The sequence below is a fragment of the Brachypodium distachyon genome, chromosome 1, assembly GCF_000005505.3.
Source record: "Brachypodium distachyon strain Bd21 chromosome 1, Brachypodium_distachyon_v3.0, whole genome shotgun sequence".
In the NCBI taxonomy this organism is placed as follows: Eukaryota; Viridiplantae; Streptophyta; class Magnoliopsida; order Poales; family Poaceae; genus Brachypodium; species Brachypodium distachyon.
The window spans coordinates 60843843-60912597 of NC_016131.3; the positions used below are offsets into that span (position 1 = coordinate 60843843).

A 68755-nucleotide genomic window follows, 5' to 3' on the forward strand; every position below is an offset into this window, starting at 1 on the left:
TTTTCCCCTGGCTTCCCTGCCCCACGCCGTCACCGTCGCCGTCGTGGTCACTGTCATGGTCGCCGCTCCGGTCGTCGCCAAGAACCGAGGACGCCGGTGCCACAGGATGCACCACCCAAAGATCCGCCACTGGAATGGCTTCTAGGGGGTCCAGCCGCACCGCCGCTCGTCGATGACGCCATGGATCCGGCACTTGGTGTGCCTATGGCACCGGATTGGTGCCCCGTCCACGGCTATGGACCGTGCCCTCGACGCACGGCCCCTTGGGATTTTCCAATCCCCACGCCGACGCCTTCCTACGACATCGACGCCGCCGGCGCTTAGTTGGCCTCCATCCCCGACCTGATGCACAGCAGGGACGTGGGGGCATGGCTGGCCGCCATTGAAGCCGGTCCGCCCGTGGCTCTGTTCGGCATGCCCTTGGGGGCTCCGCCCGTGGCTCCGCCTGCACCTACAGCTGATGCGGCTCCGTTTATATGGCACTAGGGATTGAAGTTTAGCACTCTGTCCCATACGTTCACACGCAAAATGGTTTGGCTAAATCTCTGATTAAAAGAATCAAGCTCATTGCACGACCCTTACTTATGAATTGCAATTTACCAACTTCATGTTGGAGTCATGCAGTTTTACACGCTGCTGACTTAATTCAATTGCGACCTACTATATATCATAGTACTTCCCCTCTACAACTAGTACGTGGAAATACACCAAATATTTCCCATCTGCGTAAATTCGGATGCGCCACATATGTGTCGATCTCACCACCGCAGCGTACATCCATGGGCCCACACCAGAAATTGGGTATCTATGTGGGATACAAATCGCCGTCGATTATCAAGTACCTAGAACCCCTTACAGGGGATCTATTCACAGCCCGTCACGCTGATTGCATCTTTAATGAGGACCATTTTCCGGCATTAGGGGGAGATTTCAAGTACCAGAAAGAATGCCAGGAAATCAATTGGAATGCCCAAGACATTTCCTCCTCAGATCCACGTACTCAAGAGACTGAACTCCAAGTTCAGAAAATAATCAATTTGCAACACATTGCAAATAACCTGCCAGATTCATTTACTGACTATAAAGGTGTTACAAAATTCTACGATCCTGCGAGAAATGCGCCTGAAAGAGTGGAGGTACCAACTAAAACCACTCAACCTCCCGTTCAAAATAAGAGGGGGAGAAGTACAGCTACAACCCAGGATCCTGCTTCTCGCAAGCAACAAAGGAAACCGAGGAAGAAATCCTCCGAATCAGTAAATGTAAGTCAACTCCACGTTGATAAACACCAAACGGACACTATTCGCCCGGTGGAAAGGCAACCTCCACAACCCAGTTCGGTGGTGCACACATTAACTGGGACATCGGAATACCAAGACTCAATCGTATTGGGAGATAATGATCAGTCACTAAGGGTAAATGAAATTTCCACCGACTACATTGATTCTGGAGAATCATATGACCGAAAGTCTACAATTGTCGACATATATTTCTCAACTACGATTGCAAACAACCTTCAAAATGATCATGATCCAAAGACCATGGCTGAGTGTGAAAATTGCTCCGACTGGCCTCAATAGAAGGATGCAATCCAAGCAGAAATTACCTCGCTTAACAAAAGGAAGGTATTCAATGACGCAATACCTACACCTCCCAATGTTTTCCCTGTGGGATTCAAATGGGTTTTGGTCCGGAAACGGAATGAGAACATGAGGTGGTGAGATATAAAGCAAGGCTTGTAGCGCAAGGTTTCACCCAGAGACCTGGCATTGATTTCAATGAAACATACTCTCCAGTAATGAGTGGGATCACTTTCCGATATCTTATATCTTTGGCAGTCCAAAATCATCTATCCATGCAGTTGATGGATGTAGTGACCGCATATCTTTACGGGTCACTTGATTCGGATATTTATATGAAGGTTCCTGACGGAATCCCTATCCCGAATCCTAACGCAAAACGCAACATGTATTGTGTAAAACTGAATAAGTCATTAATGACTTAAAACAGTCGGGACGGATGTGGTACAACCAACTTAGTGAGTTCCTTTTACAAAAGGGTTACTCCAATAATGATGATTGTCCATGTGTTTTTATTAAGAAATCCTCGATAGGATTTTGCATCATTTCTGTGTATGTCGATGATATCAACATTATCGGCAACTCACAAGATATTGATGAAGCACGCAATCACCTAAAAATGGAATTTGAGATGAAAGATTTGGGTAAAACCAAATTTTGCTTGGGTCTTCAACTTGAGCACCTTTCCTCAGGTATTTTGGTTCACCAAGCCGCTTACATCCAGAAAATATTGGAGAAATTTAATATGGACAAATCATATCCATCTAAAACTCCCATGGTCGTTCGATCTCTAGACGTAGAGAAAGATCCATTTAGACCAAGAGAAGATGGAGAGGAGATATTGGGACCCGAGGTTCCTCATCTCAGTGCCATTGGAGCGCTTATGTATCTTGCGAACTACACCAGGCCTGATATCGCGCAGTGAATCTACTTGCTAGACATAGCGCTGCTCCCACCAAACGTCATTGGACAGGAGTCAAGAATATCTTTTGATATCTCTAGTGCACCAAAGATCTTGGTTTATTTTTTCAATTTCAGAGAAATCTGGACTCTAATATGATTGGATATGTTGATGCTGGATACTTGTCAGACCCTCACAATGCCAGATCACAAACGGGCTTCGTGTTCCTTCATGGTGGAACAGCTATCTCATGGAAGTCTTCCAAACAGACCCTAGTGGCTACATCCACTAATCATTCTGAAATCATATCCCTCTGAGGCATCACGCGAATGCGTGTGGCTACGCAGAATGATAAACCACATACAACAGTCATGTGGTATTGGTCTCATTGGATCAACAACCATTATCTATGAAGATAATGCAGCTTGTGTTGCACAAATGCAAACAGGTTATATTAAGAGCAACATCACTAAGCATATTGCCCCCAAATTGTTTTATCCACATGAACTTCAGCAGAGTGGGGAAATAAACATTTTGCAAGTCAAATCATGCGATAATCTCGCTGATCTATTCACGAAATCTCTACCAAGTTCAACATTCGAGAAATACGTTTCTGGAATTGGTATGAGACGACTTCGAGACTTGCATGGGTCAGGGGAAGTACCTTCCTGAAAATATAACTTATTCAAACATCATATTACACTCTTTTTCCCTTTATGAGTTTACTCTCTTGGTTCTCATCAAAGGTTTTTAATGAGGTAATATCAACACAAGTACAAATGTCGTACCTCCTATTTTTCCCCACCGGGGTTTTTAAAGGATGTATACATGACATTTTTATTGTTCTCTAAACTTCACCATGAGTTTTTCCTTCAAAGGTTTTCTCGTATGGGTAATCATGGAGACAATAACCATTATATGTTGCATCATTTTCTCCTTATTTTCCCACTGGGTTTGAAAGAGTTTTAGCAACATATCATACACCATTCTCCTCATATTTTTCCCACAGGGTTTTTGGAGGAGAACTCTATTCAAGATGATGAACAACGAGCAAGGACAAGAAATGATTAGGGGGAGTGTTAAGATTTTATTAATTAAGTTAATCATCCCTTGTAATTAGCACCGAACGGTTGCCTGTGCGCGTCTCTTCCTGGACGAACGCGACCGTTGCTCGCCTCCCTCCGGAGAAGACACAACCCTTTGTAAGCCTATATATTTGGCACACCATCATCGAATAAAGACACAGTTTCATTCTCATCACAATCTAACAGTTAGGAGAGATCATGGGCATCTGCTAATTAAATGACCCAATAATTGGAAAAGAAGAGCCATCTGCAGCCCGAAAGATCAGTACTACATGCTGTACATGTGATGCAAAAGCAAAGTTGTAAATTAATCAGTTTCAAGCGCATAACTCACTTTTATCAATAAAGAGACTGAATTTTTCTACAAGAACAGAATTAAGTTCCAATTTCTATCATCGACTTAACATATCATATTTAAATAAAGATGGCAGTCCCTTCAATAAAAATACCTTTCAAGAGAAGATGTCAACTCGTCTTGGCACGCCGCGCCAAGATGTTGCCCCTCATGAGATCAACCCATTGTCGTTGATTCTCATCCATTAAACTTGTGTCAGCAAACATGATCTTTGAGTCCACACTCAACCTAGCAGTGGCTGCATTTTCGGCATCGGTGTCTACCTTCTTCTGCTCAAGTGCTACCTTCAGCCTTTGTATCTCCATGAAAGCTTGGTGTCTTTCCTCCTTCTTTGCTTCCTTTTCTTCTACCCTTTTGCCACATGCGAGCTCTTTATTGGCCATGATCTCGGCCCATGCATGTTTTGTGCTCTTTGCTCTCTTCTCCGTTGCGTTCTCCCACTTCCTGCCCTTTGGCCTTTGCACACGGCCACCAGAAGCTAACCCTTCTCCAGCTTCACCATCTTCATTTAGGGAGCTTGATTGGCAGCTTGATCCTTCATTGCTCTTTTGCTTCTTTGATGAGCCATGGCCTTCCTTTAGTGATGAAACAATAGCTTCCCATTTTGGGGCCTTGTTGAGCTTGGTTCAACAATGCACAAACCCAAATGGCTTTCCCTCATTGCTATTGTACAATGACATTGCCATACCCATCTGGCAGTTGAGATAAAATGTCAGTATAACATGAAATTAACAAGGAAGCATGGAGAACATAAACATTGCTAGTAGGTATAACTTACATGGTCCTTAATACCGATGCCACTGACTTTTCTGTTGTTAACTTGCTCAAAAGCCCCACAAAATTTATTGGTGGCATCTTGGATGGTGGACCACCTATGAACAAGTGAGCTCTCATTACGATCCACTCATGGAAGTACTCATGGATTCTCTTCCAATAAGCAGAACCCCTTTGCTCAGCCCCCCGAATTGGATCTTGAGACACTTCCAACCAAGCAATGCATAGTAATCAATCTTCTTTGATAGTGTACGCGGCCCCTCTCTTGCAAGTTGCCTTTGCATTGGATGCTTGCATTGACTCCTCCATAGGTGAATATTGATTTTGAGGGGGTTGTTTACCATTTTTGATCAACTGCGCCATATATTCTTCTAGATAGTCCTACAAACGCAACAACATTTCATACTTATTGGTGATCGACTGTTTATACTACAGTCACAAAGATTAGTAATACATGTCATTGTTTACTAGTAACAATAATTAAATGGCCCAATAATTATTCTCATGGCTCAAGAAACATGCAATCTAGAAGATACTACTGAAGTAAGCACATATACATCAAGCATTGGAGATAATTATATATTCCTATGGCTAGAATGCTCCTAGAATATGTCAGCATTGTGGATCAACAAGTGTACTGTTTTGCTTGCATCATTGCACTCTTCTTCATTACAGTATTTTCAGATGTTGATATTAGCTGTGAACATAACAAGAACAAAGGAAAAACTCTGAAACATGGTTCAATTTGAGAGAACAATTCAATTATCCTGTGTTCATGTTACCAATTCGTGGGAACAAATAACTATAGCACCAAATCTCCCCAATAATTATTTACAAGTAAACCTGTACGTATTGTGTATATACCAATGATTGTTATTACTATAAACAAAGATTTCAGCAAATCGAGCACATGAAGAGAAAGTAATTGAAGAAAAAACATACCTCATCTGCTTGGCTGAACAATTGGCCGAAAAGGTTGCGCCCCTCTGTGTTGCCGGCGGTTGAGAAGGAACGCGGCTGCCGAAGTAGATCAGGCGAGTTTTCCAGGGTGTAGGCGGCGATGTTGAGGTCCAGCCCCACACGCCAGGAGCTCGGCTCACCACCGACGGGGGCAGAGAACTTGTGTAGGTTTGCAGTGGGGGCAGAGTGTTGGGAATATGCCCTAGAGGCAATCATGTATGATGTAATTCCCAATGTATTCATAAATATTATTAAGTTGTCCTTGTTTGAACATCTGATATGTATCATTGAATATGTGATTTGATTGTGGAACTATGTATTCATGTTGTTCATACTAAATTGTCCTTAGTCATTGAGGTTGTGCTGGACACATAACCTAGACTAATGTGAAAGTTGGCTGATGACTCGGTTCCACTTGTCATGGGCATGGTGATGTCATTCCAGCTTACACGGACTCGGCTAAAGAGTTTAGCGAGTCGGACTGACCCATATTGAGATGCAACGAGTAGGTCGTCATTTGCATGTCTCAATCAATGTAATCCTTAGACCTGAGGTTATCGCACAATCCGAGTTGTGGATCACCAACTTAGGTTCTGTCAAACGTTGTTCCGTAACAGGGCAGTTATAAAGGCAGAGTTCGGGTTGACTGAGAATCAAGCTGTGTGATGTGGATAACCAAGATGGGATTTTGCCCCTCCGACTGGAGAGATATTCTCTGGGCCCTCTCGAGTGACATGATTCGGGAAGCATGGCCATGCGCGACTTGGTTAACTGTTAACCGGGTCGATCGACTAAGAGTTAGTCGGATGAATCGTATATCACAGATCGAGAAGAGAGTTGAACTATTAAAGGGATGACGATTAATCGCCTATAGTTCGACAAGTTATATCGTGAGGCAAAAGGGACTAAGACGTATGTCACATTGGAAGGTACGTCGTCATGACTCGATGGTACTTGGGAGTCGGCACGTTCTGCTAGGAGCCGCTACCGATTGATCGATTGTGAGTCGGACTCCAATCGTGTCCAAGTCGCCATGAGCCTGCGGGGTCACACACTTAAGAGCGGGAGCAAGTATTTGGTCGGGTTGGACCCGAACTGGAATTGGGCTGACAATGCGAGTTGGACTCGCAGGGTGGATGGGCCACAAGGCTTGGAGCCCACTTCCACTCGATATATAAGCAGGGGCGTGGGATGCCTAAGGGGCACTGTTTTTCCACTCTCATGCGTTGAGAACCCTAGCCCGATTCAGTTCAACCGTCGCACCGGACCTAGCAGTCCGCCGCCGGAGCTCCTCCTCGCACGTGTGGATACCGGCAGAGGTGCTGTACGTTCAGCACTTCGACGATCGCGGGATTGGATCGGCTGGATCGGATCGAGGGACTGCACTGCATCAAGGCGCTGCATCAATAATCCGCAACTGCGCGTCTAGTGGTAATCCTCGTGGCCTTCTACCTCGGCTAGATCTTGGGAGTTCGCGTAGGAAAAGTTTTTGTTTATCTCTACGTGCCCCTTCACAGAGAAGCCGTGAAGCGGGAGCCGAGAAATCGGAGGACCGTGGTGAGTGGCCGGGGTCAGAGGAGCGGGCACTGTTGGCACGGATGCGCCACCGGTCTTGGCGGCGGAGGCAGCCTTGTTCGCCAAACGTCGAGTGGCCCGAGCGCGGCTAGCCGCATTTGGACCAGACGGAAGCGGATTCATGGCGGCAACGAGACGGTGTCCGGGCGACGAGGCGGCTAGCGAGCGCGATGGCGAGGCGCACAGTGGAGGTGGCCAGCGAGCCGGCGGCGGGGCGTAGGAGATTGGGTCGGGCGGTGAGAAAAGAGAGGTTGGGGAATTTTGTGGGCTCTGACGTGTGAGGCCGTGGACAATGGGGAGTCCCTATTTTTTTCTCAAATTTGGGGAACAAACGTGGGGTGTGGACAGAATTTGGATAAATAGGGATTTCCATTGAGTTGTTATTTTTTCAGTTAGATCAAGATTGGACAAATGAGAAAGATACAGGGGCTTCCGTTGAAGATACCCTAACCCCTCAACTCCATTCCCCTCAACCAAACGCGTCATTGAAGTAATTTACCCACCAATGCCTTGGCCCTTAGTGATTCCCGAACCGTTATCTCCTCAGCCCAGGACCGACACCTCCTCGTCTCCCTCGCATCCATCGACAGGAGCTCCCCCATGGCGACTCGATTCCAACCCTAGCTGACCCGGCCGCCGCGCGCATCTCCGTCGCTCCCATCGGGATCCATCTTCGGCGAGCCCGAACTCGTTCTCCGGTCATCCCGCCCTCGTTCTCCCGCTCGCCCGCCCTCGCTCGCCCGCCCTCGCCCTCGAGCCCGCCCCTCCAAGTGATTCCGCCGCCACGGGGATTCGTCGCCGCCACGGAGGTAAGAACTTCGCCGTCCCCCTCCACCAGACCCTAGTCGCCGTTCCCACTTCTCTGCAAGGAGAACGGTGCGACCGGAGCATCATCTCCCGATTTTTCTGCAACCTCAAACATCCGGCCCGGCGATCACACCAACCTCAGCTGTCGCGTCCGCCTTCAAGCCCACGCCCACCTCTCCCACACCCTCGCCTGCCTCCAGCAACCTCCCCCAACGTCCGGATCGAGCCCCATCCTTCCCGACAGCGTCCCCCGTCCGGATCGAGCAACTGATCTTGGCGGCGGCGGGATTGTTCTGAGCGGTGACGGGAGGCAAGCTGCAGAGGAGGGCGACCGGGAAGGTCGTAGGTACGTTGGCGGGAGGGAATGCTCCGATGAGATCGTTTTTTTTTTTTTGCGAGTTCGTTGATGGCTGGGAATCAGGATCTTGCGCGCGGGGATGGGGGGAAGCTGAAGGCGATTTGGGGTGCGGCTGAAACCGGGGGTTGGGATAGGGAACCTATCGGAGCCCGTTTCTTGGGCATATTACTCAAATAAAGCTAAGGGGACCGTTTCGGGCATCTCTTGAGTTGCCCTTATTCGGGCCTTCCTTGCACAAGATAGGTGTTCCTGTAGCGAGAGAGTTCTACCCTAGGGATGGAGAGTGAGGGTCTGTTTAGTTTCATTTTGGGTTGATGCTTGGTGTTTTACTGTTTTATGCTCCTGAATAGAATAGTTCTGATTAGATTTTTGGTAAGATTTATTTTTCAGTTAGTTCAGCTGACCAGACAGAGGCTCATGTAATTGCTTGGGGAAATTATTAATTGAAGAGACCAAATGCGTTATTTTTCTTGCCTAATTTTTTTTGGGTGCTGTCTAGTCCGAAGCATGTGCTTGGTTTCCGTTATTTGATTGTTTTTAAGGATTTATTTATAACTGGGATTAATTTTGTCATGTGGATTTATTAAGCTGTTGGCCGCAATTCCCAAGAACCATCCCTGAAATCCACCAGGTAGGTGTTCAATGGTTTCTTCATTTAATTGTCCTAACATGGATACTACATAACAAAGAGTTCAGTCCATATAACCCCCCAGAACTATGAGGGTGTGACTACTTTATCCCCTGAACTTCAAAACCGGGTATTTAATCCCCTGAACTTTGCAAAACCATACAAATCACCCCCTGAGACCACATTAAGCTGTTTTTGTGGGCGGTTTTGCTGACGTGGTGACTGGGAAATGCCACACTGTCAGTTTTCGGGTGGTAATTAGTTTGAGCATGATCTATGTATAACAAACATCATTTCAGTTGCATCTCAAAACTCGAAACTAAGAAGAGCATGGATTTGATCATAGAAATATCATACATTTGTCCAAAAGCTAAGATAGCTTGAACACGAGCATGCTTAACATACAAAAATATCTAAATTAGCCTGACACTATTAACTCCGCGATGAGCGTGAGCTTCTGCTGCTGTCTAATTTCACCTCTGAGGATGAACCCTAGTTTCTGGAATGGAAAACTGGAGGAAAATAAAAGGGGAATGGATAATGAGGAATGGCCGGAAAAGTTGAGGTTACTTTCCCCCTCTAAACCAACTGATCCCTGCCCAGCCACCCTAAAACTGGCATTATGAGCGTCAGCAACTGAGGAATGGCCGGAAAAGTTGAGCATTTGTTAGTCGCCACTCGCCGCGTCCGCAAAACCGCCTACAATAACAAATGGTGGGACACTTAATGTGTGCTTTTTCTGAGCAATAGTATTGGAGGGTCATAGCTGGTGCCTGGTAGTTCGTTCTCAATGCTCTAAAGCTTTTTGAAATATATTTTCCCCAGAACATGCAAAAGAGCATGATATACCATTAAGAAGACTACCTTCTCAATGCAAAACTATAGTTATACCACATGCCATGCCATATTATTATATTTATTGCTTGTTTTTTTGTTTGTGTTCATTTGTCAGGGTAATTTATATTACTGACTGTTTGGTGTACCCTTTTAGATCATGGTTGGTCCTGGGCACCGGAACAGTCATGGAAAGCGACACTCGGATTATTCTGAAAATGGAGGTGGCAAGAGAAGAAATCCTGGTGATGATACCTATGCTCCTGGTCCAGATGATACTGTTTATCGCTACCTCTGCACTTCTAGGAAAATCGGGAGTATCATTGGGAGGGGCGGAGAAATTGCCAAGCAGTTGAGGACGGATACTCAAGCTAAGATTAGGATTGGTGAGAGTGTCCCTGGCTGCGATGAGCGAGTCATAACAATATTTAGCTCAAGCAGGGAGACCAATACCATTGAGGATACTGAAGATAAGGTTTGCCCTGCTCAAGATGCTCTCTTTAGGGTTCATGAGAAGCTTATCGCTGATGATGGTCCTGGTGACGAAGAAAATGAAGAAGGTTTAGCTCAAGTTACTGTTCGCTTGCTTGTGCCTTCTGATCAGATTGGATGCATTATTGGAAAAGGTGGGCATATCATCCAGGGTATCCGCAGTGACACTGGTTCGCAAATACGTGTGCTTAGTAATGAACGTCTCCCAGCATGTGGTATTAGTGGTGATGAACTTCTACAGGTTGGTCAACTGTCATTTTTCCCTTCTATTCCCTGCACTATGTACTGGTGTACTAATAAGCATGTGTGTTTCTATTTTGTCTTGTATATAGTACATGTGGTATCTATAGCCTTACTACTGTCTAAAACACTACATTTTTACTTGTTAGATGCAGTAGGTATTTCTTATGGTTCTGGCTGTAAATTTCCGACTAGTTCTTTTATAATATACTCCCTCCGTATCATATTAAGTGACAAAATTTTACATGTATCTAGACGCTTTTTGGGTATAGATACATCCATATTTTGGCAAATTTGAGTCAGTTAATATGGGATGGAGGGAGTATATACTGGACTGTTTAGTATTGTCAAGTGTGAAATCGCCAATTGTAATATTGTTTTCTACCTTTTGGAACTAGATATCTGGGGACCCATTGGTAGTTAGAAAAGCTCTTCTCCAAGTGTCATCCCGTCTCCATGACAACCCATCTAGGTCACAGCATCTTCAAGCACCCAGCTTGATGCAACCTTATCCAGTGGGCTCCCGCAATGGTAGTTCCTCTACTGCTCCAGTTGTAGGGATTGCTCCCATGGTTAGTCCTTATGGAGGATACAAAGGTGATATGGTAGGAGATTGGCCTTCTATATACCAACCACGGAGAGAGGACAGCTCTGCAAAAGATTTCAGCTTGCGTCTGCTTTGTGCTGCATCGGACGTTGGAGGTGTAATTGGAAAAGGAGGCGGAATCATCAAACAGATTAGGCAGGAATCTGGAGCTTTTATAAAAGTGGATAGTTCAAGTGCCGAAGATGATTGCATAATTACAGTTTCCGCAAAGGAGGTAGTTTCTTTCTCTCTTGGCTCTTGTTTAATGAGCTTTGTTTTTTCATGATTAAGTCTGTTTCTCTTTGTCGTGCAGTTCTTTGAAGATCCTGTCTCTCCAACAATTGATGCCACAGTTCGTTTACAGCCAAAATGCAGCGAGAAAACTGATCCAGAATCTGGTGAGCCTTCATATACAACACGCTTGTTGGTGTCAACATCACAGATTGGGTGTTTGATCGGCAAAGGTGGTTCGATCATTACTGAGATACGTAGAACATCAAGAGCAAATATACGTATCCTTTCGAAGGAGAATGTCCCAAAAGTAGCCTCTGAAGACGAAGAGATGGTGCAGGTAACAAGTTGAACTTCTGATGTTCCTCATCTTCACGACTAATTGTTGTCACAAGAAATCTTTACTTTTGTAATTTTCATGTACAACAGATTAGTGGAGACCTTGAGGTTGCAAGGCATGCTCTTGTGCAAATAACTACAAGGCTGAAAGCAAACTTCTTTGAAAGAGAGGGTGCTTTATCAGGTTTTCAACCTGTGATTCCTTATCATCCTATGCCTGCTAGTATTTCTGATGAGCCAAAGTATCTAGGCAGGGATACTAAGCCTGCTGGGCATGATTATCCATATTCTGGTGGATATCGTGCATCAGAGGATATGCTTCCTGTTGACAGTTATGCAAATTATGGCAGCTCCCAGGTATACCTTCAATTTTATTTGTATGTCGTTGCAAAATCTGCTAACTGCTTGTCAGGTTTTTAATCCCATACTGTAAACCAATCTTTCTGTAGATCTCTGGAGGAGGCTACGGGGCATACAGTGGGTACAGTGGTCGTTCCGGTAGCAGTGGGTAAGGATAACCACAATTTTTTGAGGCACCATTAATCTTGCATGCATATTTCTCTGCATTGTTCATAATTCACTATAGGAAATGTTAATGTATCCTTACAGTAGGCTAGAAATCATTTTGTGTAAACTTTGATTAGGCCAAGTCTACTTAATATTTCATTAATGTTAATATTTTTAAGTTTTGCTCACTTGGCACTTTCTAATTTGCTATACTTTATCAGGTTATCCGGTCCTAGTTATCTAACTTCTGGAAAGCGCTATGGTTACTAGGATTCAGATTGTCAAGTACAACAGGTATGGTTCCTCGTCCTTGTGTAGCCATGTATAGAATGATAACAGAATCAATATTTGCTTCTAACTGCATCTGCTTTCAAAAAATATTGAACCCAGCATAGCTTTCTTCTGATGAACCTGTCCGTTTGTCCTTTGCCCTTTGCCCCCATCCCTTCCTTAAAACAGCCAAGACAAATGAAGTTTGGAGCCTGTTTATTGGAGCCCCTACCCAAACCAGATGCCGAGAGTTTGGACCTTACGGATGCCATAGACTATCCTCATAGACTTTATCACTTATGTTGTCCTCTGGGCCTGTGTTTGATGCCCTGCCGTATATGTTCTGAACCTGTGTATTGAAAGGTCACATTTGAGTCTCCGTACTTGTTGTCATGAAAGCTGTTTCAACTTAGTTTGTGTCAGGAGATCTTGTTTCCCATTTGCCATCCAAAAGCTAGGATATTCTACTTTCCCTTGCTTGGAAAATGTGGTTTGCGTCATCTTTACACATAAGCGTTACTTCACCTGTGATCAAAGATTTGTTCCTATTTGCGACATGAGGTACCACTACAAGCTAGGAATCCTGAATATATCCTCAATGAGCTCGAAAGTGCTACCATAAAATCTATTTTGCCTATATAACTAATTTTGGCATGATTCTCTGAAGTAGTATTAGCTTTTTTGCTTGTGTTGATTTAGATCTGAAGTGCCTTGCCATGCTGTGGGCATGCCCATGATCATAACGTGCCTTTTGACATGCATGTGTTGACCTGATGCCCAATTAAGTACTACTCCCTCCGTCCCATAATTCTTGTCTCAAATTTGCCCCAAAATGGATGTATCTATTCCTAAAAAGCGTCTAGATACATGTAATATTTTGACAAGAATTATGGGACGGAGGGAGTAGTAGCAAGTTACAAATTGTTGTTATGCATTACCATTTTGGTTAAACTGTACTGAATTTGTCTGACGTGTGGATGAAAATTACAATTGCGTCCACACCTTTTGACATGCATGTGTTGCCCTGATGCCCAATTAAGTATCAGCAAGTTACAGATTGTTGTTATATCATTGTGGGAAAACTGTACTGAATTCGACTGAAGTGTAGATGACAAAACAGGTGCAGTCCCAGCTATATCAGGTTCTACATAGTTTACTAGATGCTAAGTTTTGAGTTTCTTTGTGTTCTGGAGTCTTTATCCTTGTTAACCAGGAAGGTACAGGGGCATACACAATTCCTGGAGCTGCAGACTGTTGCTGATCTACTCTGCACTGGTCAAATACTTATTTCCCGTAGGGCAATTGTTATCTTGTGCTTTATGTCTGTAGTTATGTATGTTGAATTTGGTCACTGCTGGTGAAATTGAGCATTCGTTTGTACGAGAATTTCCTAGGTGATTATCTTTCTAATGGGACTTTTCGTGATTAGTTATGTCTGCATAATGACAAAAACTTTGCTGATACGGTGAAGATGCTCAAATTGGAAAACACAATCCTAGGTTTTACCTAGGTTTAGGCTCTTGATGTTGGGGAATAGCCCTACGTTCTGTTTTTGTGTTATTATCAGGAACGTTAGGAAGTACGAAAAGATACCTTTGATCGGCTAAACTAGGTCGTCTTGGATGGCTTTTGTGGTGTAAATTGACTTCCGTCTCTCAGAATTACCTGAACCTTCGGGTCCTTTATATAGTGGCATCTTGTTGGCAGTTTTTGTCTGGAGGTGGTTTGGGCGACTAGGGTAAATCATGCTCCTTCGAGTCTCTACCTAGCATGAATAAGTGTGGACCTTGGGATTACCCTAGGTTGATAGTCATGTACTCAGTAACAAGCCCTCTCAGTACGTGTAATGAGGCTCATGGCAGCCGGTCTGAGGAAGACACTGTTCCAGATTGCGCGCCGTAAGAACCGAAGCGTTAGAGAGGCTATATGGCAATTTAAATGGATCACAGATATTGCTCATGGTGTGGATCCGACAAACATCAGCCAGTTCATAAGACTGTTCTCTCCTCGATGATGCGCTGGCCCTGTCTGAAGGTGATGATAGCATCACTTGGAATCTCACTGCTAGCGGCTGCTATTCTGCTCATAGCGCCTACCTTGCCCAATTCCAGGGGCTCACCAGGGTGTCTTTCGATTGCTTGGTTTGGCGGGTCTGGGCGCCCGAGAAATGTTGATTTTTTGGTTGGTTGCATGCTCATGGCCGGATCCCTACTGCCGACCTCCTCACTTGCAAGAACATTCCCAATGATAAATGGTGCCCCTTTTGTCACAATGTTGAGGAGAGGGCGATTCATCTTCTTGCGGATTATTGCTTTGCACGCTCTATTTGGACCTCGATTGCCGGCTGAACTAACATCCAATTGTTCCATACGAGTTCTTGGAATGATACTTCCTCCGTAAGAAATTGGTGGACCGACCGCATTGATTCGACTAAGCCCTTGGGCAAGCAGCTGGCTAAAGCCGTCGCCTCCATGTTCCTGCTAGCCATGTGGGAAACTTGGAAAGAGAGAAACCGACGAGTTTTCTAGCACAAGCTCTCTCCGGCGTTTGCTGTTTTCATCTTGATCAAAGACGAATCTGCCCTTTGGGATCACGCGGGTTCTGGTATTGGTGCCTTGACCTATGGAGATGATGATGTTCCTTAATTCTTTCTCTTAAGTTCTGTTGTATCTAAACCTTCCCTCCTTCTTGTCTGTTGTTTTTTGTTTTTGTTGTACTTGTTACTCTCGGGTTGATTCTTTCAACCCTTCTATTGACAATAAATAACTTGCTGCAATTGTTTCGTCAAAAAAAGGTTCCCAACTAAGATTACCTTGCTCGGGTCTTGGGACGCAATTGTGTCGTTTACTTGGGAAATATGAGCTTTCTCCAAGTTGCTGCAAAAATCACTTGTCTCAATGTACTCACCATATAGAGAAAATGACAAGTTCAAAATTTGTAACATCCCCCTTTCTTTGGGATGAATTGGATCAACGGCAGACGAGCTAAAAAACCATTGCTAAGAGCATCACCAACAGTATATCCATATTTACCCGGTATAACAAAAAAAACTCTCAACGTGGGTATTCAGAACTTATGGTAGCTGCCCAAAACACCCAAAACCAATGCGGGAACTCCAACCGCCACTTTCCTGACTTTTCAGGATCGAAGCCCAGCGCCGAAGTCTCGTCGGAATCTCGCCGGAGCGACTCTCCAGTGCGTTCGGCTCCTAGCCCTAACCGGAAATGGATAGAGGGAGCGCGGCTGCGGTTGGTGGAGGCGGTGCGGGAGCTCAAGGTGGCCGGAAAAGAGGGGCCGAAGAAGGAGATCGGGCGGCGGCGGCGCATGGCCGGACCCGAGGAAGAACGCATCCCCGAGCTCCACCCGCACCTCCTCACCCTGATGAGCCGCATCCCCGACCCGCCCCTCAGGTCCTCCCGCGCGAAGCAACGCCCTGACCCGCCGGAATCGAAGGCTCCACCGGCCTCCTGCCATCCCGCTGCCCATCCACCACCAGTCGCACCCTTCTTGGAGGAGCAGCCATCCTCCATGAAGATGGCGACCGCCGCCTGTGCCCTCCGCCCCGCGCCTCGCAGTCGCCGCTGCATCCTCCGTCCCGCACCGCGTCCGGCTCCGCCCCGCCCGCTCTGCCTCCGCGTGCCCCAGCACCGCGCCACCGCCGCCCGCGCCCTAGGTCGCCTCCTGAGCGCCAGAGGGCGCCATGTCGGGCCAGGGCATCGTTGCACGCGCGCCGGAGGGCTCTTTGTCGGGCCAGGGCGTCGCCGGCAGCCCGGCACTTGGGTAGGAGGGAAGGGGGCTTCGGAGGAAGGAGAGTGAGGGGACGGGATGGATGGGGAAAAAAGAAGATGAGAGAGGAAGAAGGTATCATATGAGAATATGCTCTTTTGGGTATTCAGATTTGGGTATGCTTGGAAACTTGTACGAGGTTTGGCTATCCATATTTTCTCTCTCCCCTATCCATAATAGATTTGGGTACTCAAAATATGGATATGCTGTTGGAGATGATCTAACACGCGTAATCCTGGCACATTCTTAGGTGGCACGCGACGAGGGCAAAAACGCCTGAGTTCCGAGCTGTTGTGCCCGCCTCCACTCATATAGTAAAAACTAGTACAGTGCTTGTTGTCATGGCTTTTTAGACATATGGACATGAAAATTCATGTTTATAGAAAAGAAAACAATAACTCTCAATCTGAAAGGAAACGATTTCTTGCCCTCACAGCACGCCACCTCATCGAATGCCTAGGTATTTTGAGTTCCCAACAGTGCAGGGTTTTTTGGATGGTCCGCTATCAGCAGCCTTGCCCAAGGTGGCACCCCTTCGCGTGGTTTGTCCGCGTTTTGCCTCCCCGGGGTGCTCTTTCCTGCCTCCTTCCGGGCGGTGCGGGGGCGGGGGGGGGGGGGGGGGGTGTATTGTGTGTCATCCGCGCTTATACAAGGTGGTTGGGTTGGTGGTGTTTCTTCGAGGGTAATTGCTGTTATTTTTTGTTGTGCACACCCGGGCAGCGATCCGCATGGCGACACATCGGTTAGAGATATTGGTGGCACCGCAAATTGAACTGAAGTGCTTGCATGGCAACACGCTTTTTTCCCATGTATTATCTGTTAGTTATGCACTACACGTCTGGGTTATGGCACAATGGTTGATAATGTCTTGTCTTATGTGTTACACATCATTTAGAAAAGACAACAAAACTTGTTGTATCTTAGTGTTATATTTTAGAATTAATGTTTAGATGAATAAAATTAACTAAACAAATGATAAGGAAGGTAAAATCTAGTACTCCCTCTGTACAGAAAAGGATGTCGCATCCTTCCACCCCTCCAGTGCAATTGAATTTTTGCCAAAAAATCCCTCAAGTTGAAATTCGTTTGAAATTTGGGCTCGAAATTGAAATTCAAATTGAAATCAAAACTGAAATCTTCCGCCAGAGGCGGGCGGAGCTCCCGCTGTCCCGCTACCCTCATGCCGTCGCCGTCCCGCTACCTTCGCGCCGCTGGACGCAAGCGGAGCTCCCGCCGGCCTCCTGCCATAGCCGGCAATCCAATCTCGCGGAGGAGATCCATCGCGGACGCCTGCCTCCACAGCTCCAGGCCAAGGAGCTCCCGCGGCCGTCCCTCTGCTCTAGGCCAGGGAGCTCCCGCGGCCATCGCTCTGCTCCAGGCCGCCGGCGCTGATCCAGGCGAGCTCCAGGCGAGGAAGCTCCTGATGCTATCCCTGGCTTCGCCAGCGGCCGCATCCTGCGCCCGCGCCTCCGCCTGCGGTCCTCAATGACAGAATTAAAAAAGAAAGCAATCCAGGATTATAAGAAGGAAGGGAGCAATCTCAGGATTAGAAGAAGGAAGGGAGAAATCTGAGGATTAAAAAAGGAAGGTACCAATCTATTTCTACCCAAAATGGAAGCTCGGCCCTACAATTAAGCATAATTTCTTTCCAAATTTGAAAGTTCAAAACATGAAACTCTAGTCATTAAAAAAGGAAGGGAGCAATCTATTTCTGAACCAGAACTTAATTAAAACATGGCATGGCACAGCGATTACAATAAACCTGAACCTCAGACTGTTAACTGAGTGACTAGAGTTCTTTTAATTCTTAATTCATTTCAGTTAAAAGTTAGTGGCTGTGGATTGAAAGATTTTGATTGAGAAAAAGAAACATGAACATCTTACATGCCATTACAGGCACAAGCTGAATTCAATTCAGTTGAATTCAGTTCACACTCCATTACAGGCACAACCTGGACAACATGAGCCATCTATTTAGTTCACATTTGGGATGAGGTATGGGATGTACCTTAACAGGAAGATTGTCATTGTATGGATTGCGAAGATGACGAGTCTTCTGAAATGACAATTCACAAAGCTGCAGTGCAAAAACTGTTGTAAGCATAGACATACCATGATGGCAGAACACATATTGGACCAAAATTAAAACATATAATGTCTCCATGTTGCATGATTCTAATTCATAACTATATGTTACATTTGTCAGCTCTAAGGTCTTATATTCCATAATCTGGAAAGGACCAAACAAAAAAAGAAGGTGATAGCAAACACAAACAAGGAATGGATAAGAAAATATGTACCTGAAGAATTTGGGGACTGGCAACTCCCACTTTCTATTGCTAATAGTATTAGTTAGCCTTGCCAGTTAATTACATGACCATGGCTTTTACAATAGTGTTGGGAAGCAAATGTTCAGTTAACAGTTTAAGAGACTAGAGTTAACTGAATTTGTCCCTAGTTCATTTGGTACTAGAGTTAACAGGATAGCTTCTAAGTTATGCTACTGTTGGTACTAATGTTGGAATTATGTTATGCCCCCAATATATAGCACTAGCTTATGCTCAACACAAGACTAGCTTATGTATTTCACAGGACAATTTCTAGATAGTCCATGATGGTAATTAGAAATAAAAAACAACAAAGCAATAATAGGGAGATCTTTCTAAATGTTTTCTGAACATCACCCTGGTACAGATCATTGAGCACCAGACACCAGGGGACAAGTGAAGCAAGTATGTGATAGATGGGTTTTCTAGCAGAACATTAGTGATTAAAAAAAGAACTTTAACCTTGCCCTCGGCACAGCAAGTTATTACCTTCTCTGCAGAAGCACCTTCAGTCGCCTTGCCGCTTCCTTTAGAATTCCTCTGGCGTTTCTTCCCTTTCTGGAATAAAAGGACAAGTATTTCAATTTGCAGTGCCCATTCTGCAAGAATAGAAGTCTAGAACAGCAAGCTCGGTAGAACTCATACCTTCACATCACTGGGAACAACATCTCTGGCACTGACACTTCCTCCTGAAGTACAGCAAAACACAATCGTCATTACTTCAAGATTCAATGCTAAGATCATTTATACATAAATGAATCAGAGGGATGTCCAACACCCTGCCACAATTTTCTCCTATCTCTAGAAGTTCACAAACCTTATGCTTTCTTGTTGACTGCTAGCACTGTCTCTACAAATTTCTGGAAAGATAGAATGAAAATTGTATCTACTCCTCAACAACAACAGACTGAAACCTGAAAATCTTACTGACATTTGAAAACCTGAAAATACTGAACATAGACACTTCCAGTGCATAGTTTGTACCACTGAACATAGAGAAGGACAAACAAACAAACAAAAAAAAGATCATACTCAGGCCTAGTAAATTGAAAATTGAACATGTTTCTCGAAGCATCACCAAACATCAATTAGTCGTTCAGAGATATATATGCTACTGCTGCTACTTCTTCACCAAACAGAGAACATGATTTGGAAGCGAGCAATTCGACACCACGGGAGGCGATGGGATCAAGTCGGAGGAGAATCTAGAAGCGTCTGTACCTCAGCGGGGTCATGGGGTACTCGCGACGCGGACCAGCTCGAAACTGGTGGCGGCCGTAGCAGTTGCGGGGCGGAGGAGGAGGGAGTCGGCGCGCCCAGGGGTGGGGAGGAGGAGGAGGAGGAGGAGGAGGAGAAGGAGAAGGAGGAGGGAGTCGGCGCGCTGGGCAGCCTGGGAACCAGCTCTCGCACCGCAGCACCAGCTCTTGCCTCGCTCTTCCTCAATCCAAGAAAAACCCAACCTTTGGACGGCAGAGGAGGAGCAGCACGGGGAGCTGGACGGCGGAGCGGGAACCTGGTGGAGCTAGACGGCGGAGGGGAGTGTCGAGGGCGAGCTATCCGTCGGACCTATACGTCAGAGGTGAGCAGCGGCGACGTGCGGCATACGAGCAGAGCGGAGGCGTGTAGCGAGGAAAAAGAGCGTGCGAGGAAGAAGAGAGCGGAAGGACTGTTTGTTAGGTCAGGAATTCTTCGAGGGGTTTTTTGAAAAATGACCCGCGCGACATCTTTTCCTGGACGGAGGGAGTACTACAATGGAAAAGTTCTTATCTTTGTCTTGTTATTCGTTGAAGAAATCATCTCTTAATTGAAATTTTTTATCTCTTCCACGTCAAATTTTATCCCATGTAACATTGGAAGGAAAAAGTTGACGTCACCTGACTGTGCAAATATCAGGTCCCTCGCCTAGTCGCCTACGGCCTACCAGGAACGCAAAGAACCGTTATAAAACCGTCCCGGCTCGTCTCTCTTCGCTATATTAATCATTCCCCAGCTTCGTTCTCCCCGGCCCGAACCCTTATCCCCAAAACCCTGTCAACCCAATCCTCTCAATCCCACCCATGGCGGCCACGCTCTTCTCCACCTCCCTCTCCCCCCAGTTCCTCTCCTTCACCACTTCCTCCTCCTCCAAACCCGTTCCGTCCGCATTCTTCCCCTCGAAGCTCCCGCAGCTCCGTGCCCTCGCCGCCGCTGGCTGGAGACAACCACTCGCACCCTTGGCCGTGGCCTTGTCGTCGGATGTCGAGACGGACGACGCGGAGGAGTCTGCGGGGGAGTTCTCGGAGGACCTGAGGGTGTTCGTCGGCAACCTACCCTTCAGCGTCGACAGCGCCCAGCTCGCCGGGCTATTCGAGCAAGCCGGCTCCGTCGAGATGGTCGAGGTATATGCATTTATAGACCCCCTCTTTACGTTCTGGGTACTGATTTCTGTGATACTTTCCTACCACGGAGAAGTTAAGGGTATGTGTGAAATGAAATGGTTTGGCCGTCTGGTGTAGTGATATTTGTTCATTGTGCTAAACTGCTAATCCATGAGGTGGTCATAAATTGATTGTCAATAAGCTATGCCTTGCCAAAGATTGCAAGTTAGTATTTGCTGGCCAATTATATAGAGTTCCATTTAGTTTTGATTGATTATTTCAAAATTGTAGCATGCTGAACTGCGTTGCTGTATTGTCACAGGTCATCTACGACAAATTGACTGGAAGAAGCCGTGGATTTGGGTTTGTGACGATGTCTACTGTCGAAGAAGTCGAGGAGGCTGTTGAGCAATTAAATGGCTATGTGAGTATGCTTCCATGCTTTGAAGCATTGCTTGTAAATTTGTATGTTCCACACTAATAGGTGAATTGCTAAAAATGTTGCATGCTGTTCTGTTTTGGAAAACTGGAGATGCAGGGTGCTCCTGTAATTCATATATTACAGATATAGTTGCCCCATTTATTTTGGGAAAACTGGGTGTAAACCAAATACAAAGGGCACAAAGCCCCCACCAATCAACAAAGCGATGGAAACCACAGACAAAACACTTTCTGTAGTAGTTATATCCCCCGAGTAGTGAATGGAGGATACCCTCCTTAGGTTATATCCCCCGATCCGCCAGAGGCAGGCGATGCCAGGGTCTACTAGGTTTTTGCATTTGCTATACTTTTGTTTCTTCCTGTATAAATTTCAGAGTTCTAGGCAAGGTTCTTTCTAAACAAGATTGTTGTTAGCCATTGTTTCTTTGTTTGCTTGACCTAATTGTGTAATATCCTACAATGGGCTGTTGAGTTGTATGCTCGGGTAATTTGGCTGACCTTGTCTCTAAAATCAGGTACTCGATGGGAGAACAATAAAGGTGAATTCAGGGCCGCCGCCACCCAGAGATCAGTCCTCGCCTAGAGGATTTAGAGAGCAATCTTCTGGGGGATTCAGGCAGCAGTCGTCACGAGGACCCAGTGGTGGGGATAACAGAGTCTATGTGGGTAACCTTTCTTGGAATGTTGATGACTCAGCTCTTGCAAACCTGTTCAATGAGCAAGGGAGTGTCCTGGGAGCTAGAGTCATCTATGACAGGGAGAGTGGAAGGTCAAGGGGATTTGGTTTTGTCACATATGGTTCCAGCGAAGAAGTTGAGAAAGCAGTATCTAATCTTGATGGCACCGTGAGTTTTCACTCATCTTGCTAGCTGGTTGCTTACACATTTTGCCTTTGCACAGTACTGCTCTTCTAGTGATGTGCTAAATGAGTTTTATTACTGTTCTGCAGGACTTGGATGGCAGGCAGATCCGCGTTACAGTAGCAGAAGCGAGACAACCAAGGCGAGAATATTGAAATTCTCTTTTAGATGCTCTTAAGCCTGTGTTTAGCACCAAACATGAATTATAGTATCACCATTCACCGATTGTTCTTCAGTGTAATCCATTCTAGTTGTAATTTCTCCACCATATGGTTGGAAAATATTTTTGTTTCGTAATGAGATATGTATAATTTGGTTTTCACCTTCAGAGTTCTTCTGGCCTCATTTATGGTTCGCTCCTTCATATTTATACACCTATATTTGCATAATTCAGCTGCCCTTGCAAACTCTGTCAATTAGTTGCCAGATTTGACTGAAAAAACCATCAATATTTGGGAAATTTATTGGTGATTGTGCCAACAAGTTGCAAATCCAGGGCTTCAGACATGGGTATGTCATCTGATACCTGCTCATCAACATGTTGGGATTTCAAACTGTTTCCAGATACTCATTTTTTCTTCAAGTTGGCTTTCAAATCTTCTTCGAGCAATTCCAAGTCACGTTATTTGCCAATGGAGGTCAAACTACAAGATAGAAATAAAGTTATAATTGGTAGCAATCCTTTGATGTTACAATTCGATTACATTGAAGCCATTCAAATCTGGTCGGAAGGTGGTCGATTGGCTACGAGGTACAGCGGCAGCAGTGTTCGAAGATTGTTATCAAATAGACTGGGAGTTTGCGAAAGCAGCAGTGTTGTTGGAAGATTGTTATCAAATGGCCTGGGAGTTTGTGAAAACAGCAGTGTTGGAAGATTGTCAACAAATGGCCCTGGTGTTAAAATTGAGTTCGAACACTGTGAAGGTGAATAAACCGTGCGTTTGAGTTAAAAAAAAAGGTTACAGATTCAGGGCCTCAAAAATGAGTTGCCATCTGGCACCTGCTAATCTTCAAGTGGAGATTCCAAATTGTTTTCACTAATCAGATACATGCTCATCTTCAAGTTGGGATTTCCAAACTGTTTTCAGGAAACTCGTCCATCCAGCACGGCGTTATGGAAAATATCTATTTTTGTTCATATGCATTGGAGAGAGCGAGCCCATCGGTAATATTATGCACTCAACTATTTTTTATACTCCCTCCGCTCCAACAAAAGATGTCTCAAATTTGTCAAAAATTGAATGTATCTAAACATGACTTAGTGTATAGATGCATTCAAATTTTGTCAAAATTGAGACATCTTTTGTTGGACGGAGAGAGTACCTTAGTCATCTACACACTCTAACTTTAGTGTTGTCTCTGGACGACAATAGTACTAAATAGTTGTTCCTAGGAGCAGCAATAGGTAAAGACGAAGGTGTAGCAGGCCGCCATTGTTGGTGTTGTCGCTATTGGTGCCTATGGTGATGATGTCATTGAGAAACTAGTCCAATGGGAGCGGACGATCACACGTCAGGTGCCCCCAAAAACCTTATTAGCTCTCTCCCAATGCAGTATCTTTTGTTGTGGGGCATGGTCCCAAATGTGTACTCTCTCTAATAACCAGGAACCTGACCATCGGAACAAGGAAGCCAAAAGCTACATTAGAACCATGGCTAGGGGGGACTCGAGTGTACTGTCAGTTGGGGACGCAACTTTTTATATAGTCTACTCGGTCAGGACGCGAGACGACTTAACGTTTCCGTTGATGACTGCAACTAAAACTTATCTTAAGTGACAAAACTCAAAACCAATGTAAGGTGATGAGCTAGCTCGGCTTGATTCACAGTTTCACACGACAAGTCGAGTGATTCAGCGCATGCGTTGTTACTTGTTCTCCCCATGCCTTGAATGAGTCGAGTCCACAAGTTCTTACAGTGCAACCATAACAACTTGAGATTTTTACAAGGTAGTACAACTAAATTGCCGACATTTATTATGTTAGATGGAGTAATATATTAACTAGGTCTGTAAGTTTCTACAAAGTATATTTGTATCTGCTCCATTGCAACCTGGCATGGTGGTACAGTCCATTTGTTAATTTCGTGAGGTCCGGTTTGTGTTTGAGAAAAAAGAATGGAACACAAAGCAACACTGACATTCTTTATCGAAAATGCATGACAAACAAGATCTCTCGCTAATTCAATTCAAGGACATAAATCAATCGGTAGAATTTATCATTTATTCGCAACCTTTTTCAGAGCAAATAACATAGTGCAACAATTGTTGTTTGCTCTTCCACTTATATTCCTTAAGCAGTTAATTATCATTTATTCAATTCTTCTCCAATCTTTCTTCTCCTTGTCTCACCCAATACGATATTAGCATTAAAATTGTTTATCTAGAGAAAGTAAACAAGTGTGGTTAATTATATGATGATTAATTAGATTTAGAGTCTAAACATACATATATTTGAAAAAAAAACATACATGTACTAAGTGTCTGGATAAACAGAAAGAAAGATAGGTTTAATTGTGTGTGATTATCTGCTGGAGTACAAAAACATAAAAATAACGGTTTTGCTATTTTTTAGACGACTGAGAAATAACTATTTCTTAATAACCTTTTAATTCAATCATTGAAATTCGTGTAAAATTAATATAGGTCCGATGGATAAAAAAAATTTGATTGAATGGCTGCGATCGTTGGCTGAAAAATAACTATTTCTTAGATAATTGAGAAATAGACAACCAAAAATAAAGTATCTACAAATCACAACACACTTCAGAAAGTACTGCCGCTAGAAAGTACTGCTACTCTAATCTTCTGTCTTATCTGCTGGAGCAGCTCATTGCGTGCTGCATACACATGCAACCCAGATACACCTTTTCCCGTTTTCGGAGAAGCGAAACCGCTCAGGTCATGTGTACTACCGCCACAAAAATGATATCTGGTGGAAATGGGGGTCATTGTCGAAGCTGTCACACACACAGGCACACACACTTGTGGTTGTGGAGGGACCTACACGCGCGGTCACGACAAGATCCGCGGGATCCATGGTCACTTTATTGTGGGATTTGGTGGCCGTGTGCACGTCACCTTTCGGTCTGCTACAATAATATATTGGCTTTCCTTTTGCGCGATAGGCGAGTTTGTTCGATGGACACATGCATGCGGTCATGCGGAATATTCTCCCGTTGCTGTTGTTTGTTAATCTTGGCATGAGCTTCAGTGTTGGAATGCAGCTAAACCGGCAGCGTCGTTATCCTGCGAAGCTGACGCGGCAGCCACTAGTCAACTGACCGGGGTACTTGATAAGGCTGATCGAGTGCTCACTAATCACCATATAATTTTGTACGAGCACAATAGTAGGATTCAGCTCCCTAGTTAATCAACTGGTTCTGGTAAGGGTAGAGACAGTTTCATGGGTACTCTTTAAAGTGTAAAGCAAGAAACAAGTTTGTTTTCAAAATCAAATGCCTACTGACCATGCTGGCTACTCTATCTATTCTAAATCTGATTTCTAGGCGGGCCTGCAAAAAATGCGAAGGCATCGCCGCTTGTGGCAGGTAAAAGACTGGCGATGACGACAACGAGAGTATAAGGATGACGCTCGAGTTTGCCTACGTTTGTGCCGTTATGGGTTGGATGATAATAGTCCTCCTCTTGTTTGGATTGTACTATGTACTACTCCCTGCGATAATAATAAAACTTAGTACTAAATACCCGACACTTATTATGGATCGGAAGAAATATTATATCGGGTTCACAAAACTAGATAGAGTCACCAGAAGAGTTTAGGAAACTCGGCGCATTAGTCGGTTAGAATTCCTGTCTACCATTGGTTTCTATGACTATGTAATCCTGTTGGATTAGAGAACTTGGTCTTTTTGCAGGGCCTTGGTCTCCCATATACATGCAGTACGATGGTTATCTCTTCCTCTGCAGTAGGACTCCATGACACGCACATGTTGGACTCCAGGTTGTAACCGAGTAGAACTCTATCCTTTTCCATGTTATCTTCAAGGCTTCATCAGAAACCCAGGGTATACCCATCCCACGTAGGTCAAAGAAACCCTATGTGGGCTCTACTGATAAGGGTGGACAAGACCATGCAAGAGGACCAACTAAAAAGGTTCCAAGTTGAACCAAGATGTACATAAGTTTCCCTCAAAAAATGATCTACATAAGTCGATTGTAGACAAAGACCCTTATATGTTGAGTTCAACCAACTCATTAGGGACCCCTATCCGTAAACATAGTTGTACTCCTTGGACTCGAGATAATACAATCCAAAGAGGAGTAGGATTATTACCCATCCCGTGGGACTCGAATCTCTGGTACCCTGTCGTATCACTGCAACCAAAGTAATCACGTAAGAACCGTACGATTTGCGAGGCACAACGTGTTTGTCCATTAACAACACAAATATTACATCTTCGGCTGCAAACAGATAAGCTTCTTTTATCTTTTCAGTAGCAATTCCTACCTAGCAAGGCAAGCTCATTACAGGTTCCTATTATACTGTATGGGTCTCCCTTACAGTTTTCTATAAAAAAAAGGCAATCTCATTACAGTATGTTCTTTGCAAAACTATTGGTTTGAATGGAAAATCTTCCTAGCAAGGAAGTCAAGAAAGAAATTTAAATTTTCGTAACAAAGCAATTCACCACTACCACCAACATCAAATTCACTAGTTTTAATAGTGTGTAATATTATTGAATTCCACAAGAGTTTGTATTAACCCAAAATTACTATCATGTCTGATAGCTCATGCGATTGAAATAGAGAGAAAAGACTGCATAACTATCACCCATAGCCCCGTGCAGACTACCACGTATCCTCCAAACATCAGCAAGCATCATGGTGGAGGGACTAATTCGAGATTAGATTTCAAATAGCCTATGTAGGTGGACTACCGAAGGGTTCTTGCTTCTCAATCTTGTTTCAAAAAGGACACTTCTGGTGGCAGAACTATTCAGGGTATATATATAGACAAACTGATCATGGGTCGAGATGGGCGCATCATAAACAGGTGGGCCACATGGAAGGTCCCCTTGGCCGGGGCAGTTTGTTCCATAGCCCTGCCAATATGCGCCATCCGACCGCCCCGGCCATCATCTTCGAGTGACTTTTTGATCCATCCACGGATCCACCTATATACTACATGCAAAGTTCCATACAATTCAGAAAAATTTCTAGCACATATCACAAAAATAAGGAAAATTCTGGATTCTGTCAGTAATTAGGAAATTTGTTCTCAAAATAATTGATCCTCCGAATAACTATAACATTTAACCCGAGTCGATATCAATGGGTAACCGTAGTGGCTAGATCAGAGGGCCTTGCTACCAAGGGATACTCTGGCTGTGGAGGCGGAGTTGTCGAGAACGAGGACGGAGACAAGACTGTTAAGGTTGACGAGAGAAGAGAAAGAGCAACAGACAAAGAGAGACAATTGCCAATGGTGGCTATTGATAGAGGAAAGAGGCTGGCTTTATTTGTTATACTTTTTCGTCCCGTATCAAGTGACTCAATTTTGTCCAAATAAAGATGTATCTGTATCTATAAAACGTCTAGATACACGTAATATTTCGGCACTTCATACGAGACGGACTGAGTATATAGGATTGTTGCACTTAAGTTTTTTTTACGAAATTCACAATCACTAATCTTTAAGTTATCTGGAACATTGGATAGCAGTAGCACGATGAACCCCAACTAGGAGTGGAAAACGTCTGGATACGTTGTTCTAGCATCCATACGGCGTGCTGATCGGTGAGTTTGAATGTACGTTCGTTCTTTACTGGATGCAGCGATGAGCGCGCTCTTACCAAACCAGGAATGCCGCCTTCACTACAAATAGACCGCTCCCCATTTCGAAAGGGCGAAAGGCCACACGAGCTCCACCCAGCCCACCCACCCCCGACCCCTCGATTCCTTCGACACCCACCGAGCGCCCCGCGCCGCCACCCAAACCCTAGCCTCCCATGGCAACCCTCTCCTTCTCCTCCCCGCCGTCCTTCGCCGGCGACAACAGCGGCGCCCTCACCTCCGCCACCATCCTCCGATTCCCGCCCAACTTCGTCCGCCAGCTTAGCACCAAGGCTCGCCGCAACTGCAGTAACATTGGTGTCGCGCAGATCGTCGCCGCCGCTTGGTCCGACCGCTCCGCTCGCCCTTCCCACACCGGCGGCGGATGCCGCGCCCGCGGCGCCACCTCCCACGCCGCGGCCGCCTCCGCCGCCGCCTCAGCGACGGCGGCAGCCGAGGTTGGCGCCATCCCCAACGCCAAGCTCGCGCAGCCGTCCGCCGCCGCATTGGCCGAGCGTACCCTGCTCGGTTCCGATGCCAGCCTCTCCGTCCATGCAGGTAACCTACTCGCTTTTCTGTTCCCCGTCAGATCTGGCACTATTTCTCCCAGCTATGCTTGTGGTTCTTACCTGCTTGCTTTTTTATCTCTCTGCAAAAGGCGAGAGGCTAGGGAGAAGGATCGCCACAGACGCGATCACCACGCCAGTAGTGAACACCTCCGCCTACTGGTTTAGTAGCTCACAGGAGCTCATCGACTTCAAGGTTCGAAGCTCTCCTACCTTATTGTTGTTGGTTTCTGTTCTGTTTGGCGGATTTGATAAATCTGGGGTTATTTTGTAAAAAAAATCATTTTGTTAGGAGGGGAGGCATGCTAGCTTTGAGTATGGGAGGTATGGGAACCCGACCACTGAGGCGCTGGAGAAGAAGATGAGGTAAATCTCGATTCTGCTTCTCGCTAGAGGAAATTTTGATGCCCTTGTTGTTTAATTGGGTGGGATGATGGTTGTGAGTTTTGATGCTGCACTGTGTGCAGTGCACTGGAGAAAGCCGAGTCCACCGTCTTTGTGGCGTCAGGTATGTATGCAAGTGTGGCTATGCTCAGCACACTTGTCCCAGCAGGCGGGCACATCGTGACCACCACAGATTTGTACCGCAAGACAAGAATTTACATGGAGACTGAGCTCCCTAAGAGGGGAATTACGGTAATATGTGCTATCCTTAGACTCATATCATTGTTGTTTCAGTAATATGATTTTACAGTCTCTATGCAGCTCACTTAGTTCTGTGAAAACCAATAGGACATTCATAGAAGGATATCCAACTGATAATTGCAGATATCCAACTGTACTCAAGTTCCAGCATTTCAGAAGTCGTTACTTAATAACTGTGCTAATCAGAAATTTGGCCAGTGTTGCTGTTGGTATATATTATGCGTTGCTTATGTTTTTGTACACTTGATTCCCAGATGACTGTCATTAAACCTGCTGACATGAATGCTCTCCAAGATGCACTTGATAAGAACAATGTGAGCGTGACCTTTACAGTTTCCTTCACCCACATTGTTGGCATTAATATATTTATCGATAAACAGACTAATTTGTTGATTCCCCTATGTTCAGGTATCTCTATTCTTCACAGAGACTCCTACTAATCCATTTCTCAGATGCATTGATATTGAGCTTGTCTCCAATATGTGCCATAGCAAGGGAGCATTGCTTTGCATTGATAGTACCTTTGCCTCCCCTATCAACCAGAAGGCACTGCCTTTAGGCGCCGACATAGTTGTTCATTCTGCAACGAAGTACATCGCCGGGCACAATGATGTGAGTTTGACGAATCAAATTTCCAACACTCTTTACAGTTAAAGATTTGCATTATTTGAGAGTATTTTGTTGTTAAGGTTATTGGAGGCTGTATCAGTGGCCGAGATGAGCTAGTTTCCAAGGTCCGCATTTATCACCATGTAGTTGGTGGTGTTCTAAATCCGGTAAGTTGGATTAGTGTAATTTCAATCTATTTCTTGAACATGTTTGGGTTATCCAAATTAGTTACAAAATTGGGTCATTCTGTTAAGCAAGTTAAATCACTGTATATTGTGAGTTGTTTTTGGCTTTACCTATGTTAACCAGCCTCATATGGTGGTCGGGCACCACAGAGTATATGAAGCTAGTAAGGAAAAATTGCAATCTGCTTATTACAGTGCACATAATACTGCACAAGACGATGCTCTACATGGGACAAATGAAATTATTGCTTTTATAATTTGTGTTCCTACAAGCCCCAACACCTTTTCTTGCATAAAAACATGTTGCATATAAGATTGTACTCCTAATTTATTCTAAAATATTTAACTCAATGCATCAATGATTGAGATTGTACTCCTAGAATGCTCCATTTGAAATGTGTTAATACCAAAATCCCCAATACAAAAAGGCAACATGATTCCTGTGGCAATGCACTGGTTTGATCCTTGTTATACACTAGTCTGATACTCTAGATTTTCAGAAGCTTGTCCTGCCAACATCTAGCCTTATTGCCGTTTCTACCGTTGGTCAACATCATTGCTGACTTTAAGCTGATGAAATGCAATTTGAATAGTAGTAAAAAATGTATACTTTGTATCATTTATGCCATCGTATTTTTGTCTTGTTGTGCTGATACCGTTTCTAACAATTTTATTGTATTGTGATATCAGAATGCTTCCTACCTGATCCTTCGGGGGATGAAAACACTGCATCTCCGTGTTCAATGCCAGAATAATACTGCCCTGCGGATGGCCCAATTTTTAGAGGAACATCCAAAGGTGTGCTAACTTACTTCCCCCATCCTATTCAAAATTACCTGATATCCTTTTTTTTGTTGCTTAACTGTAGCGCTTCTTTCACATTCCTAGATTGCACGTGTCTACTATCCTGGCTTGCCAAGTCACCCAGAACATCACATTGCCAAGAGCCAAATGACTGGCTTTGGTGGTGTTGTCAGTTTTGAGGTAATTTGATGTCTTTGGTCAAATGTACCATTCTCACACTATCTTTTTTGACTATCAAACAGTTCAATGTATAAATTCTCTCATGTGTTTAGGTTAATGGAGACTTCGATTCTACTAGGAAATTCATTGATTCTGTTAAGATACCCTACCACGCCCCTTCATTTGGGGGTTGTGAGAGCATAATTGATCAGCCTGCCATCATGTCCTACTGGTATGAACTATATACATATAGATATGTAGTTATCACATTCAAATCATTGGACACGAATTATTGATGTTTAGTTGAGCTAACTATTGATCTATGATTCATAAACAGGGATTCGAAGGAGCAGAGAGACATCTACGGGATCAAGGACAACCTGATCAGGTTCAGCGTTGGAGTGGAGGATTTTGAGGACCTGAAGAATGACATTGTTCAGGCCCTTGACAAGATCTAAGTGACAGACACACCCTCCCGTATGGAAACCATCTGGTCATGTTTGTTTTGGGATCACGTGGAGAACTTTGATATTCAAGCTGATGACTGCGAATAAATGTTTTACGTTTGTTTCTCAGCCTCTTCTGTTTGTCTCAATAAAGTTGGAACCCCTTGTTTTTAAAATCCCTTTTACTAGTCTACGGTTCTCATGTATTTGTCTTCTTGTTACATGTCAACTCACAATTGACTTAGGAGTAACAACTCCATTTCCTCAATTGATAGTCCTTTTGGCATTGTGGGGTATCTTAGAATAATCCAGTTGGTTGTCAAAGGTAACTGGGCTGGATATATTACCACTTTTACTACGGAGTATATAAATATGTTTAGACTACCAGACACCCATATTTATCTATTTAAACATATCCTTTTGGAACTAAAGCTTCTCCAGCCAAAAGCTAACAGCAGAGTAAACAACTTAGATAGGAGTAGAAGATTCGTAGTACGCTGTTAGATTTTGGCAGGGGGAAGTAATGATTCTCTATATAGAAATACTCCATCGATATAAAAATAGACGATCACAAAAAAAAATAGAAAAAGAAAAGAAAAATAAGGACAACGTAGTAGTCCCACTCCCACTGGGTTGCCTCGGCTCATCGCCTCGAACGATCACCGCGGCGCTTCTCCGATCTGCCCGCCAGCCTTCTCCCTCGTCCATCACCATGGCGACCCACGTTCCCGGATCCCTATTCTCGTTCCTCGTCGTTCTCCTCTTCTCCTGCGCCCTGACCGCCGGCGCTCTGCGGTTCGACCTGTACTCGGGCCACACAAAGTGCATCTCCGACGACATCAAGGTCGGCGCCATGGCCGTCGGCAAGTACCACATCGTGCAGCCCGAGGACTCCTCTCAGCTCCCGGACCCCCAACGCATCTCGCTGCGGGTCACCTCGCCCTACGGCAACAGCCTGCACTACTCGGAGAACGTGCAGTCGGGCAATTTCGCCTTCACGGCGTCCGAGGCCGGGGACTACCTCGCCTGCTTCTGGGCGCCCGACTTCCGCCCGCCCTCCACCGTCGCCTTCGAGTTCGACTGGCGCGGCGGCGTCGCCGCCAAGGACTGGAGCACCGTCGCCAAGAAGGGCCAGGTCGATGTGAGTACTGCTCTCCTCCACGCCTTTATTTGATTAACCGATCCTGTGCCGTGTCGAATGATTTTTTTTAATATATTTTCGCGTAGAAGTAGTATTTGTTTTCTAGGGTGTAAAGGTTTATTGTTTGAATGAAATTGCCAGTAGGATTGAAATATCAATATAGGCAACAGGAAATTCACAACACTTTAGATCCATGAACAACTCTATCTGAGTTCTCTCTGTGAACTGTACAGGCGAGGGTAACATGTGTTATGTTTGTGAATTGGGGGTTGGAGGCTGGAGTCATGGTTTGTTTAGTGCATCTTAGTTGAATGTCCCTGTTCTAGCATTTACTATTTTGTTGGATGGATTGTGGTGACTGAGGTTTACGCGCTGATACGCGTCCAGTTTATATGTGCTGCCTTTGATAGATACTACTCCGTATATTGTTTAGAGGAGTAACTTAGTCTTGGGATGGAAGTGAGAGGGAATCAACTGGTTCATGGTTACATTTCTTCAGTACATTTGGTTGTGTTCCTTTAGAAGACAGGTCAAATTCGTTTATATTGGCATGTTTCTGATCAACTCAATGCCAAGGGTTAGAATCATGACATAACTGTATATGCTAATGGAAATAGGGGTGTTAAAAAATGGTTTCAGGTATAACCGTGAAAAACCGTGGGTGATTTTTTTTAAACTAGCTTGATCACCCGGTTTGCAGCGAATAGGACTTGAATTAGCCTGGTTGTAGCCATCTTTACGGGTCAGTGAAACCAGCTGTGACTCCTTTTTTTGTGTACCACTTTGCTGAAACTCCCCTCATGACTGAATTTCTTTCCAGTGACTTAGCATGCTAGCGCATCCTTCTGGACCTCAAATCCTGAATGAATTTGTCTGCAGAAAAGAAAACTACAGTACCATATGAGTCATCAAATGCTCATTAGGACAGTTCTTAGCGAAGATAATCTCTGTGCTTCAGTTTTAGTACTCCCTCCGTCCCATATTACTTGTCTTAAATTTCCCCAAATATGGATGTATCTATGTTTAAAAAACGTCAAGATACATGTAATATTTTAACAAGTAATATGGGTCAGAGGGAGTACATAATAATTAGTTTTTATATCCATAAAAAAATAGATGGCGCTACCGTGTTACATCTTTCTAGTTAATACCAGTGTTGTGCAGTTTTAGTATGCTTAGCAAGTTGGTTATACGGTAGAATGAGCAGATTAGTACTCCCCGCTATAACTTTTACTCGTACAAAAATTATACTTATTTAGTACAAAGTGGACGACATTTTTTTATGGATCAGAGGGATGGGAAATACTTCTTCTATCCCCAACAAGTAGTGTACTACAAAGGAGAGCACTATGCAGCAAAATTAAGTACATATTCTAGTACTACACTCAGGAATGAAGCTACTAATTTTGTTGAGTAAATTTCACAGAACCACACTTTTTGTGGCAACTGTCTCACAAAACCACAGTTGTTTGTAATAATTTCACAAAACCAGAACTTTTGGGACAGTTGGTCTCAGAAAACCCTAATCTTGATAATTAAGCTAGTTGATGGTGTTTCCGACAATGCGGGGCCACAATCAGATGCCACGTCATCTTTCTCAGCCCGTTTTTGATACCCGTTTTCAACGCCACATCAGCTACCTTTGCTCTTGTGATAGCTGGTGATGTCTTGGGTCGGGTAGAAACTGACGTGGCATCGAAAATGGGCGTCAAAAACGTGTTGGGGAAGATGACATGGCATCTGACTGGTGGCCTCGGGTTATCGGAAACGCCATCAACCAGCTTAATTATTGAGGTTAGGGTTTTCTGAAATTAACTGCCCTAAAAGTTGTGATTTTGTGGAACTATTACGAACAACCGTGGTTTTGTGAGACAACAGGCACAAAAAGTGTGGTTCCGTGAAATTTACTCAATTTTGTTTGTAAGTTGTCTTTGGATTATTGTAGATAATGGAACTTGAGCTCAAGAAACTTGAGGATACCATCAAATCTATCCATGAAGAAATGTTCTATCTTCGTGAAAGGTATTCTATGTTTACCTTGCAGAAAATTTCTTATGAAATTCAGCGAAGCTCATAAATCATATTATCGACGTGTCATTCCTCAAGGGAGGAGGAGATGCAGGAACTGAACTGGAGAACCAACTCACGGATGGCTTGGCTTAGTTTCCTCTCACTTGGTATCTGCTTACCAGTGGCAGCGTTGCAGTTGTGGCATCTGAAGAACTTCTTTGAGAGAAAGAAGCTGCTATGATTTCTCTACGACTAAGAACATTTTGGCACAAATTTTTCTTCACATCTAAGCATAATTTCCTTTTTCTTTTTTTTAATGATTTTATCCTTGGGTGCGTACTAGGTGCAAAAAATTCTGTAAGTAGCAATATGTAAGGCAGCAAGCTGCGAAATACTTATTTCCAGTTTGTAGCCCAGCTTACATAGGTGCAGAATTTTGGTTAAAAAAAACAGTACATAGGTGTATAATTCAGAGCAGACGTCAAGTTTTATTTTTCTTTGTTTGTGAAGTGTAAACTACTCCCTCCGATCAAGTGTTTTTCCAATCAAGAAGAATAAATTGACTAGGACAAATTTGAGTCAAGAATTTACGATCGGAGAGAGTACTGAACTAGGAGTATGTTGTTACTACATTATATTCTTAAAAAAGTGTTTTTCCAATCAAGAAGAATAAATTGACTAGGGAAACTGGTGGTCCACGTACGTCAAGGATGAGTAAGCGCCGTGGTGGACTAGCAGTTCATACACTAGTCTTTGCACATGTACAAAAAAAATTGAGACAAGCACATACTACAAATTTTTGGGCATCGAAACCGTGGAGTGGATGGCAGGCGACGATCGAGGGAAGGGAGGTACACGGTCCCAAGTTCCAAGCTGACAGGTTTTCTCCCTCCCCTTCCAAATGATGTTTCATTAGAGGCGACCCTTCTACTTAAGCAGTTGACGTGCAGTCTTGTCCACATGCTCCGTTGTCGTCACTGCAGATTGGTGCAGATCAACCCTTTGGATCGTCATCTTTGTTGCCTGCAAGGACGTACATTGCCTTAATCCTTAGGCCTCTTCGGTTGCACCATTCCTTGAGGGGATTGGAAGAAATTAGAACTGAAATTCCAATAATCTGTGCTGATCCCCGCCGGTAACTCCAATCCGACCGAGCTTCTTCTTTGTCCTAGGAGTACTTCGTTTGTTGAGTTGATTTGCGTACTTTTTACCTACGTACGTACTTTCTCCGTTACTAAATACTTGTCGTGATTTTAGTGTAAAACCACGACAAGTATTTAACAACGGAAGAGTAGTTAAATATTTTAGGAACGTGCCAGCCAGAACATATATACACCGAACCTAATATATGCTGCTATCTATTGTATAGAAGAATCGAAATAGATTGGTATATAATTAATGTTTCTCAGAAAAAATTCTTGGAGTGGTACTCCGGACCCGGCTATATGTTAGCTGTTCTGCAAATCCAACATTGGTATTTTTGTCACGTACCAAGATTGAGTCTGAAGCATTACATACGCAGGAAAAGTAGATGGAACCAACAACAAAACGCAACGCCGAGCCAGCAACCACCATATATTATTGATATTATTTCCATCTCCCCTCCTTTGTTCGTTCCGGGCTATATAAACACACACATCCCATTGCTCACTCTCTCTTTCTCGCCTTTCGACTACTCGAACACTATACGTGCTGTCAAAGAAAGATCGATCTCACACTCGCACTAGCTAGCTAGCTAGATCTCTCGCCGTTGGCATGGAGGAGGGAGGCGGCCGCGACGTGGAGGTGCCGGTGTCGACGGAGGTGAAGAAGACGGCAAATAGGATGAAGGTGGAGTGTCTGGCCCTGCCGCTGGGCATGGTCATGGTTCAGCTATTCACCGTGGTCACGATGGTTCTCTCCAAGCTTGCCCTCAACATCGGAATGCACCCGTTGGTGCTGCTCGTCTACCGCAACCTCATCGGCGCCGCCGTCGTCGCCCCCCTCGCCGTCGTCTTCGAGTGGTACGTACGCCCGTACTCGATCCGTACAGATTGATCGAGCGATCAGCATGCATAATCAATCAATTAATCAAGACGCTCTCGGAGCAAATATATAGAAAGTACTTACTCTTGAGAACTTGAGATCTAGGGAAAAAATTAATGGAAAAGATATGGTTTTCTAATTGGGATCGCTATTAATTGTACTGCAGGAAATCATCGACCTGAATATCTTTAATTCGTGCAATTCATGGTCTCCGCGTCCCTCCATTAATTTCATTCTATCTTTACTTTGTTTTTACTTCTTCGCTACACGTATACGTACGTGTGCGAGACGCCATAAGGCTAGAGTGACGAACAGCACGCTTGGAATGGGCGACACAACGACAAAACAGATGAAATCGAATAGATATATATTGCCATATATCAACATATATACTTTAATGTTCTCCGATTTTAAAATTATAAAATTAAAACAACAATATATTTCACCGAAAGCAGCAAATAGTTTGTTTCCTATTATGGCAATTAATTGAGTGCAGCAGTCGTCAGTACTACGTGCTAGCCAGCTAGCGCACCTGACTCGGCAAACAACATTTGATGGACAAATGGAGAAGAAGGCGCTGCACGGTCGTCTGTGTACGTTTTTGGTTGGATAATCAGTTTCATCCTCACAGTGCTAGGCTGCTAGCTAGATCGACATATGCATACACATGTAACTGCCACTCGATCCCCACTCATCTGCCGGTATATATAGTAGGCTAGGGCTAATCTGGCCGTGCAAGCGTTTCTATATCTGTATAGCTAGCGCTTATCGATCTCGATCGATCCATCTACATTAACATAAGCTAGCTAGGCTACTCGACCAATCACCTAACACTACTAAGTAAGTACTATACCCTCTCTCAGGCTAGCAAGCTAGTGTTCTCACAGTAAACTAACTCTGTTAATTTGGAAACGACAACACATCTTCGCTGAAAGCATGCATGTATACATAAACATATGTACCTTATCTTAATCTGTTAGTCAGATTCACTGGCCAGATGATCTGTCCTTTTTGTTGCTGCAGGGAGATGAGGAAGAAAGTGAACCTCCGCGTGATGGGCTGGATTTCCATTAACGGAACATTCGGGTAATTCGTTGAGCGAAACAAAAAAAATTATCCCACCATGACAATAATCTACGAAGTGAATTGAATTTCCTGTCCTCATGCAAGGTTTAAAATTTCGGTAATCATTATTGGTGGGCTTCGAAATTTTATCATTTTCATTCAAAAATTTCGGTTTGACTACAATTTGAGCCCAGCAGAGGATAGTTTATATAAACCTGTTCTATTTGAAATTCCAGTACGCCATTTTTCTTTTTTAAACAAGAACCGATTAATTTGTGTTGGACGAATTTCTGTCCTTCTACAATTTCAACAAATTTTGATGAATTTCAAACACCGAAACTGGAATCGTTTCCAAAATTATCAAAACGAAATTTGAAACTTCCTTGTCCTTGATGTTAAAAATCAAAAGCTTTGGTCGATGAGGGCAGGACATTCATTCTGACATCGTACATTAATCTGATATTCTGATAGCATATATATGTAGCTAAAAGGGGCATTCCCCTTTTTCGAAAAAAAATGTAGCTAACTAAAACTGTACTGCTTCCTTTGCAATTTGCTCCTTAGCTAGGTAGCTACTTCTCTAGGTACCATGAATTATGTAACATTGATACTTGTGAGTTGTGACAATGATTCGACTCACTGAATTACTATATATGCACGGAACATGTAGAGTTTTGCTGGCAATGGGGCTCTACTACTGGGGCCTACGTATCACCAGCGCGGCCTACGCCGTCAACTTCCTCAACCTCATCCCCGTGGCCACCTTCATCATCGCCGTCGCGCTCCGGTACATACATATAGTCGGGCACTCGGGCCGCGCTACCTGTCGAAACTATGCAACGATATCGACCGATGTCAATTTGCTACTCGATCGGTATATAAATCTGATCTTAGATATTTGACTTGATTGATCAGGGTGGAGATGCTGGTGCTGAGCAACTGGGCAGGCAGGATGAAGCTCCTGGGCGCGGTGGTGGGCGTCGCCGGCACCATGGTGGTCACCATCTGCAAAGGCAAGCTACTAGTACACCCTTCACCCAGCCACCACTTCCTCCAACCGTCGTCCCACTCTTCCTCCGCGGCGGCTTCTTCCCCTCTTCACCAGAACCACAGCAGCGTCGCCGGCACCCTGTTCCTCTGCGGGAGCTGCCTGAGCTACGCGCTGTGGTTCATCATCCAGGCCCGGGTCGCCAAGCTGTTCCCGTCCAGGTACTGGGCCACGGCGTTCACCTGCGCCTCCGGGAGCCTCCAGTCCGCCCTCGTCGCCGCGGTGGCCGCCGCCATGGGCTTCACTTCCGATCAGGGGATGTCGTGGAGGCTGGGATGGGACCTGCAGCTCGCCACCGTGGCCTACTCCGGCGTCTTCAACACGGGCGCCACGTTCCTGCTCGTGTCGTGGGCCGTGGCCCGCCGAGGGCCCATCTACCCGCCCATGTTTAACTCCCTCTCCCTCGTGGTCACCGCCGTCGTCGACTCTGTCCTGCTCGGCACCGACGTCTACCTCGGCGGCGTGCTGGGAACCGTGCTCGTCGTCGTGGGCCTTTACGCCTTCCTCTGGGGAAAAGGCAAGGAGCTCGCCGCCGTTGCCAGCGCCAAGCCGGATGACGACGACATTGCCTAGCACGGTAGCACCTGGCTCTAAGCGCGCGATTTCGAGACGGCTGGCCAATTACTTAAGCGAGGGATCTATATGTATGTTCAATCGCTGAAACTGAGATTAATTGTGCTCTTGCCTCTTGCCGCGCGCGCTTAGTTAGTTTTTTTAATGAGGTGTTGAGGCTAAACCCGAATTCGCAATCCGTATGAAGAAAGACGACTTGTTTCCAGTTATTATATGAGCAGTGACAGTATGGAGTGAGATAAACCGCTATAAATTACAGAGCAATGTTCTTGACCTTGTTCCCGGAAGATGTGGGCTGTTAACCATCTCATGCATGTTATAGTTTTTCTTTCGGAATTTATATTGAGTGAACGTCCGCTCTTTAGTCTCTCAGAGTGAATGATCTATTGGCCATCCGATTGAGAAGATTGTGTAAAAAGTGACAACTTTAGTTTGTGGCGTGACAACTTAGTTCTGTAAGGGTGGCAACTTTGATTTGTAAGGATGTCAATGTTAGTTCTATGCATGCAGGTGGCAAGTTAACTCCGTCGCGTCAGAAAACTAGGGAGCGAACGTTTAATTCCGTGGGATAGTAACTTTAGCCATGTGGGGTTGGAAACTTTAATCTGTGGGGGTGCCAAGTTTAGTTCTGTCTGTATGGCAACTTAACCCGTCGCGCCGGAGGACCAGGGAGCGAACGTTCGCTCCCTATTCCATGCCTTTTTCTTTTAGCAACCGCTCATGTTCTGGTTTCTTTTTAGCAATGCACCTCATGTTCTATTATCTACATATATTGGAAGATTTATTGTCACTTTTCACTTCATTCAAGACCCAAGATTGCATTTTTCCTCAAGAACAAATAGTACTAAGAATCAAGAATGCAGGATGAATCTACAAATACTTTGAATAAATTTCAAAATATTTTCTTTTCTAAAGTACTTTAACATGGGAGCCACAGTTTTAGTTGAGGAGTTACATTGTATTTGGATCTTGAAAACTGATTTGGCATGCAACCCTGATTTGATTGGAACTCACCGACCTAGCCTGCAGTTTGAACTGGCGCTCGGTTAATGTAACCTAGGGTACGGATGCTGCCTAATGACCTAGGAGGCAGTACTCCGGCTAGTGCTCTTAGAGGTGGCTACCCGTACTACGGTAGGAATCAGGCGAAGCGTCTTGTCATAGTTACTGATCGAAGCAAATAATAGTAGTTTTTGTCGAGGTTCTCCACGAGGACTAGGCAACGAACAATAATGCTCGGCTAAAGCTAGATCACACGAACTGATTTTGGAAATTGTAACAAACAAAGCAATATTTTTAGTATTTTCGTTTATGCAAACATCACTGGACAGAAACGATTACTAATAATTATTCACGAGCAAACATATAAGAATGGGAGAGAAGCAAATTGTTTAGGTATGGGAAAGAATACATATCAGGGCAACAAACATGTATATTATCACAGAAATTTAAACCACAATCACTAGTTCATATTACACACAATTCTCAACAGAAAAGACTCAATAGTTAACAAGATCTCACACTGACATTTAAACAAACAGCTTATAGGCGCACAAAATCAACATAAGTTCTCAATGTTCAGTTCACACAAACAGCAAGCAACAGGGAGAAAAGGGAGAGAGATTTAGATGGGGATTAACTCAGGAAATGGGGCAGCAAGGAGTTGAGGAAGGGAAGAGGTTGCAGTGGCGCTCGTGCTCGCCGGAGGCGCTTGTTCTTCACTTGCTGCAGCAGCTTGAGGGAACGAGGAGGAGCAGCAGCAGATTGGAGACGAGGAGGAGGTGCAGCAGCTTGGAGACGAGGAGGAGCAGCAGTAGTGGATCGGGAGCATGGGCAGCAGCAGGTTCGGTGGCTCGCCGCCACGCCGGCCTGGCCGCGGCGGCGGCCGATGGTGGAGCAGGAGGTTAGGGGAAAGGGAGAGAGGTGCCAGGCTCGATTTGGGCACAGGAGAGGTGCTAAGATTTAACCCCCTTTGGCATTTTTGCATCCAGACCCTTCTCCCTTTCTTCTTCTTACGCAGGTAGGTCCTTTTCTCTTCAATTCAGCCCTTCTCTTCTCTATGCACTGGTCCATCTTTGTACTGCTACACCGTCAGCTCAACAAAAAGGAGAAGAATTTGTGCCTTTTCGCACTTAACTGCAAAATAAATTAGAACAAGTTGTAATCATTCTTTTGTACATAATTGTACCTTTTTCAATGTATTTAAGTTCAAAACAACACACATCCTTGGCAAAAAAAATACAAACTACATGATAAAAACACTGCAAAAATAGCACTTATCAGTTACCTGGTAAACACTTCGCAGTGCGGCCAATCATGCCAGATTGGCGCCCTGGGTAACTACGTTGTGAGGGTAAAGTTGTACACCCTGCAGGGTTGAATCCACAAGCTCAGGCGGACCGACGGTGGGGGCGACGACGAAACCAACGAACGACGAACCACCGTCCGGCACACCCGTTGAGAAGCAACGCCACAAACGCACCCTTTATATAGGATCGGACAGCGACCGAGACGGACACCGGGTAAACTTGAGCAAGCAAAAACAAATACGCAAGACCAAACAGTACACAGGGCACGTGTGAAGGGAAAACAGAAGGATGGGGGAAAGAGGCACCGGCTAGTCGAATGGCAAAAAGCGGGTAAACCTCGAGCCGCGGCCCCGTTCGAACAAAGGTGGCTGACGGCGGGCTGGATGAAACAACTGCACGGTTGAGAAAATGCAAAACCAATGGACACATGCCGACGTGGCTCTGTGAGGGCAAGAAATCGTTCCCCTTCCGGACCGAGAGTTATTTCTTGAGGCATCTTGAAAAGATTTCTTTGCCAACTCAACAAATCATTTTTCCTTAGCCCAAATGAAACTTCCTATCTATAGTTATATTCCATTGTTCCTAAATATAAGACGTGATAAGTCAAACCTTTTACAGTTTGATCATATCTATAGAAAAATCTACCAACATATGCGACTCCAAGTTGGTTTTTATTAAATCCATCATAATATATTTTCCATAGTATATTTGATGTTGTAAATATTAGTATATTTTTCATAAATTTGATCAAACTTCAAAAAAAATTGATTTTAGACAAAGCACATCTTATTTTTAGGAATAGAGATAAGATAATACTTCCTCCGTCCAACCAAAAATGTATCAACTTTGACTAAATTTAAATGCATCTATACACTAAGTCATACCGATACATTTAAATTTTGACAAACTTGAAACATCTTTTGTTGGACAGATGGAGTAGTATCTTTTTTTTTAGAGAGGATAAGATATTACTCGTGATTACGGGTACTATGTTTTCTGTGTTCCATCATGATGCTACCACGACAGGATTGTTTCCACGCTACCATGTCAGGACGTTTGACCTGCGGCAGACAACTCTAAACGCTAAGAGCATCTTCAGCAGGGCTCCTAAACAGAGCCCCTACTCAGTTTTTAGGGGCTAATGCAAAAAAAACGTCTTCAGCAGGACAGCCCCCCTTAAAACACCCCTCTGGCTCTTGTTCCTGGGGGGCTCCCTGCGAGGCCCCTGTTCCTCCTTTCCCCTCTCCACGTCACCTTCTCCTCTCTCTTTTCTGGCCGCAGGACTCGGCCCAGCTCGCCGCTGACATGCCCCGCCGCCCCGCACCTCACTGCCGGTCGCCGCTCCGAGCCTCGCCGCCGGCCACCACCGCGCCTCACGTTCGGGGACCTCTTCCGTGTTGGCCTGCGCTGCCTCCGCCGCTATGCTGGTCTGCCGCTTGCGCCCTCGGGGATGGAGAAGACCACAGCGAGGGCGAGCTGTGCGAGGAAGTGGTCGTGGTCATCGACGAAGAGAAGACGACGACGAGTCGAGCTGCGCACGCACCGCCGCCTCGTCCCGCCGTGCGCCACCGCAGAGGAATCGGGGCCAGTGGCCGCCTCGCCTCGTGAGCAACCGGCCGCGGTCGTGGCCTCGTCGTCCCCTTTGTTGGCCGCGCTCCGGTCCGCCATGGCCTCGTCGACCGGCCCGCCGCCTTTCGCCCGCGCCTCCTCCTCCACTGACTTCGAGGCGGGCCCCCTCGCCGCTCGGCCGCCTCTGCCGCTTGCGCCGCCCTCCCCTGACCGCCTCAGGACGCCACGCCCCCGACCGCGGTCGCGCCCCGGTCTGCCGCCGGCCCGCACCCATCCGCCGTCGTCCACTGCTCCTGGTCATGGCGGCCTCAGCCCCGCGCGCGCTCGCCTCCTCCGCCTGCTGCGCAATGACGACTTGCTGCCACGGATTACCCGTCCAGAGCTGACTCGTGGAGAAGAAGGGCTCGAGGAAGAAGACAAGAAAAAAGAGAAAATGTCTCGCTGACAGACGGGGGCCACATGTCAGTGTAAAGAAAAAAATAAATAGGAGCTGAAATATAGAGGCTCCGGCTGAAGATGGAACTAAAATAGAGACTAAATTTTTTGGGAAAACTAAACAACAAGTAGGGGCCATGTTTTAAGGGCCACTGCTGAAGATGTTCTCACAAGTAAAAGAACAAACTCTTCTTTCATTGTTTCATTCGGCCCATCCCACCAAGCCCCAGTCGGAGCTCTCTCTTCTCTCGATTCTCTTCTATTTCCTGTTGGGCCTCGCTCCCCCCTAGCTCATCCGGCCAACCCAGCCCACTCTCTCTCTCTCCATCTTTTTCTCTTGGTCCATCTTTTCCCTAGCCCATCTGTCCGACTTGCCTATCCTTAAAAATATCTATACCTGTATAAAAAATACGAACCGTTCTCTTCACCGTCGTCTGTCAAATGTTTCATAAAATTAGTGGGTCCTCATGATTGCATGTATATTAGGCCTACTAAGACGGCTGGCCTATTAACTGCACCGAATCTATCTATATATATCTCATAAAATTTATGGGCCCCCAAGATTGAATGTATATTAGGCCCACTAAGCCGGCTACTAATGTACTCCTTCTGATTCTAAATTCTTGACTCAAACTTGCCCAAATATGAATGCATCTATTCATAAAAAGCATCTAGATACATGCTGCTTTTGGCACGAGGAGGAAGACGGGCACGAGTGCTCCTGCGGGCATGGGCTTGGCGCTCTCAAGGCAGCCGGCCCAAGAGGAAGAACGGGTGTGGCCCAAGAAGAAAAAAAGAAAAGAAAAGAAGACCCAATAATGGTTTGGCTGGACCGTGGCAGCGCACGGACATTCCGCTAGTAATTAAAAAAAATCTGTCCGACCTGCCAAAGGCATCCCACCAGAGAGCCCCGGTCTCCTTGATCGATCGATCCGTCATCGGTCCCATGAGCAGCGAGTAGTAGCTCTGTTAAAGTGAAACATGCAAAAGGCCAAAGGAATGAGTTTTCTGTACGAGTAAACTACACTCGCAGTAATTGAACTTGTTTTATATTCTCAATTTATTCACTCTATTATAGAAATAGTGACTTAGGATCGTTCAATTTGACGAAATGTCTCACATACAGTCATCGGTATTGTATCCGTACCGTATTTGATGCAGTCCCACGTTTTGCAATTTAGCCCTCGTGCTATTTCTAGGGTAAGGTAATTTTGGGGCCAACTTAGCCCTCGTGCTATTCCATGTCCCAGATGGTATTTTTTTTCCACGTGCCAAAATGCAAAATGGGACACTGAGCTGTTAAGGCCAAGATACAAATATTGTACCGTGAGGTCGTGATTTTCATAATATAGTGACTAAATTGAGTTTTCAATCCAAGTTCAGCGACCTTATGTGTACTTTACTCTTTATTACTGAAGATGAATTTCTAAAAAAAAAAAATACTGCGTTGTTGCCAAGCAAAAGAGTTTCTGCTTTCCAGTTATTGTGTGGCCGGTAAAAGGCTAGCTGCTGTAAACTCCATCTGCGCTGCTGTCTTATGGAGTTTATGGAAGGTTCGTAACAAAATGATTTTAAATCACCATCCTTGGTCTGATGTCAAACATGTCTAGTGGCTAACCCTCAAATCAGTGAGGAAATGGCAACTAATTTCAAGGAGCACATGCTGGGTCAAACATACCTAGAGTATTATGTTCTCAAGTTTCGGCTCCTTTGGCGTCACCACTCCTGTTGCTGGCCTTTCGCCACTGATGACCCTTGGAAGTTGGAACTCCATAGGTATCTCACAGCTTGGCGGGATTCTGCTCCATGCTGTCAATCAACTCTGCCCCAGTGAAATCGAAGTTGTTCGGTGATTCAGGTGTCGAGGATGCTCGCCTGCATGCCAAGGTTCAGAAGCTGGCTACTCAGCGAATTGAAGTGACTCCTTTTGCAACTCAGCCTGATGTGGCTTTGGTCAGCCTGACGGGCGCTTGTAGTTTGTCGTTTTCCATTTTTGTTTTCGAACTTGCGAGTCTATGTGTATGAACTTGATTGTGTGGTGCTTGGTTTCATTATACAATGGTACCCGGGGGGGGGGGGGGGGCATATGCTTCTGTTTCCCTTGTTATTATTTTCTCGTCTTTAGAAATTGTGAGAAAGAGCTATCCCTACCTCAAAACGCATTTCTTGATAACTACTCCAACTTTTAAATCCAAAACCTACCGTATCTCTACCCCTGCCCCCTATCTCTTTTTTCCACAAATCCATGCCTTTGCAGCCTCAAAGAAGAACTTCACCCAAAGTGTGAGAGCCACCTACAGTGAGAGAAAGTTAATTAGAAGAGGAGCTTCTAATTAGATTAGAAAGAGCCATCGATCACCTTCTAATCTTTACTTCTAATTGGTATTGTTCATCTCTAATTCTTTGTCTCTAGCTTCTAAGCACAGTTCCTAGTTTTAATTCATGAACCCTGTCTTCTAATCATCTTCTAATTAGGTAGAGGAAGCTCTAACAATCTACATCTATTTTCTAGTTGTTCATCTACAGATGCATTTTTTTTTTGCCATCCGCCCTCACATTGCGGTCGCAATCCATTGAAAAAAAACAGAAACGAAGCCATAAGTTCATATGTGCATCTAGCTACTGAACGACAACTCTATAGATAGATTTAGAGCATTTGAAATCTTTTGTTTAAAACATCTACCCTTCTAATCGATTGTTTCTTTAGATGTATCCCACGTTCATAATGTTGGGGCACACGGTATATCCTACGCTAGCACGAATTTTGTATCGCACACCACCCAGGAATATGCTATAGTTTGATGGATCACTTGATTACCAGTAGACGTGCAAGTTGGAGATATGCCCTAGACACATGTATTCATGAATTATTGTCATTGTATCAACAAGTATGTCACTTGTTTGTGAGACCATATATTCTATGTTGATTGTTCTACGGGTTCTCGTCATTGAAGTTATGTTGACACATAATCTAGACTAGTATAAGACTCAGTTGATGACTGATTAACAAGTCATGGGCATAGAGATGCTAGCCCGATAGTATGGACTTGGATATGGAGATCACCGAGTCAAACATACCAGCTTTGATTAACGATTGTCATTTGTAGTCTCAAATACGATGTGTATGTCACGTCCTAGACATGATGGTTTCACATGATCTCGAGATGTGAGTCGACTTGCTTAGAGGCAATTATAAAGGTAACTTCCGGGTACGCCGCAAAGCATGCTCAATCAGGATTGACCAAAAATTTACTAACATTTACAACTCTAAATTAATTTTATTAAATCTATTATGATATATCTTCATAGTATATATACTTATTTTGTATTATATATATTAGTACACTTTTCTGTATTTATTCTTAACAAAAAATAGAACATCTTTGAAGGAACTGAGGTACTTCCAGCACTGCAGAGCCAAAGGGATGGGCCGGCGATTACCCATCCGAGTTGTACGATGTGTCACCATCACCATCATAGCTCAGCCTTCTCTCTTTCTCCTCCTCACAATGATCGAACGACGGTTCATGAATGCCTACGGAAGTTTAGAGAGGAGATTTCCGTTACACTATTTAGTGCCATGTTATGCGTAGCTATAAACACTACGTGACAAAATCTGCTCGGCCTCTACATAGTCGCAAGACAATTCCAAGGAGTATGTGTATCGTCTGATGTGTCACCATCAGAGCTCAGACTTTGTCATTTCCCACAAAGATAGGGTTTAATCAATTTTGTCATTTGCATTGTGCGCCTGCCGAAATCGGTTTTCTATAGAGCTGTAAACTTGCTCCCTCTTGTATAGCGTTTTTGTTGTTCTTTTCCCTCTCCCGCTCTGATGGGCTGAGCCCTATGTACTTGTAAACCCCCCTGCAGCCCTGCTTAATTAATGGATCGTGGCGTTGCTGCATTTGTGAAAAAGAAGAGGAAAAAAATCTCACCAAGATTCACCAACGGCTTCACCACATGGTCAATCCCTCAAGTAATTATTCAATCTTAGATCTGTGAATGACCCGCATGTTAGGGCGTGTGCAATGGGCTGACGTTAGTCTTCTCTTAACGGCGTCACATAGGATAAAATCTGATATGGAAGAGAGAGAAACGAAGAAAAGTCACAAGTCTTCTCTTAATTAAGAGATATCTCTTCACAAGAATGATAAGGCAAAGATAAGACAATTTTCTCATTGTACTAGATTTCACCTTTTCTCAGCATTTATTTAGTTAATTTTATTCATCTAAGCATTAATTTTAAGATATAACATTAAGAGATAACCCATTGTACAACATGTTTTGTTGTCTTTTCTAAATGACGTGAAACACCTAAGATAAGACAGTCTTATCAACCATTGTACATGCCCTTAATCCAAGGTTGCAATTTGTCTCCATGTGTAGATGTGGAACATTTCCTATTTTTAGAAAGATTGGGCATGTGAGTTGATGGACTAATTCCTACTTTACTAACAGGGAGAGGAGTGAGAATTGGAAAGGAGTTGTTTAGTAGAGATGATCTCAACCGTTAATCATAACTTATCTTATTTAAGCTATATTTTTTTGGGAATGCCTACCTCTCAGTCGAATGAGCTCAGTCGGCGGACACTTCAGCCAGCTCATGTGTGATTTCTAACTTTTGTCCGTGTGTGTGTGAGTTTGAGACAATAAATAAAAAGTATAACATAAATTCAGTTCCCACTTATATGCTTCTCATATGTATTGCTACAAATTTTCAAACGGTGCTAAAAACTTGAAATTTGAAAAATGAACGATCTCGACAAAAGCACACTTGCACATCACAACCAACACAACGGAGAAAGGAAAAAGATAACAAAAATAACAACAATCAAATTTTAAAAATTGAAGGTAACTTTATGCGCGATTCTAAAAATTGCAGGTAAAACTTTATGCGTGATTCTAAAAATTGTGGTGAAACTTTATGCACGAATCTAAAAATTGCAGGTGAAATATTATGAGCGATTCTAAAAATTGAGGGTGAAAGTTATAGGCGATTCTAAAAAATGCTGGTGAAACGTTATGTGTGATTCTAAAAATATGCAGGAGAAAATTTATTCGCGATTCTAAAAAATTGCAAGTGAAAGTTTATGCGCGATTCTAAAAATGGCAGGTGAAAGTTTATGCATGATTCTAAAAATCGCAAGTGAAATGGAAGGGATATTTTAACAAAAAAAATGAAAAAGATTTCAAATTGACTGCGAATTGTCTATGGGATGGACGTTTAATTTTACTAATAAAGGAAGTGTGATTGATACGAACAACACCAATACAGTGGGCTAGACATTGACATAAAAATCTTCCACTTATTGATATAGATGTATATATGTGCTATTATGATAAACGGAATATGCAACCCCTACAAACAAAAATCAGGACACAAGGCAACAAAAAAAAAAAAGAAAATAAAAACAAAAACCACAGGAAATGGACGGCAAAAGACTCAAACTTGCAACCTACAGCCACACGATACTGGCCACCAATCACCAAAACAACCGACTGATGCTATATAGATTCAGTTGTTCCTTTATTTAACTTGGTCAGCTTCCCCATTAACTCCAGCTCGAATCTTAACATATGATCCAACGGCCTAGACCATCGAGTGAGAAATACGATTTCTCAGAAGACGAAGCTCGCAAATTAATCTGATATATTGCAGAAGTTTTTCAGCACAACTATGTAAGTTATGAAGCACGGCTGTGAAAATAAAAACGAGCACTAAAAACATACACACCGAAATAGAGCCTAGCCCAAGAAAAAACAAAAGTCTCAGAGGTTAGAGCCGAAGAGAAAACAGAAAGCAAAAAACGCAGCCTGCTCAGACCTGACGAACACCATGGAAGCGCTCAAAGCACGGACAACAATGAAACAACATCTTAACACACGAGATGAGTGGTTCAGATCATCGACTGATGAACGTAAGTTCTCAGGCGACTGAGCCTGAGCAAATTCGATTTTTTTTTAGAAAAGACTGTAGGGGAAACACCTAAATCATAGTTGTGAGTATCAATATTTGAACCCTAATGGGTGAAGTTGTGCACTCACAACAGTACCACCACCACCACACTAAAAGGTGTTTCTCTAATTTTCCGTACACTCCCAACCAAAACACCGGAATAGAACTGGTTAATTCTCACGTGCGTTCCCCATTTCATATGAAACAACGAATTGAAAAATCTCATCATCTAATAATCTCCCTCCACTAAATTCCCAATCCTCTGCCCACGTATTGCCGTACACTTTGATAGGCCTGTAAACTTGCACCCTCTTGCATAATGCGTAGGGTTGTTATTGTTCTTTCCCCTCTTTCATTCTGATGGGCTACCACTACGTCACGGAGTATATTCAAAGGCACTGTATATTGCCTCAAAAAACTCTAAGAGTGCCTTTAAATATATTTTAAGGCTAATAAAAAAGTGTTAGAACTAATGGTTAAGGGAAAGAACTTTTGAGGCACTTTTAAAAACATGCCTTCAAAATCAAGAATTAAGGCAATTCAAATAAAGCCATGAATTCAAATTTGAGGCATTTTTGAACAATGCCACCAAATATATTTTCAGGCATATTATAAAATTGCCTCAAAGTTAAATTTAGGCACTTCTGAAAAATGCCACTAAATAAATTTTCAAGCACAATACAAAATTGCCTTGAAATTCAAATCGAGGCTCATTTCGAAAAGGCCTCAACAATCAGGTTGTTAGTACTACAATCTGATTACACTATTCAGTAGTACCAATTTCATAGAATTCAATTGACGAAAAGAATTCAATTGGCTAGCGCTAGACAAGTATTCGCATTCAAGTCATGACATCATCACTTCAAGACAACACTGGCTTCAGTTGTGGTAAGTTAGGAAACTTTCGTCTTCCTTTTTGTCTTCTCAGCCGTAATCTGTGATTGTGAGCCGCCGGCACCTGTCCCAGCTTTTAAATTTGCAGATTCCTGTGGAAATTTATTTGAGCTTTTAAGTATTGATACTACTGCTGCATTATAACCTTCCGAACCAAAAGACAAAATGCTAGAAAACATCATATATGTAGAACTTATATGAGATGCATGTCTCTGGTTTCTGGAGTACAACGTATGGTCAAAACGTATATTACAAGTTCCAGATCAGCTAGTACAGTTCACAAATACAAATACTCCCTCCGATCCATATTAATTGTCGAAATATTACATGTATATAGATGCTTTTTAGTCATAGATACATTCATATTTGGGCAAATTTGATACATTAATATAGATCGGAGGGAGTACAATTTAAGCCTTAATGAAACATAGACGGTTAGAGCTGAGCTGATCCAGTACAAGCAGTTAGCAGCTTATATAGCGGAGAGCTCACTCATTTGATCATAAATTTCAGATATACTTACTACTAGGAGAATTCTGATAACAAAGAATTGCATATAAATTTCACAAATACTTACTACCAGGAGCATATAAATTACCTTAGACATCAGGGGTGTACCATTTTTACTTGTAACCTGCAATTTTTGTTCAGAAAATAATAGTTTACAAAACCATGATGTAAATTAAGTATATGCAAAACATATGGAGAGTGGCTAAGTTGCATACACCATACATTTTCCCTGGGCCAAGGAATAGAACGAGCTTGAGCATTCCCCATATTTAAGACCCTCCCTTGGGCTCTTGGCAACAAAGTTGTACCTTTCAGGACTACGTTCATGAGTACCTCAACATAATCACTGAGCGGTTTACCATCCATACATTTCGCTTCTTTGTCAACATTCTGAACTGTACCGAGTGCTACGACTGTTGCACTATTTGGTGATGTCAACCCAACCTCCATACCACAACAGTTCTGAACTGAACTGAACTGAACGGTGCGAAGGCAGAAACAGCGGGCACGCAGTGGCTCCTCGACGGCAGAGACGTACGGGGGGGGGGGGGGGGGGAGAGAGGCGCTTGGAGGCTTCTCGACGGCAGATCGAGACGGCAGCGAGGATCGGTGGAAAGTGATTTGGGGATTTTTTTTTCCAGGATGGACATGTACACTTAACTGGGAACGAGTAGTCTGGGTTATATCGGTGGAAGGGTAGATTTTTTGGAAAAATCGAAACGGAGGTTCTTTTTGCATAGAGTACATATTTTTTAAGGCAGTTTTTATGAATTTGCCTTTTTAAATCATAGTGGCAATTTTATAATTGCCCTTAGAAAAATAGATCTGTAGCTTTTTTTAAAAATGCCTTGGATGGTTGAATCTTTTGAGGCCTTCTCTCTATTATGCCTTTGATGTTAAAAGTATTTGGAGGCAATTTTTTAATAATGCTTTCGATGCTCAAAAATTTGGAGGCATTTTTTCTAAAAGGCCTTTGGAGTTAAAGGTTTTTGAGGCATATTAATAAAATAGCCCTCATTCACTTAATTTTTGGGGTACTACATAAAAATTGCCTTCTATAATACGTAATTGAGGCAATTTAAAATATTGCCATTACCAAACTGCCTTTAAATATACGTTCTGACGTAGTGTGCGTCCTATGTACTTGTAAAAGCACCTGCTTAATTAATGCATCCGTTGCTGCATTCGTGAAAAAGAAGAGAAAATAAAATCCCACCAAGATTCACCCCATGGTCAATCCCTCGCGTAATTATGCAATCTTAGATCCGTGAATGACCCCAACCGCATGTTTTAATCTAGTAATAAGGTTGCAATTTATTTCCATGTTTAGATGTGGACCAACGAACTGATTCTCGATTAGCAGTTTAGATGCGATTCGGAGTCAAAGTCAACCGGAGAGGATCTCGCGCCAGAAGAATCCCACCACGATAGGAATTCCAGAGCGTTACTTTTGTCTGTTTTGGGGCATTTAGCAAGGCACCATTTTTCACTCTCGATGTCATGCTTATGGAGTGAGACGCTGAATTCCCAGCTATTTTCTTTGCGTACGCACGAGTCATGAGACTGCTAATTTGTGTTCACGTGCGTCCCGGAGTTGTGTGCTCGTGCACCCCTGAATTTGTTCCGTCGCAAGTTGAATTCGTTCAGAGACTTGAGAGAGTTGGGCGAAAAAAAAAGATGACACATGCAATCGTGTAACCGTCGCTCGAGTCTCGACCACCTGCAATGCAACTGATTCCGTTCTTGTTCAGATCCTGAAAATGTCACAGCAGAAATATTACCGTGAGATCCGTGAATCTAGTCTTGCTGTCTCCGCGCCTGTTGATTTTAGCGTGGTGTTCATTCGCTTGGAAAAAGAAAGATCTCTGTACCGGTTCGATTGCCACGAACTGCGCGTGCCCTCGTGATGCTTATTGCCAGAACCCAGAACTGGCGATGCAGCATATATTCGTTCGGTTGCAACACCCACACCCAGGCTTGGCAAAGCAGTTTATGCACGAAATCCCACTCTCGGTTGCCAGCATACTGATAGTACGACTACTTATTAAACTCGATCAGCAATGGCTGCGGGAAGAGAAAGGAACGCCAGCCATCACCAACTCCCTTCCCCGATTCCTAGGAGCACCTATCCACGGGTAGTTGCAGCAGTATCCTAGTACTCCTTCGGTACTTGCTACTCCCGGGTATGAATCGAGAAACGCATCTCGGGGACGCCTCGCCCAAGCCAAAGAACCTCGACGGCGACGCGGCCGCCGTCCTCCCGGCGGCTGCGGCTTCCGTTGACGGAGGCGGCGGCGGAGGCCATGGCGCGAGGAACAAGCTGTCCCTGGTCCCGCTCATCTTCCTCATCTTCTTCGAGGTCGCCGGCGGGCCCTACGGCGCCGAGCCGGCCGTGCAGTCGGCGGGGCCCCTGTTCGCGCTGCTGGGCTTCCTCATCTTCCCCTTCATCTGGGCCATCCCGGAGGCCCTGGTCACGGCCGAGCTCTCCACGGCGATGCCCGGGAACGGCGGCTTCGTGGTGTGGGCCGACCGCGCCTTCGGCCCATTCTCGGGTTCCCTCATGGGCACCTGGAAGTACGTCTCCGGGGCCATCAACGGCGCCGCCTTCCCGGCGCTCTGCGCCGACTACCTGGCCCGCGTCATCCCGGCCGTCGCCGACGGCGGCGCCCGGGTCGCCACCATCGTCACCTTCAACGTCGCTCTCTCCTTCCTCAACTACACGGGCCTCAGCGTCGTGGGCTGGTCCGCCGTGGCGCTCGGGGTCGCCTCGCTCTCGCCCTTCCTGCTCATGTCCGGCATCGCGCTGCCCAAGATCCGGCCGCACCGCTGGGGCGCCACGGCAGGGGAGAAGGACTGGAAGCTCTTCTTCAACACGCTCTTCTGGAACCTCAACTACTGGGACAGCGTCAGCACCATGGCCGGCGAGGTGGAGCGGCCCGGCAAGACGTTCCCCACGGCGCTCATGGCGTCCGTCGCCATGACGTCGCTCGGCTACCTGCTTCCGCTCATGGCCGCCACCGGCGCCATCGACGCGCCGCCGGACCAATGGGGGAACGGCTTCTTCGCCGACGCCGCAGGTAATACTATTAAATTGAACTCAGTTGATTAATGAAATCAAGGGACACGCATTGGTGCCACTTTACAACCTTGTTGTTGCTTGCAACATCATGTTGGAATTAGTCGTTACATGTCGAGCAATGATTTCGGTCGACGCGCTCATTCTTTTTTCTATCGACATTGATGCGTAATTCCATGGAGCGGCGTGGACCATACGGATGGATTAGGACATATATATTTCTTTAGTGTTTCTGAGATCTCGATGACTCATGACAACGTGGGGAGGATACTTTCTTCTGGGGAAGATATTGTTGGGCGTGATGTGCCCTGAGATACCAGCCGGTCAAAAACGGCAATTGGAGTTGGAGGAGTTTGACTGGTTGTGTACTCCTGGGCTCCAATTTTCCTGTGATAAATTCCGTGGAAGAAAGGAACAGCAACACTAGATTAATTAAACTGAGCATCTTGGGTGATGCAGCCGCACGCACTAAATTAACTTACACACTTAACAATGCAAATGATCATAATTTATGCATCTGCTCCAGATCAATATATTTAGGCTAGTCAGAATGGAGTAACTTAGATAGTAACATAAGATGCCAACTAGACATTTTGGTGACATGACATGGTATTAAATGAAGAAAAGAGATGGAGGTGGTAACTAGATATCTTATCATAACATCACATAAACTAAGCCAAGATGAGTCTACAATCTAATAAATGACACTATGTACGACACCAAATATATGTTACTACCCACTATGGAGGTAGTAACTTAGACTAGTAACATATACATGTTACTACTCTAAGTTACTCCCCACTATGACCAGCCTTAGGAGTACTACTGTTAGCAGCTAAGTTGATTGCATTCTGCATTGACCACGCCTGTATTATTACAACATACAGTACAAGTTACAAGTGGAGCACTTCAGAGTTCGAATACAGAGGGCCAAAGTTGTTTCATTTATCTCTTACCTGAAATTGGTATAATTTCAAGCGAGCTAATGATTCAGATTCAGGTCGCCAGTATTCAGTACCATTCGCCTATCCCATGTATATAAGCTGAAGTACTAGTACCATAGTTGAGAAATTCAGATAAATCAGCTCTTTTTCCGACAAACAATCTGTGACATGACTCTTGTTGCTGCAACGCAGGCATCATCGCGGGCGATTGGCTCAAGTACTGGATCGAGGTCGGCGCGGTGCTGTCCTCAATCGGCCTCTACTCGGCTACACTGAGCAGCGCGGCGTTCCAGCTGCTGGGCATGGCGGACCTGGGCCTCCTCCCCCGCGTGTTCGCGCTGCGCGCCCCGGTCTTCAACACGCCCTGGGTCAGCATCGTGGTCACCAGCCTCATCACCCTCGGCATGTCATTCCTCAGCTTCAACAACATCGTGGCCGCGGCCAACTTCCTCTACAGCCTCGGCATGCTCCTCGAGTTCGCCACCTTCGTCTGGCTCCGCATCAAGCGGCCCGACATGCCGCGCCCCTACCGCGTGCCGCTGCGCCTCCCGGGCACGGTGATCCTCTGCCTCGTCCCCTCGGGGTTCCTCGTCTTCGTCATGGCAATCGCCGGGTGGAAGGTGTACGCCATCAGCGCCATTTTCACGGCGGCCGGAGTTGGGGTGTACTACCTCATGAAGTTCTGCAAGGCAAGAGGGTTCCTCAAGTTCGGCACCGTCGACGGCGAGGAGATGATGTATGAGCGTCACCACCAGGAGAGTAGGAACCCCAGTGTCTGAGGATCCCTATTGATATCCTCTTGGTACCAAGATTAACAACTTTGATTTGATTTGGTGCCTGCAATCCTGACAAGTGACAAGTTGTATGTCTTCTTCTTTTTCATGTGTGTGCAAAGGTGATGAAACCAACAGTAGTGAAATTGTTTCTCCTCAAGTGAACAACCCTTAGAAGTCACTTTTTATTAGGATGCTGGCCTCAAAATCTGCCAAAAACATTGTTTCACTGAAAGTCGCTTGGAAAAAACTATGTACTACCTCAGATTTTTTTCGAAAAGGAGGATCAAACATCTGGCCTCTGCATCAAAATGATGCCAAAAACAATATTGACTCGGATAATTAAACACAATACAGACAAGGTGGGCGGGTGATAAATTTTAGAGCAATGCTAGGAATACGTTCAAATTTCCATATGAATTTTAATACCAGAAGACTCATCTGAACGATTTGGTGGGATAGATTTAAACTTGATTTTTGGTGTGGCTATTTCTCAGTCGCCTGCTTTTTAAGAAAAAAACTTAAATCTCAGTCCACGTATCATAACCATTGGATTTATATCCAAGTGCCACATCCACCCCCTCTTCATCCATCAGTCGTTGCGAATCATAAAGCACAAGCTAGATCCAACGACTGAGCAATCAACTTATCTCTAATTAAAAATCAGTGACTTAGATATAGAAAATCCATTTTAATTATTCACTTTGGTTATTACAAAATCGTACGTCATACATGAGGCATTTCTGTAAATTTTAGGTACATGTAGTAATACTTCGAAAATAGGATCGAGAAATTTGGGAAGTGAGACTATGAATGTTGAGACGTATTGGTTGTGCTGTGGTTTCTCTCGTTTCCTACTGATTGGTTCAAACCTCCGTTCAGTTCAAATGATAAGCTATGCGCCGACTACCTCAAACAGGTGGCGCCCGCCGTGTCCGGTTGCAGCGCACGGGTCACGACCGTCGTCACGTTCAACATCGCGCTCACGTAGAGTCCCGTTCCTCAACTACACGGGTCTGACTGTGACGGCCGCTAGCGAGGACTGGAAGGTGGAAGCTGTTCCTCAACACGCTGTTCTGGAACCTCAACTACTGGGGGACAGCGTAAGCACGATGGCCAGCGAGGTTGAGCGGCCAGGGACGACGTTCACCGTGGTGCTGGTGTCTGTCGTGTGCATGGCGTCGCTCGGGTACCTGCTGCCGCTCATGGCTGCCACCGGGGCGATCGACGGGCCGCCAGCCGCGGAGGACTGGGGGAACGGCTTCTTTGCCGACGCTGCAGGTTGTGCATATAGTGTACGTCCATAAGACTGATGACATTGTCTAGGGGTGGTCCGCTTGTTCTTGTCAAGTCGGTCCTTTCGGCAATTCCGGTGCACACGCTTCTGGCTATTGACACCTCCAAGTGGTTTGGTGATGCCATTAATAAGAAGCAACAGAGTTTTTTTTGAAAGGTCGATCGGATGCTCAACGGGGTCATTGTGCGGTGGTTTGGGCCAAGGATTGTATCCCGACCCGCTTGGGCGGGATTGGCGTGAGGGATGCCGATTTAGTAAGCACCGCACTTCGGCTTCGTTGGCCATGGCTGCAGCTCCCCGAGGCCTCTAAGCTTTGGGCTTCCTTCCACATCCATTTCAACCCACAGGTCCTCGCCCTCTTCCGCGATGCTTCTTGCTCGGATGTTGGAGATGGTCGCTCGACCCTTTTTTGGACGGATAACTGGATTGATGGGAGATCGATCGAGTCTATCGCCCTGGTCGTCTTTGCTGCCGTTGGTTGGAGGATCTCCCGTCGACGTTTGGTCGCGGATGCCCTTGTAGAGAGTGCTTGGATTCAGGATATCTCCGGTCCCCTCAACGCCAAGGCATGGTCGAATTTCTTCAGCTCACCGATACTTTGGTGATTGTGGCTCTCGTCCTGGGCTAGGCGGATGTGCTTAGATAGAGGTGCTCGACCTCCGGGGTCTAATCTGCCAAGTCGGCGTTCCTTCACTACTTCGAGGATTGCCCGACCTTTCCTCCTTGGTCGCAGATTTGGCGATGTTGGGCTCCTTTCAAGTGCTGGATCTGGGCGTGGCTTGCTTGGGCCAATCGTTGTTGTACGGCGGATCACGGCGCCATCTCCCCTTCAACATGCGCCGCTCCCTGTGTGACCAAGCTTCGGAAACCATGGCTCATCGTCTCATGGGTTGTGTCTTCACAAAGTCGGTTCTCCACGAGGTGCTGGCCAAGGTGGGGGCACTTTGTTGCCTCCCCCGCCCCTCTGAGGATCTTGCATCCTGGCTTGCGGCCAGGGCCCGCAGGCTCCAAGGCAAGGTGAAGGCTGTCCGGTCGCTTCTCACCCTCGCCCTTTGAAGGATTTGTAATCTTCGGAATGCTTGCAATTTCAAGGGGACCACTCCGGTTGTCGCTCGGCTCGTCGAGGACATCTTTGTGGAGGCTGACTTGGCGTGCCGCTGGTGCACGCGCTCTTGACCGCCTCCCTCTCCACGCTCGTTCCTCGGACTCTAGTTCTCTCTCCCCTTGTATTTATTTTTTTTCTTTTCCTGTCTTTTTCTTTTTGTTTCTCTTTTGTTTCTTTTTCTTTTGTTGACCCACTTGGGTTTTGCTTGTACTCACGTTTAGACCGACGACACGTTTCTTTTCTTAGCTTGTTGCTCTTTTACGGTGACGTTTTGCGACACGTTGCTGCTGACTTTTTTACTGGCCAATGCATGGTCGGAATCGGCCGGCCGGTCTAGCATTTCTGCATTTGTCTACAACCGTACACAATCACCTACGGTTTCAGACACTAGTTGCCGTGAAACTAGTATCTGCTCCCGCCGGGACAGACAGGCACAGAAAGCGACGGGGGTGTAGCTAGTAGCGACGAGGAAAATGAAGATGGAACGTGTGTATACTGTACAGGCAGTTCTGAGCAGAAAATTATGTGCACGTTCATTTCATCCGAGACTGGTCATTGAACAGGACCTCACACGCTCCGCCGTCTTCGGCACGCCCTGGGCCAGCATCACCGTGACGGGCGCCATCGCCCTGGGCATGTCCTTCAGCTTCTGGAGCCTCGAACTCTCTACAGCCTCGATCGGCATGCTCCTGGAGCTCGCCGCCTTCCTCTGGCTCCGCGTCAAGCGGCCCGTGATGCCGCGCCCCGACCACGTGCCCCTGGGCACCGCGGGCGCCGTCGGCGTTCCTGGCGCTCATCATGGCCATCACCGGAGGTGTACTACCGTGTACGTGACGAGCGCCGCGTTCACGGTTCTCGGGGTCGTGGTCTACTGCCTCGTGTGGCGCGCGTTCTGCAAGGCCCGCGGATGCATCACGTTGATTGGTCAGCACCGAGGGCGCCAGGGGCGGAGCTACGTGGAGCGTTCACCAGGGTCAAAAAATAATTTTAGTGCTAATTATACATAATTTAATTATGCTGGTGAATCAGGTATGTGTGACCGTTGTGCACCAGGCTCCAGCCGGCCAAGCCCACGTCGTCAACCTGAAGCCCACGCGAGTACGCGACAGCAGGCCTGCCTGCCTATTAGGCCAGGCGCTACTTGCAGGCCTGAAAGAAGTCGATTAGAAAAAGTCCATCAATCAATCGATCGTGCGTCCTGCTCGTGATTCAATCCGCCCGTCGCACTCGCCCCATTCTCGTCATGCCGTCGTCTTCTCGTCTTCCAGTTCAGGCCAGTTCCAGTTCCAGGCAGAAGTTAGAACTCGACAAAAAAAATCACGGCCACCGCCGCCCGCCGCTGCTGCTCCTTGAACTCGATCGACAATCGGAGGATCGGAGCCGGCGAGGACTGCACGCGAAATTCATCACGCCGTCGGCAGGGCCGTCAGGATCAGGTTCTTCCCTGATCTATTCTTGCCTTGAACTCGATCTGTTCTTCCCCAATTACGCTCCATTAATTAAGCTGCTCAATGATCAAACGTAGGTAACTAATGACATGGATAGATATCTTCTGAAACGAAAATCATCGTCACAAGAACAGATTGTTCGTCCAGAAGATATTGATTGGAAAAAGGAGATTGAATATGATCCGGGGAAAAGAAAAATGATCGAAGATTACCATCCTAATCTGAAAGATCTTGTGAGAAGAAAGTACCTGGTTAGAGGACCTTCCCAACCTCGCAGCTGCGGATTTGAATATAGAATGATTGGGGGGTAAAAATGGAAGGTTTAATCCTGAATGGTTTGATGAGTTTGGGAGTTGGCTTGAGTATAGCGAATCAAAAAAAAAAGCATATTGTTTTTGTTGCTTCTTATTCAGGGACCGTGGCAGTCAAAAAAAAGCTGGGTATGGGGCATTTGTTGTGACAGGTTAGAATGCCTGGAACAGAAAGGCAAGTCTGAAAGAGCATATTGGTGATGTTGGTAGTGTCCATAATCAAGCATTTAAAAATTGTGATGCTTTGCTAAGAAGAGATGACCATATTGATGTTGCTATCAATATACAGAGTGAAGCCACGAAGCGTGCTTATTTTACACGACTAGATTCCTCAATTGTCACCGCTAGATTACTATTGAAGCAAGGATTGGCTTTCCGAGGCCATGATGAGTCAAAGGAATCGTTAAACAAGGGGAATTTTAGAGAATTTCGTGATGTCCTAGCAGAGCATGATCTAGCTTATGGCAAGGCATTGGGAAAAGATGATGCGGGCAATTCTCTTGAGGCTGGATGATGTATTCTGGCAATGCCACCTAACTTCGACAAGCGGATTCGTCCTTAGTTTCTTCATTTTGGTACGCGCTTAAAGATTACTTGTTTTCTACTACATGTTAGCTGTTCTAAGAATTGTGAAACACATTATTATCGGTATATTTTTGGTTGAAATTGCATTTACTTTTGTGTGAACGTCAAAGTTGTGCACTTGGGTACCTGGAGGGCGCGGTTGATGATGTTTGATGAACCATGCATGGGTTTCACGTGAATCTTCGGGGGAATACAGAGCGCCATCTGTGCTCGTGGTTTTAACGGGCACTCTGTGCGCAAAAACGGGGATCAACACGTTACATGTACTCAGTAATTAGTTTTACAGGTGCTCAGTAATTAGTTGCAGCGAAACCACCAGCTGACGCACCTCACGGCCCGTGAGGCACTCAGACTCAGGATCCAGATTGCCCGGCTTTCTGCTTGGAGAACGCGGAGGAGGGATTGTCGCCGCCCAAGTCGCAGAGCGGCCCTGCAACGATGGTGGCCCATATATAAAAAGACACAATTGGCGATCCGTATCTAAAAAAACAAACGAGGGTGCCAATGGCCGGTCTCCGCCGACACTGGTTCAAGTCGGCGGCATGCCTTGGGAACGTCTTTGCTCATGGTGTCAGTCAAGGACGTGTGTCCATGACGACCATGAAGACTGCGCAGTGCCGTGACTTTTCTTTTTAGTCTCTTTAAAAACATTCAAGGGGACATGTAATTTCTTAACCCACTTGTGTAATTCCTTAAAAAAAACGAAAACGATGTTATGAACGCGACAAGTAGAAACGAAGAATGAACAAGAAAACACAGCACAACGACACACGGATTTAACGTGAAAAACCCTCTGAAACAACGAGAGGGAAAAACCACGGCGCCAGCCAGCGAAACTTCACTATATGGGAAGTGTTTACACAACGCTGGGGAGATTCTACAAAAGCAACTCATGCCCAAAACGGCGGCCACAAGGGGTATATATAACAGGAAGATTAGGTCAAAACAGATCCGTATCGGGGACCCCGGAAGTTCCGGGTTTGCGCCGGAAGGTCCGGGCTTGTTCCGGGACAAACTCCGCAGTCTTCACGCGAAGTTCCAGTAGCGTCACGGAGATGAGGCGGAGGTTGGGCGGAAGTTCCGCCCCACCGGAAGTACACCGGAAGTTCCGGTCCTGGGAAACACCTCCTTGAGAATTTGGATCACAACTTCAACAAACTCCACCTTGAGACAAATTCCTTCTTATAGCAAATTCCTCCTTGTAGCATAAACAGCAACAACTCCTGAAACAATAAAGAAAACACTTTCGGTGCCAACAGCCACTAGGGGCTAAACAGTTATACCAACTAAGCTTGCACATAACTCAAACTTAGCAATAGGAATAGGCTTTGTCATCATATCTGCAGGATTATCATGAGTGTTGATCTTGCATACCTTCAATTTACCTTGTGCAACAATGTCACGAACTAAATGGTACTTGACATCAATGTGCTTGGTTCTCTCATGGAGCATCTGATCCTTAGTAAGGTAAGGTTAATGCAAGAAACATCTTGACAAAACTCAGCATGTAAACCCTTCAACCAAACAAATTCTTTGCAAGTTTCAGCAATAGCCATATATTCTACTTCGGTTGTAGATTGAGCAACAACTGATTGCAGTGTTGCCTTCCAACTCACAGCACATCCACCTACCGTGAACACATAACCTGTGAGGAATCTCCTCTTATCCAAGTCGGCAGCAAAATCTGAATCCACATAGCCAGCGAGTCCCTCATCAGTCTTGCCAAACTTCAAGCAAGCATTGGATGTGCCACGGAGGTACCTGAAAATCCACTGAACAGCTTTCCAATGTTCTTTACCGAGATTAGGCATGTAACGACTGACCAAACTCATAGCATATGATAAGTCAGGACGTGAACAAACCATGACATACATCAAGGAACCAACAACACTAGAATAAGAAACTCGTGACATATACTCAATATCTTCATCAGAAGTAGGACATTGCAACGCTGACAACTTGAAATGAGAAGTAATAGGAGTACTAACACACTTTGCATCATGCATATTAAAACGGTGAAGTACTTTCTCAATGTAACTTTCCTGACTAAGAAATAGCAACCTAGATTTTCTGTTCCTTTTAATTTCCATACCTAGGATTTTCTTAGCACCACCAAGATCTTTCATCTCAAATTCACTACTTAGTTGTGCCTTCAAAGTAGTGATTACTTTCATGCTCTTGGCAGCAATTAACATATTATCAACATATAACAACAAGTATATGGATGATCCATCAACAAATTGAATGTAGACACAACTGTCATACTGAGATCTACTAAAGCCACGTGAGATCATAAATGAATCAAACTTTTTATACCACTGTCTAGGAGATTGCTTCAAACCATAAAGGGACTTTTTCAACTTACACACAAACTCTTCTTTACCAGGAACTATGAACCCTTCAGGTTGGTCCATGTATATTTCCTCCTCAAACTCTCCATGCAAAAATGCAGTCTTCACATCTAACTGCTCAAGCTCAAGATCATGCATAGCAACAATACCAAAGAAAGTACGGATGGAACTATGCTTTACCACTGGAGAGAACACATCATTCTAATCAATACCTGATATTTGACTGAAACCTTTTGCCACTAACCTTGCCTTAAACCTCATAGGCTCATTAGGAGACAAACCCTCCTTTCTCTTGAAGATCCACTTGCAGCGAACGGATTTCTTTTGTTTATGCAAGGGCACAACATCCCATATGCCATTCTTCTCAAGAGATTGCATCTCCTCTTGCATGGCAGACAACCACTTCACACGGTCGCCGGAAACAACAGCTTCATTATATGTGGCCGGTTCACTATCATGCTCCACCTGTTGCACAACTCAAAGCATAATAAACAAGATCACACTCTTCAATCAAACGTGGGCGAGGACCTTTATTCCTTTTTGGACGGTCAGCTGCAATAGACCGTGTGGTTTGCTGCAAAACAGGTGATGAGAGTGGAACAATATCATCATTATTGTCATCATTGTTTCCATCATCATTACCATGATCAACCTGAGCATCATTGTTGTCAACAATTTCATCAACGTGCTCCAACTGCACTTTAAGTCTCTCCTCTTCAATGCGAGAGGCATCAGTGGACAAAATATCATGATACATAATTTTTTCATTAAAGACAACATTCCTGCTCAGCAAAATCCTTTTAGTTTCAGGATTCCACAACCTGAAAGCTTTAACTCCAGAACCATAGCCAAGAAAAATGCACTTAATAGCTCTAGACTCTAGCTTTCCATTATCAACGTGAGCATAAGCGGTGCAACCGAAAACTGTCAACTGTGAATAACCAGCAGGTTTACCAGACCATACCTCAATGGGAGTTTTCTTGTCAAGTGGAATAGAAGGTGACCTGTTTATGAGGTACCATGTGGTGGAAGCTGCCTCAGCCCAAAAACGCCTGCCCAAACCTGCGTTGGACAGCATGCAACGGGCCCTGAATATGATGGTTCTATTCATGCGTTCAGCCACGCCCTTTTGCTGTGGAGTACGGGCAACCGTGTAGTGCCTAACCACACCATCATTGCTGCAAAACTCCTCAAACTCATCAGAAATAAATTCACCACCATTATCAGTACGCAAAATTTTCACCTTCCTTTCAGTTTGCTTTTCTACCATAGCTTTCCACTTCTTAAAAGCACCAAAAACATCAGACTTGTGTTTCAGAAAATAAGGCCAAGCTTTTCTTGAGTAATCATCAATAATGGTAAGCATGTAATTAGCACCACCAATAGAGGTCTTACGGGAGGGTCTCCAAACATCAACATGCACATAATCTAATATGCTTTTGGTGGTATGAATGGAAGAAACGAATTTAACCCTCTTGTGCTTACCATAAACGCAGTGATCACAAAACTCAAACTTACTCAAGTTGCAGCCATCGATGAGCTCTCTCTTGACCAACTCTGCCATCCCATGTTCACTCATATGCCCAAGACGCATATGTCACTGATTCGTTTTTGCACAATCATCAGAATCATTAGATGTAACGGCAGCAGCAAAACCAGGCAAAGTGCTACCTCTAAGAATATATAATTTGGCAGAATTCATATCACCTATCATGTGAATGAGAGAACCTCTAGATACCTTCAGAAGTCTACGCCCACCGACGTACTTGTACCCATCACAGTCCATGGTACTCAGCGAGATCAAATTTCTTGCCATGCTTGGTATGTGCTTCACCTCTTTCAATGTGCGTGTCATGCCATCATGGGTCTTGATCTGAACGGACCCAACACCAACAATATGGCAAGGATTGTCATTGCCCAGACGCACAAAATCTCCAGTCTGCACAGAATCATAAGAACTGAACCAATCCTTGTTACAACAAATATGAAAGGAACATGATGTATCAAGAATCCATTCATCATCACGGGAAGCACAAACAACAAGAATAGCGAAGCATTCACCCTCAGAGCCGTCGGTAAAAACGGCAGCGGCCTTACCATTACCATCGGACTTGTCTTTCGGTTTGTAGGTACCGTTCCTTTTTTCCTTGTTCTGCAGTTTATAACAATCCTCAATAACATGATTATTTTTCTTACAATACCTGCAGAACTTATCTTTTCCTCAGAACTTTGAACGAGCTTTTCCGTCCCGGCTCTTATCTCGGTTGCCATAGTTGCTGTTCCTCTGCTCGGTCCTGCCACGAACCTGCAGAGCTTCTGCCTTTGACGACGACCCATCGGTCTGCACCATAGACTTCATCTTTTCTTTCTGTCTAAGTGCTTCTAAAACCTCATTAAGGGTTAGAGAGTCATGGCTATAAAAAATTGAATCGCGGAAATTTGTATAGGAACTAGGCAACGAGCATAAGAGTAAGATGGCTAGATCCTCATCATCATACTTAACCTCCAAAGCTTGCAAGTCAGAAACTATCTCTCGAAAAACAGTTATATGAGATATTACCGAACCACCTTCTTGCAGCTTATGGGTGAACAACTTCATCTTTATATGCATCTTACTGGTTAGATCTTTAGACATGCAGATCGATTCTAGTTTCAGCCACAGGGCTGCTGCGGATTTCTCCTCCAACACTTCCTGCAAAATATTATTGGATAGATGAAGTTGAATCAATGACAAAGCCTTACGATCTTTGCGTTTCTCTTCGGCAATCCACTCCTTTTTATCCTTCTTGCCGAAGGAATCAAGCGCTTCATCCAGATCTGAAGTTTGGGCGAGAATCACCCGCATCTTCACTTGCCACAACGAGAATCGTGTGGTGTAGTCCAGCTGCGGCAGATCGAACTTGAAGGTAGACATGTCGCAAACCCTAGGCGGAACCTGGGGCTCTGATACCACTTGTTATGAACGCGACAAGTAAGAACGAAGAACGAAAAAGAAAACACAGCACAAGGACACACGGATTTAACGTGAAAAATCCTCTCAAACAACGAGAGGGAAAAACCACGGGCGCCAGCCAGCGAAACTTCACTATATGGGGACTGTTTACACAACGCCGGGGAGATTCTACAAAAACAACTCGTCCCCAAAACGGCGGCCACAAGGAGTATATATAACAGAAAGATTAGGTCAAAACAGATCCGTATCGGGGACCCCGGAAGTTCCTAGTTTGCGCCGGAAGTTCCGGACCCCCGGAAGGTCCGGGCTTGTTCCGGGACAAACTCTGCAGTCTTCACGCGAAGTTCCAGTAGCGTCACGGAGGTGAGACGGAGGTTGGGTGCTCCGCCCCACCAAAAATACACCAGAAGTTCCGGTCCTGGAAAACACCTCCTTAAGAATTTAGATCACAACTTCAACGAACTGACTTGTGTAATCGTGGAAGCCATCCATGGTAACGGATAACAGGGAGCAGGTATTATCCTTTCAGAAAAAAAAAACTTAATATATATCAGCAAGTGCAATATGCCAGTGGTTTTATATGCGTGCAGGCAAAAAAATGGATTTGATTAGTACCGCCCACAAGTTTGTCTCTTGTGATGATCATGCAGATCAGGACTAACTGCAGCCACTAATGTCCTTCAGCCTGACTTAAAAACTAGTTGCAGTGAATTAGGTGCAAACTACGAGGAAACGGCCGAAAAGAAGAAGTATATTTCCGCCTCCGACAAAGGTGACGGTAGCTAATTAAGCACACAGCTTACAGAGCTTGCAAGCAACTAGCATACCGAAAATGGGTAAGAATCACTCGTCAGCTCGTGATGCCGTTGGCAGTTAGCACCGAGCAGGTCTAAATGACGGCACCCCGGCTCCTTTACTCCTTTATTATGAGACCTTATCACTAACATTTATATATTGCACAGCGCCCACACAGATGATCGGCACGCCAGCTAGCTCTTGCTGCTCTAGCTACACTCTAGCGAGCAAGCAAGCCCAGCATGAACCAAGAAATCCTAATGACCAGCAGACAACCATCACAAAATCGTGAACAACAACGACAAGAAGATCCACAATCGCATGGCACCAGGGCGCAAGAGCACGCACCACATGACCAGCAGCAGCTGCAGAATGGCCAGCAAACCACCGTGCAACAAGGTGGTGGCCAGCGCAAAATCACTCTGATCCCGCTCGTGTTCCTGATCTACTTCGAGGTGGCCGGCGGGCCGTACGGGTCGGAGAAGGCTGTCCGCGCCGCGGGCCCGCTGTTCACGCTGCTGGGCTTCCTCATCTTCCCGTTCGCATGGGGCGTCCCGGAGTCGCTGGTCACGGCCGAGCTCGCCGCGGCGTTCCCGGGCAACGGGGGCTTCGTCCTGTGGGCCGACCACGCCTTCGGCCCGATGGCCGGCTCCCTCCTCGGCACGTGGAAGTACCTCAGCATCGTCATCAACATCGCCGCGTACCCGGCACTCGTCGCCGACTACCTGGGCGGGAGCGTGGCGCCCGCCGTCGCAGACCCCGGCAGGGCGCGCACGGGCGCCGTGATCGGCATGACGTTGTTCCTCTCCTTCCTGAACTACGCCGGGCTGAGCATTGTGGGCTGGGGCGCGGTGACGCTGGGGGTGGTGTCACTGGCGCCCTTCGTGCTGATGGCGGCCATGGCCGTGCCCAAGGTGCGGCCGCGGCGTTGGGCGTTGCAGGTGAAAGGAGGCAAGGACTGGAGGATGTTCTTCAACACTCTGTTCTGGAACCTCAATTACTGGGATAGCGCGAGCACGATGGCAGGCGAGGTGGACCGGCCGGAGCGGACGTTCCCCAGGGCGCTGGCGGTGGCCGTGGTTCTGATCGCCGTCAGCTACCTGCTGCCGCTCATGGCGGCCACCGGCGCCACGGACGCGCCGCCGGATGCGTGGGTGAACGGCTACTTGGCAGACGCCGCAGGTACACTACAGACACACACAAAGCTTACGTTACTACCAGAATTCTGAATGATTATAGTACCCTGCCGCCTCTTGTGTCGTTTACCCTGCCATCAGTACGTCCGTTTCTTGTCCTTCATATTCCTTGGTCCTGTAAAACTAACAACCTAGCTTTATGTTTCTTGGTTTGTAGTGGTCTTGTTCTTTTACCCCGAGATGAACGACGGTTTACACGAGGATAAATATCACATTTTCACAACATAATTTGCTCTTTTTTTAGATGACATAATTTGCTCTTTGAAACTGCTAAACCAGGAAATTATCTGATTGTGCGCCACCAATGGACTTTGAACAAATGGTCATGCACACAATCCATATTTCGTCTTCTCTTCACCCACTTCAAAATCTATGCTTTGTTTTGAAAAGAAAAATAAATATATGTTCATCCTTTACCCTTGAAAAGAAGAAAACACGTTTGCAACTCTTAATAGCATACTTTTCGGTACTCAGGATGTTCCCATTTGTTTCATTTTTTAGGAAGTGCATATGGTGATATTTTTCTGCCAATTTTTACAAGTGTACATTTGTTATACCCACCACATAAACAAACGTGACTTTCTAGAGAGAGTGCAGATAAAGAGAATATAGGCTGCACACTTAGATCATTTCATTTTGGTTTTTTTAGTTGTTCTTCTAAGCCCCTTTTTTGAGGCATAACACTCTGTCCGAACTGAGATCTTAAAACAAAGCTTCGTCTGATGAGGCTGTCTACTTAGCCATTATTCTTCAGTGCAATCATTCAATTCGGACAGCGAAACAAGTTTAGAAATGACAGTCCTACATTCTTCCTCGTCTCACTTGGTTGCTTTCCTTCTTTTTCCGTCGCTTTCCAATAGTAAATCCTAAGCTTTCTACCTCA

At 45.2% G+C, this 68755-nt stretch overlaps 8 protein-coding genes across 9 annotated transcripts in view; all 8 read left to right on the plus strand.

Moving 5' to 3' along the window:
- The first annotated feature begins 7747 nt into the window (after positions 1–7747).
- LOC100821237 (RNA-binding KH domain-containing protein RCF3) lies at positions 7748–13072 on the plus strand. 2 transcript variants are annotated; one of them, XM_003557819.4, is made up of 8 exons: positions 7748–8039; positions 10015–10590; positions 10988–11410; positions 11489–11746; positions 11836–12102; positions 12195–12253; positions 12474–12546; positions 12712–13072. In XM_003557819.4, exons 2-7 carry the CDS (start codon positions 10018–10020, stop codon positions 12520–12522), a joined length of 1629 nt encoding a protein of 542 aa, XP_003557867.1. In that variant the 5' UTR covers positions 7748–8039; positions 10015–10017; the 3' UTR covers positions 12523–12546; positions 12712–13072. The 2 variants fall into 2 exon arrangements, with proteins under 2 accessions (XP_003557867.1, XP_010228570.1); XM_010230268.3 differs by lacking the exon at positions 7748–8039 and adding an exon at positions 8069–8383.
- Positions 13073–20604: 7532 nt separating this feature from the next.
- LOC100826795 (RNA-binding protein CP29B, chloroplastic) lies at positions 20605–22621 on the plus strand. The gene is made up of 4 exons (XM_003557838.4): positions 20605–21013; positions 21315–21416; positions 21949–22278; positions 22383–22621. Exons 1-4 carry the CDS (start codon positions 20693–20695, stop codon positions 22446–22448), a joined length of 819 nt encoding a protein of 272 aa, XP_003557886.1. The 5' UTR covers positions 20605–20692; the 3' UTR covers positions 22449–22621.
- Positions 22622–28166: 5545 nt separating this feature from the next.
- LOC100837599 (cystathionine gamma-synthase 1, chloroplastic) lies at positions 28167–31768 on the plus strand. Its single transcript, XM_003557784.4, has 11 exons — positions 28167–28644; positions 28745–28848; positions 28945–29018; positions 29120–29288; positions 29552–29611; positions 29706–29909; positions 29987–30073; positions 30782–30889; positions 30980–31075; positions 31168–31286; positions 31392–31768. Exons 1-11 carry the CDS (start codon positions 28263–28265, stop codon positions 31510–31512), a joined length of 1524 nt encoding a protein of 507 aa, XP_003557832.2. The 5' UTR covers positions 28167–28262; the 3' UTR covers positions 31513–31768.
- Positions 31769–31915: 147 nt separating this feature from the next.
- On the plus strand, positions 31916–35224 carry LOC100829226 (transmembrane emp24 domain-containing protein p24delta9). The gene is made up of 3 exons (XM_003557846.4): positions 31916–32641; positions 34587–34663; positions 34748–35224. Exons 1-3 carry the CDS (start codon positions 32024–32026, stop codon positions 34890–34892), a joined length of 840 nt encoding a protein of 279 aa, XP_003557894.2. The 5' UTR covers positions 31916–32023; the 3' UTR covers positions 34893–35224.
- Positions 35225–36406: 1182 nt separating this feature from the next.
- LOC100838355 (WAT1-related protein At5g07050) lies at positions 36407–39695 on the plus strand. The gene is made up of 4 exons (XM_003561545.3): positions 36407–36654; positions 37700–37762; positions 38412–38528; positions 38657–39695. Exons 1-4 carry the CDS (start codon positions 36407–36409, stop codon positions 39360–39362), a joined length of 1134 nt encoding a protein of 377 aa, XP_003561593.3. The 3' UTR covers positions 39363–39695.
- A 13224-nt stretch (positions 39696–52919) lies between these two features.
- Positions 52920–56096, plus strand: LOC100838656 (probable polyamine transporter At3g13620). The gene is made up of 2 exons (XM_003561546.4): positions 52920–54115; positions 55251–56096. The coding sequence occupies exons 1-2, from the start codon at positions 53224–53226 to the stop codon at positions 55835–55837; spliced, it is 1479 nt and encodes a 492-aa protein (XP_003561594.1). The 5' UTR covers positions 52920–53223; the 3' UTR covers positions 55838–56096.
- An 847-nt stretch (positions 56097–56943) lies between these two features.
- Positions 56944–59240, plus strand: LOC104582365 (probable polyamine transporter At3g19553). Its single transcript, XM_010231846.1, has 2 exons — positions 56944–57126; positions 58797–59240. Exons 1-2 carry the CDS (start codon positions 56944–56946, stop codon positions 59238–59240), a joined length of 627 nt encoding a protein of 208 aa, XP_010230148.1.
- Positions 59241–66690: 7450 nt separating this feature from the next.
- Positions 66691–68755, plus strand: part of LOC100839269 (probable polyamine transporter At3g13620) — a 4755-nt gene continuing 2690 nt past the window's right edge. The window contains exons 1-2 of the mRNA XM_003561547.3: positions 66691–66768; positions 66844–67858. Coding sequence (XP_003561595.2) covers positions 66919–67858 — 940 coding nt within the window. The 5' untranslated portion in view covers positions 66691–66768; positions 66844–66918. The remainder of the gene's footprint in view (positions 66769–66843; positions 67859–68755) is intronic.

Excerpts from the sequence above, each read along its gene's own strand:
- LOC100838656 (XM_003561546.4), top strand. The coding sequence starts at position 53,224 with ATGAATCGAGAAACGCATCTCGGGGACGCCTCGCCCAAGCCAAAGAAC. Across the intron at positions 54,116-55,250 it reads CTTCTTCGCCGACGCCGCAG|GCATCATCGCGGGCGATTGG; the intron begins GTAATACTATTA and ends GCTGCAACGCAG.
- LOC100829226 (XM_003557846.4), top strand. The coding sequence starts at position 32,024 with ATGATTCTCTATATAGAAATACTCCATCGATATAAAAATAGACGATCA. Across the intron at positions 32,642-34,586 it reads CCAAGAAGGGCCAGGTCGAT|ATAATGGAACTTGAGCTCAA; the intron begins GTGAGTACTGCT and ends GGATTATTGTAG. Across the intron at positions 34,664-34,747 it reads ATGTTCTATCTTCGTGAAAG|GGAGGAGGAGATGCAGGAAC; the intron begins GTATTCTATGTT and ends TCATTCCTCAAG.
- LOC100826795 (XM_003557838.4), top strand. The coding sequence starts at position 20,693 with ATGGCGGCCACGCTCTTCTCCACCTCCCTCTCCCCCCAGTTCCTCTCC. Across the intron at positions 21,417-21,948 it reads TTGAGCAATTAAATGGCTAT|GTACTCGATGGGAGAACAAT; the intron begins GTGAGTATGCTT and ends CTCTAAAATCAG. Across the intron at positions 22,279-22,382 it reads TATCTAATCTTGATGGCACC|GACTTGGATGGCAGGCAGAT; the intron begins GTGAGTTTTCAC and ends ACTGTTCTGCAG.
- LOC100821237 (XM_003557819.4), top strand. The coding sequence starts at position 10,018 with ATGGTTGGTCCTGGGCACCGGAACAGTCATGGAAAGCGACACTCGGAT. Across the intron at positions 10,591-10,987 it reads GTGGTGATGAACTTCTACAG|ATATCTGGGGACCCATTGGT; the intron begins GTTGGTCAACTG and ends TTTTGGAACTAG. Across the intron at positions 12,103-12,194 it reads CAAATTATGGCAGCTCCCAG|ATCTCTGGAGGAGGCTACGG; the intron begins GTATACCTTCAA and ends ATCTTTCTGTAG.
- LOC104582365 (XM_010231846.1), top strand. The coding sequence starts at position 56,944 with ATGGCCAGCGAGGTTGAGCGGCCAGGGACGACGTTCACCGTGGTGCTG. Across the intron at positions 57,127-58,796 it reads CTGCAGGTTGTGCATATAGT|GACCTCACACGCTCCGCCGT; the intron begins GTACGTCCATAA and ends GTCATTGAACAG.
- LOC100837599 (XM_003557784.4), top strand. The coding sequence starts at position 28,263 with ATGGCAACCCTCTCCTTCTCCTCCCCGCCGTCCTTCGCCGGCGACAAC. Across the intron at positions 29,019-29,119 it reads GCGCTGGAGAAGAAGATGAG|TGCACTGGAGAAAGCCGAGT; the intron begins GTAAATCTCGAT and ends CACTGTGTGCAG. Across the intron at positions 30,074-30,781 it reads TTGGTGGTGTTCTAAATCCG|AATGCTTCCTACCTGATCCT; the intron begins GTAAGTTGGATT and ends TTGTGATATCAG.
- LOC100838355 (XM_003561545.3), top strand. The coding sequence starts at position 36,407 with ATGGAGGAGGGAGGCGGCCGCGACGTGGAGGTGCCGGTGTCGACGGAG. Across the intron at positions 37,763-38,411 it reads TCCATTAACGGAACATTCGG|AGTTTTGCTGGCAATGGGGC; the intron begins GTAATTCGTTGA and ends CGGAACATGTAG. Across the intron at positions 38,529-38,656 it reads ATCATCGCCGTCGCGCTCCG|GGTGGAGATGCTGGTGCTGA; the intron begins GTACATACATAT and ends TTGATTGATCAG.